Consider the following 72089-nt stretch of genomic DNA (forward strand, 5'->3'; position numbering starts at 1 on the left):
CTTCTTTTTGACAGTACACACAGTTCTAGCACGGTAATAGGTCCTTAATCATCACTCACCTTCCAGTAGTTTACACATATGTTGGTGCATGTTCGCGTTATTTATTCTGCCGTACAACAATGAGCGCGCTTACTGGTCTTGCTTCAAGATGAAGCGCCAAATTTTTGCGATTACATCTTACCGCAAGAATTAACACATGAACAGTGAAGATTATATGTAATCGATTTGTCTCAATGAATGGGCAGTTATTGTCAGAAACGAGGTATTTTGTAAATATTATGGGAATGGGTTAAACCAACTACATTGCAGTTCAGCAATGCCCTTTCACACTTGGGTTTATTCCTTGCCGCATTCGAAAATTTCATCAGACCGTTGTACTTGGATCTATAGGCCGTCAGTCCCCTTCGAGACCATTTGTTGCTAAATGTAAACGCAGTTGCGGTCATTATACCACTTTTCTGTCTACCAAATTTCTTTACATTGTGGTCAAACTTACATAGGCCAGACAGGCCGTTGCATCAATATTAGAGTAATGGAGCATGCCAATTCATTGGACAAAAAGGACACTAACTTGGCAAAGCATTGCAGTATTTGTAAATGCGTACCTTACTTTGACGATACACGAACGGTATTTTTCACAGTGACAAGACTACCAGAGAAGTCGCTGAAGCATGCCATATCATCGGGAAATCTAATAATTGCATTAGCACAACATCTTTAATCTTGTCAGCAAAAGAAATGGCATTGCTGCATAAAGGGTAGATTGCAAGGCATGTACATTGCTTGCGTATGTTGGCAGTCCGGAGTGTGTATCTGATCATCGATGCATGACCGGGCGCCTGCGTGCCCAGTTTTGTACTTATAAGTTGACTCCTTGCTTCAAATAAATCAGTTGTAAGTTCAGCGCCATGTTTGACTCCTCCTCCTTCTGGTCCTGTCGTCTAGCGCTATTTGAATTTTATTGTTTTTATGGAACACCAGCTCGCCCAATCCGCTGCCCTTCTGCAATTATACCACTCCCTGCGTTTCGGTACTGATTTATACTGCGCACAATTTTTGGCGTAGAGCACCAATGTCACTCCCAGTGCACCAGCACCTGAGTGCCGCAAGCTTGTTTACGTATGCACGTATGCCCACGGCTCTTCGTTCATTTAAACATATATCCTGTATTATTAACTACAAAGCGCTTAATGTGAGAACATTGCAAGAATACGCATATATTTGCGCTGATGATCAGCGTTACAAGGCCCATATGCGCGGAAAACTGCGACCGGAATAGAAGATGCGCATATATATATATATATATATATATATATATATATATATATATATATATATATATATATATATATATATATATATATATATATATATATATACGTTCCCTTATTGCAGCTTTTCGTAGAAGGCTAGCTCTCACATTTTGTACGTATCTTCATAATGCGTACAGTTTGCGTGTTCAATAAAATATTGTTAGCTGAAGCTTTGTGAGTACGAGTGCTCATTAAGACTACTTATGTTTTCTCACAATAATACAGGATAGTCGCATAACAAAAATACGGAATTCTGTCTGTTTCGTGCTAAACAGTGTATAGCCGCTATATGAGAACAGTGAAATGTCCGTAAAGCTAAAAACGGAGAGAACTTTCCGTATATAAATGGCAGATTTTGCCGTATTTTTGAAATATCACATACTTTTCATATCTTTACCTGCAATTCTCCGTATAATGACGGAAATCCTCCGTATAATGACGGAAATTTTTTACAGTGTACTCTAAAATAGACCATATTCACACTATCAATCAGGTGATAGAGAAATGTGCAAAATATATCCAACTCCTTATATAGCTTTCATTTATTACGAAAAACCGTTTGATTCAGTCGAAACCTCAGCAGTCATGGAAGCATTACAGAATCAGGGTGAAGATGAGCCATATATAAAAATACTGAAAGAGATCTATACCGCCTCCACAGCCACCGTAGTCCTCTATAAAGAAAGCAACAAAATCCCCATAAAGAAAGGCCTCAGGCAGGGAGATACGATCTCTCCAATGATATTCACAGCGTGTTTACAAGAGGTATTCAGAGACCGGGAGTGGGAAAAATTGGGGATGAAAGTCGATGGAGAATACCTTAGATACTTGCGATTCGCTGATCATATTGCCTTGCTTAGTAACTCAGGAGACCAATTGCAATGGATGCTCACTGACCTGGAGAGGCAAAGCAGAAGGGCGGGTCTGAAAGTTAATCTGAAGAAAACTAAAGTAATGTTTAACACTCTCGGAAGAGAACAGAAGTTTACGATAGGTAGCGAGGCACTGGAAGTGGTAAGGGAATACATCTACTTAGGGCAGGTAGTGACCACGGATCCGGATCATGAGACTGAAATAACCAGAATAATAAGAATGGACTGGGGTGCGTTAGGCAGGCATTCTCAAATCATGAACAGCAGGTTGCCACTACCCCTCAAGAGAAAAGTGTATAACAGCTGTGTCTTACCAGTACTCACGTATAGGGCAGAAACCTGGAGCCTTACGAAAAGGGTTCTGCTTAAATTGAGGACGACGCAACGAGCTATGGAGATAATAATGATGGGAGTAACGTTAAGGGATAAGAAAAGAGCAGATTGGGTGAGGGAGCAAACGCGGGTTAATGACAGAATAGTTTGAAGTCAAGAAAAAGAAATGGGGCATGCACAGGACATGTAATGGGGAGGGAAGATAACCGATGGGCGGATGACATTAAGAAGTTTGCAGGGACAACATGGCCACATTTAGTACATGACCGGGGTAGTTGGAGAAGTATGGAAGAGGCCTTTGCCCTGGAGTGGGCGTAACCAGGCTGATGATATATATATATATATATATATATATATATATATTCTAACAATGACACCAAGGGCAACATTACTTGTCCTGACAAGGAAATCACAAAGACCATAGAAGCAGACGAAGACGTCATCATCACGGACAGCCGCCTGGCCCATCTGATAGAGGCCAGACGTTTGATACAGGCGCGTTGGAAGCAGCACCGGATGAATCGCAAATTGAGGAGGAAGGTGGCTGACTTAAACAGGGCCATTGAACACCATTGCATGCTCCTGTGCCGTCAACAGTGGAACAAAATCTGCAACCGAGCTGACAAGGAACTGCATCGAACTTACACATGGAATCTATTTCTGCACCTCCTAGACGAAACAAAGACCAAGTCATACGAGCGCGACCACCTCGCCCGCCTCATGCACACCATCACACAACAACAAGGAAAAGATGCTGTTATCAGCAGCCTAGAAGCCAAGTATCTGCCAGACACGCCAACGGAAACCCACCCACCGTACGGAGGGCTGCCCAACGCGTGGCTCGACCGAGACATTACCATATCAGATGTACGGGTAGCGTTGCACGAGCTCAACACCTGCTGAGCAGCCGGCCCAGATCTCGTTACAAAGAAAACGCTGCGCAACCTGGAAGATGCTTTGATAGAGGCCCTAACCCATTCCTTCAATGAATGCTGGCATTCGGGCAAGCTCCCCCGACAGTGTAAAACGGCAAGAACGATCCTGATTCCGAAACCGGGCAAACCACTGGACATCGGCAACCTGCATCCCATCTCACTGACGTCCTGCGTGGGCAAGGTGCTGGAGCACGTGGTAGCCAACCGGTGGCAGGAATACCTAGAGAAGGAAGGCCTCTATCCTGACACGACGATCGGCTTCCGGCGCAGACTCAACACACAAGATGCCATGTTACAACTCAAACAAGAAATCATCGACAACAAGACACAACACAGCAAAGTAATTCTGGGTCTCGATTTACAAAGTGCATTTGACAAAGTCAAACACTCAGCCATATTAGCACAAGTATCAAGACTCAACATGGGGGTAATGAGCTACAATTATATTCAAGACAATTTGACGAACCGCACGGTGGAACTGCACACCGGAGACCTCAAGCTCCCCGAACTCAAGCTCGGCAGTACGGGTACTCCACAGGGTTCGGTCATCTAGCCGTTGCTCTTTCCCCTCGTCATGATCGGGGTAGCGAGGGCAGTAGCGGGGACCGGCGTCTGGCATACGATCTACGCTGGCGACATTACCCTGTGGGCGGCCGGCGGCACCGACGCCAGCATCGAGCCACAGCTGCAAGCGGCGGTTACCGCCATCGAGCAGCACCTTGACGGCGCAGGCCTAATGTGCTCGCCCGCCAAATCCGAGCTGTTCGTCCTCACACCGCTTCGACCGGGACGGAAGCGCGCTCCCCTTCGGGAGTGTGATCACATGAAGATTGTGACTGCACCGGGGCAACGCATCCCCGAAGTTCCCAAGATCAGGGTCCTGAGCCTGCTGCTAAACAGGAGCGGCCGCAACGACGAGACCATCAGCAAGCTTACCACCAAGGCCATTGACGTCATCGGGCTGATACACCGAGTCTCTACACGACGGGCAGGCAAGCGTGAAGACAGTCTCGTGCGCCTTGTCCAGTCGTTCCTGATCAGTCATATCGCCTACGTTGCGGGCTACCACAACTGGCACGTCACTGATAGGACCAAGATCAACACGCTGATAAAACGGGCTTACAAGACGGCGCTGGGTTTAATAGGGACCACGAGTACGGTTCGGCTCTTGCAGCTCGGCGTCCATAACACCCTAGAAGAAATAGCCGAGGCGCAGCTCACCGCGCAATTTGAGTGCCTCTCTACCACCAAGACGGGCCGCAGTATTCTGACGTCCCTGGGTTACAACCCCCAAGCTCCCAGCCGGCAACCGTGCGAGATCACAGATGAGGCGCGGGCCCACATTTACGTGGACCCCATCCGGAAGAACATGCACCCAGGGTACAACCAAGAACGGCGGCAGGCGCGGGCCAAGGCCCTCACCGAACAACACGCCCAAAACCCGCACGCCCGGTACGTGGACGCCGCGGAATACAAGCGGGAAGGCTTCGCGGCAGTGGTCGTTGCGGCGGCTACCGGCACCAAGACAACGGCAGCGAGCGTGCGGTGCACGAACGCCACAAACGCTGAGGAGGTTGCCATCGCTCTGGCGATCACCGAGGCCGAGTGACGCACCGTGCTCAGCGACTCGAGGAATGCCGTGCGCAACTTTGCTAAGGGGCGAATATGTGCGCCGGCGGCTGCCATCATCGGCAAGCTCCAACTTCAAGACCGCGGCAGCACCGTCCGTATCAAGTGGTTCCCGGCGCACGCCGGCGAGTGCGCATCCTCACCGAACCACAGCGAGACGGCCCATTCTGCGGCGCCGAAAGGGCCGTCGAATGGGCCGTCGAATGTCGAATGGGGACGTCGAATGCCATAGGTCCGGCAGACCTATGGCGCATCATGGAGGACTGTGCCAGGTTCCCGACTGCAGCTACCTCCAGGACTTATCCGCCCGAACGGCAAGGTGCACTGCAGTCTGCAGACAAGGACTCACAACTATGGGCCGTTCAGCAGGCCCGGGGTGCGCTCGAAAAGCACAAGTCTCATGACTCACAACAAACGGGCCCACCTGGGCTAGTGCAGAGTAGGGTATAACCGCGGGTCGACGCTCGGCCAGCGTCACGATGCGTCACGACGCGTCAAACCGTCGTTTGCCGGCATTTTATTAAAGTTATCCCTATCCTATCCTTCTTGTACTCACTAATTCAATTAGAGTAATTATATATTAATGGTAATGAAATGAATAAAAAGCAAGTTGCCCCAGGTGGGGAACTATCCCACGTATTCGCGTTGCGCATAATGATTTTGCATAATGATTTCTTCGCATGTAATGCGAAGAGGAGGAATCGTTCCCACCTGCGGCAATCTGTGTTTTCAAGCACTTTCATTACCATTGATTTATCATTTCTTTAATTCAATTAGTAAGTACACGTAATTTCCCCTATCTCGTCTTTGGTGTCTTCGTTCGCTTCTCATGATAAGATTAATAAAAATGGCGCCCCTCAGTGAATCCCTTTTCGTGTCGTTCTTACATAGGGAAGGCCTCGAATCCGGCAATAAGAGTGCCTGTAGATAGCATGCGCGGGCTTATTTACCACTTGTCTTCACCCCCCCTTCAGAAAAAAAAAACACACGTACTCTTGGCGGTTGCGGCACAAAGGATGTTCGCCATCGCCAAGGTTTGTGAGTGGTGGCACTGGCTAACACTCTCAAGGTTGTTCTAGTAGTAACACATAAATGCTCAAGAAGGTGGATGGGGAAACGGTGCCGTGGTAGATCAATTGCTTAGAGCATCGCACGCGTAGTGCGAAGCCGTGGGCTCGTTTTCCACCCGCAGAAAGTAGATTTTTTCATGCACTTTCATTTTCATACACCCATCACAGTTTTCTTGGCGTGATAACAGATCGCAATCTTTCTTGGACCAAACATGCTACCGTAACTTGAAAGAGCGTAGGTTAGGGCGTGTTGGTATTTCATAACTGAGGTTTTTTAGCGCACGAAAAGGGACGAAAGACAGTGGCGAAACGAGGACACAGCGCTACTGTGCTTAGGCCTAAACTGACGGATATACACATTCTTCGCGTAACATCTGGACTGAGATGGAGCTCCTGGGAGCGAGGTTTTCTGCAAGTGTACCGGGCACTTTTTTGGGCTACATACGCTACAGCATGCCTGTGCTATCCAACCTGAGATCATCTTGTATGCGCACGCTGGAGAGCCTTCAGGCAAAAGCACTGCGGATATGCCTTGGCTTGCCACGCTGCACGTCACCTAACGGCGCAATAGCGGAAGCACGGGCTTGTCCAGTGGACATATCCAGGTCTTGGAAACATGTTAGAACCTATCTTCGCCTGCTAACCAGACACTCACACCATCCTCTGTCAACACTTCCAAGAACCAACCTTGATTGTGTTTTTTTAAAGCAATTGCATGCCACGCGAGCATTATACCTGCAAGGTTCCAGGCCAACAACATCCCCGAGACATATCCATGGACATTGCCAAGACCACTAGTGAGGCTTCAGATACCCGGAATGATGAAGAAATCCCACGTTTCCTCCATTGGCTTGAAGCAGCTCACTCTGTCCCATATATTTACATTATATAGTGGTGCTGTGCAAGTATATACCAATGGTTCAGTCACGCCATCTGTCACAACGGCCGCACTTGTCATCCTACAACTTGGAATTAACCGGCGATTTCAATTGGACCACAAATATACGTCTGCGGCCATAGAACTTGCGGTATTATGGGAGGCTCTCCGTTTTATGACAACGCAGACACCTCATATATGGATGGTATTCTGCGATGCCAAATCAGAGCTACAAGCGCTAAAATGCTTTTTAACAAAAGTACCATACTACCTGCTCGTGCGAGAAATCACTACGTCACAGTGCCGAGTTAAGTGGCCACTTGATCACTTTTCAATGGATGCCTAGTCATTGTGATGTGATTATCAATTAACTCGCTGACAGTGAAGCGAGATCGGCCTTCTCCTCCTCTGATGAAGTACGGATTGCCTATTCGCTACCTGACACCAACTCCTTAATCTAGGCACGCATGCAGGACCTTACAAAGGCATAAAGAGCCCACGGTGACAACATTCACAGACACTTACATATGATCGCCCCATACGGTTATTTTTGTCTGCCTCTGATGGTTACGGGGAGCGAAACGTCATTGCCACACAGGATTCGGCTGGGCGTTGCTTTCACCCGTCGCTACGTGCACCTCATCAGCCATTCAGCCAGCCCTGATGGTGAACACTGCCAGATGCCTGAAACACTGGAACACATACTGTGCAATTGCCCAGGATATTTGCTGGAGCGAAGGACGTTAGAAAGATTCCTAGCCAGCGTTGGCAGGCAACCACTGTCGGAGGAAGCTATCCTCGGCCCCTATCCTCACACTGCAACTGCAATGCGTGCAAATGAAGTGTTATTGAAGGTTCTGCAGGACATCAAGATCGACAAGCGCCTCTAGCAAGGCAACTGTCTGATATACATAAGCTCTCACTACTTCTCTTATCATCATCAATCATCCGAGTGCATTTACTCCCCTTCCCTTTTCCCCAGTGAAGAGTAGCAGACTAGAGCGCTCTAGCTCAGGTCGGCCTATCTGTATTTCCTGTCAATAAATTCTATTCTCTATATTAATTGCCAATGATTTATCACTTCTTTAATTCAATTAGTAAGTACAAGTAATTTACCCTAATTTATCCTTCGTGTCTTTGTTTATTATCTTTCATGATAGGACTAATACACTTCGGCCAATTGGTATATATATACATACACATATATATATATATATATATATATATATATATATATATATATATATATATATAAAGTGTATTGCTTACAGTGCCGAATATATGTGGTTGTATTTGCTTCCAAGATATTCAACGTATATTCGGAATTTGGTGGAGTTCTTCAAGAGTGGTTCAATTCCGCCGCGTTTCCGCCCGGTATTTCAGTATCTCCTGAATCGGCTCATGCATTCCTGCCCACGCAGGAATGTGATGCGGACGTAAGCCAGCCCCTCCAATCAACGCATGCGGGGGATGCGTGCGCGGGCTAGAAGTCTTCATATAACGGGACATAAAATAGCACCCCACATGCCGCTCAAACACAACTGCCCGAAAGACTCACCAGCCTTCGCCACGAATACCTCAAGCTCAAGGGTCTCTTTTGCCCCAACTACGTTGCGCCAAGTCCTTCCGCCGTTTCAAGTTGGCATTTCGAAATGGTTGGTACATGAATCACGTCCGTCGTCGAATGACAATTCGTGAATAAATGTGAGAGCACGCACTCTATTACCTTCCGTTGAAGACAGAAGGTTTGCACTAGAAAAACTAGAACGTGCATTCACACCGTCATTCCTTACGCATAAATTTTGGGAACGCCCCTTCAACAGTAGCTATACGTAATTCTTGCAACAAAAAATGAAATCGTCATTGTGGCTGATAAGGGCATCATCCCTACTCAAGCACGAAATGATCGCCACCTATTTTAGATCGAAGTATGTGCATCATCCGGTGGTAGGCATCTATAGTTTTCTTATGGGATTTTACATCTGAAACATGCAACCGTATAAAGAGGCACGCCATAGTGGAAGACCTCGATTTTATTTTTGCCACCTGTGGTTCCCTGTCCCGCGACCATTGCACGATAGATGAGCGTTTTCCAATTCAGTCGCCCTCCGAACGGGCCAGCAGGTCAGGGATCGAAATCGTGACCTCGAGTTGAGCAGCGCCACACCGAAGCCTCCGGCCAAATTCGGCGAGTCTCGCCTACCGTGTAAGCGTAGGAAAAGCTGTGCACCCCTCTTCGACAATGGACTTCATTGTCTTCGAGATGCCAAATAATTTGGTCGCATAAACTTTCACTCGGGCTTCGGAATGCCTGATATAGAGTCACACTACGCAAGTCACACTGTCGAAGATAGCTGAGGCGTTTGTGAGGCCGCGCTGCGGATGGAAAACATAATCGTCCATTCTTGGGAATGGGAGTCGTCGTTAAGGCCGTCCTGTGCGCAACCAGCTTTCCTGGGGTTCCGCAATGACTGCGGCGCTCGCGTCGCATGTCTCGTCGATGATCATCTCGTCGCATCTGGCGAAGCATGGAAAGTGGTCTCAGACACAATAATGCCATCTCAATCGCTAAACGGATGCGGTTGTGCTGGTCGCCGTCATGGGCAGTGCCTCGGGTTGGTATACAAGGTGTCTGTGGCAACGACGGGGCGACTTTCCATCTCGGTGTGTGACGCGACTTGCTTTTTCGGTGTGTTACTGCTCCCGCGCCCATTCTCTGCGAGGTGCTCGACCTTGCAAGTCTTGACAAAAAATCGCGCGCAACCGAACTGTCCTGTCAGAAGCCGTGCCATCTGAAGGAGCTAGCCGGCCTGCGATGTGCGCTGAAAAAGTAGGATTTGCGAACTGTTCAAGGCTCGAAATATGGACAGCGGTGTCTGTGGGCAAACCGATGGTTTTTTGCGCGTCTGGTCACTCAGATGGCGTTTGAATGTATTTGAATTCAAACAATGGCTCCTTCTAAGGTCTGCAAGTATACACAGCCTGGTTACTGCAGCTTCGTGACATGAAGCGGGAAAATACTGCTCTAATTATATCTGATGTCATCTATCACTTTGAAGTGACGTCATTCGGGTTATGCTTTGCGCCTCCTGCATTTGAACTTGCAATAGACGCTCTGCTCCACTGTTTTAAGTGTCCATTCCGTATGTGCTACCTCTATGACCTTATTGTCGTTTCATCGGCTTTTTCGACACACTTTGACTATTTTCGACCCTCTTTTCAAGGCCAGGCGTCAGTTAAATTAATCAAAATGTCACTTTGCCCGCCAGCAGCTCGCTTGCATCGTGCACTGCGTCGATTCTTTCGGTGTGCGTCCAATTCCAAAACGTTCGCAGAACCAAAAGCTCGCCCTTGTCGACCTGTACCAATGTTGTTCAAAGCTTTGTACGCCTCTTCTCATACTTTCGCCTGTTCAAATGCAATTTGGTACAAGTTTCACCCTCTCGCACTGCACATTTCCAGAAAGACACAGGTTCGGAGCTACGGCGTTCACTTAGCAAACTGCGCGGATCACTTCAGCCCCAGTTCTCACCTACCTCGGCGTTGCCGCTCTAACAGAAGCTTTCACCAACGCCTGCAGTCATGAATGGGTGCGGTTCAGGCTGACCTGTATGGTTTCAAACGTGGTATTGCGTGTGCTATATGTCTTCTCTCCAAAGCGGAATTTAATTACTTCAGTACTGAGCGTGATTGGCTTGACAACGTTAGGCGAGCGTGTAAAGTTGGACCCTTCTTGTACAGGCTGCTATTCCCCGTTATCCCGGACCATCAATCAATCAATCAATCAATCAATCAAGTTTTATTTTCGCCGCAGACAATACATTGTTACTGCGAAATAGGAGGCCAGAGAAAAAAGCTGCATCTGTGCAGCTTGACTAAGCTCTAGCCACCCGTACAACAGCAGTGACACGACGATATATTATCTTGATTCAGTTATATAAACATATCAGCAAATAACCGATCAGGCAGTCCGATCACAAATGACAATTACAAGAACAATTAGAAACATAAGCAGTTTCAATAGAGTCAAACAAACAGGTCAAATAAGGTTTTGTTATTAAGGGCCAGAACGTTCACACCGTTCCGGTCTAGCTCATTTAGTGTAGTTGCCAGGGCGTAGTCAAGTTTTTCTTTCCCATAATGGGTGCGCGAGGAGGGAACGTAGTATGGCGGTTGATATCGGAATGGGTAGGAAATTGTACTTTTCCTGAGATTTGATCATTCTTGGAATAGTTCCGCCCTACCTAATGTGGCGTTTTTATAGGTTCTTAATAATTTGTATTTGTATATATTGCGGATTTTTAGAATTTTATGTTTGGGAAAGAGTGGTTCTGTGTGTCCTAAGAACGAGGAATTTTCTATTGATCTAAGTTCTTTTTTCTGAATAAGGAAGAGTTTCTGCAAGTTCAATGCTGTCGTGTTTCCCCATATTAGCATGCAGTAATGTAAGTGAGAGTTAAAGAGTGCAAAATATAACATCTTTTTAATGCTGACTGGAAAAGTGCGACGGTTCTGGCTTAATACACCGGCGGCTCTACTTAATTTTGGTAATAAAGTTTTCACATGTTCATTCCAAGGCATATTTTCTGAAAAAATGACACCTAGGATTTTAACAAACTTTTCTATTTTAATTTTGAATAGCCCGAGAGCAATATGGTCGTCTATATTTTCTAAGGTACCTGGGGTGCGAAACAACACACACTTAGTTTTTGACTCATTAAGAATGACCCTATTGTTCTGGCACCAAATCAGCAAGTTGTGACAGAACGCACTTCCCTTTTGTCTTACAGTATCAATGTTTTTTCCCTTAACGAGCACCGAGCAATCATCGGCATAAATAACATATCTACAATCTTCATATATTTTTACAATGTCATTAATACAGAAAAGAAAGAGAATTGGTCCCAGTATACTACCCTGTGGAACTCCAAATTCAATAGAACGTAGGTGAGATTTATGCTTATTTAGTTCGACGTATTGATGGCGCGCATTCAAGTAAGATTTAATAAGTTGTAGTGTTGTGCCACGAAACCCATAATGCTCTAATTTATCTAAAAATATTGGATGGTTGACTCGATCGAAGGCTTTGCTAAAGTCTAAGAGTATACCCAATGTCATTAACTTATTTTCAAAATTGTTTAATATTTCTTCCTTCTGAGCTAGAAGTGCTGTCTCGGTGCACCATCATGTCAGAGGCTCTCTTTCGTCCCTGAAATATTCTGCTAGACTCACCACTCGATGTTCTCAACGACTCCAAGATCACTCATGGATAGTTATGTACAAGAGTAGTCGATTACATTAGAAGGCTAAGTGCTTGCTGCGCCATGCAGGAGACGCGCCAGAGCTTCCCTACAGCCTTGAGTATACGTGGTTCAAGTCGCTTCCCAAGGAACGCATACGAATGGCGAGCTATGGGCCACCGCCCTCTATGGTATCACTGCGGAGGATACGGCAATATCTGCCATCGATGCCCATACGGCAATATGGGTCTACCACGGTTCACCATCAGTGCGTCGTGTCCGATGCAAAGCGAAGGAATACATGAAATCGCCCACTACATCGTATCGACAGAGTGGAGACCTCGAAACACTTCTCGTTCGCAGTCGACAGTACGCGACCTCTCGCCGTAGCTCCGACCGTACCCGGGGCGAACCCGTATCTAGACTGCTAGCACTTGTCCAGAAAAGTAAAAGCAGCAACTTACGGAGGTGCTATGACACCGGTTGCTCCCCCCTCCCCCATTCCGGCCACCTCCTAACGCGATGTATATCTCCTATCCTCCCCCATTCCGCGTGCTAAAGGTTGGCGGGAACCGTACCCACGTTCCTCCAGCCCGCGTGAGAAGATGCCGCCGCCCTGAGCCACCATCTTTCTCGGCTAACTTTTGAATTAGGCCCACTGAACCTAGAGGACATGGCGCGCGACTGTGATCACATCATACTTACACTTCATACGGACTCTCACGATGGCGCCGACGCTAATGCCGCTGGCGGAAATTTGCTCGCAGTCTCCTCATAATCGCTATTACAGTGAAATTTGTTCATTGCGATTGTTTTTTGGAAAAAAAACTTTTATGTAGCACGCGGTGAGCAACACAAAGAAACATTTCAAATGTTTCATGATGACCCACAATTTTTTTGTTAACTCTGCCCTAAGTTTATTATTATTGCAATGACAATAACAACTCCAGGCGCATTTCCGCTGTCGCCGTAATGGTCCGTGTAACGTCCAAGTGTGATAACATCGTGGCTGCATGACGCACGCGATGGGTTCTAGGGAAAGCATTTGAGGTTGAGCCGGGTATGGTGGCTCGATCTCGTGTGTTTGGGAGACGACACTGGGGAGGAAGCGCGCCGTCTTCCATAACATGCACGGCACCAGGTGGCGAGGCAGGGGAGGCGTCGTATTCCTGTGGCGGCTGCCAGTGTGGAAAAGGCAATGATAGGTCAATAATAATAATAATAATAATAATAATAATAATAATAATAATAATAATAATAATAATAATAATAATAATAATAATAATAATAATAATAATAATAATAATAATAATAATAACTAATAATGTAGTTGGGCAAATATAGAATATAGTCACTCATTTAAGCGACGGCAAACGATATTATCTTGGTTCTGTCAAGCCACGTGGCACACGCATATTAATAATAATTCGGATAAGATATTAGTACGTTCGGATAAGATACATGGAAAACCCCGGAAAGCTCACAGAAAGCGTCCGCCATTTTGAACTTGAAAATAAAACAATCGCTATCCAAAGAAAATCTAGGAACTCGTTTAAAAAGTACCGAAAGTTTAAAAGTTTAAAATAAAAAGGAAAACGCAATCATAACATTTTTTTGGACATAGTGAATACTGAATAAAAAAAAAGCTAACCCTTCACTTGCGTTTGACGAAATGCCGCAGCACTGGCGTCTTCGCTAGGAATTATTGTTTAGGTGTCATTATGACAGCTGCTTTAGGTGTAGCAATCAGCGCTTTCGACCATCTCTCGGACAGTATAAAAGCACCGCCCCAAGCTCACGTTCTCCGTTGCACTCTCGGCCTTCTCCTCACGTGCTACGTACTTGCTACTAAATGTAAGTCGTGGCTCAACATTCATAGTCAGCATAAACCGGCCGTTTTGTTTGATAGCAGGAGAGGTTGCTTTTAAAGATGTATATAATAATTGTTGCCTAGACTGTTGGATCAATGCTCGCTAGATAAGGTGAATATATTTCCCCCACGATTTTATTACAATATTTCTGTTTACAAGATTCATTTATGTGTACATGCTAAGTGAAAGAAAGATAATTAAGCCAAAGAATGCACAGGTGAAGACAAATGTCATTCTAAAGATAAATGCGGAAATTATCAGGTATAACGAGTGATGAAAGCGGACAATAAGATCTTGCCGCAGTTCGGCACCGAACCCACCTATTGCCCATTACTCGTGCGGTGGTTCAGCAGTTAGGCCACCACGACGGCGATCGTATGAGCTGCTCTTCTGGGCGTACTTCTACAAGATTATATTTTAGAGTGTTAGCCAATGCCGCTCTTGTCCAAAGCAGCGAACACGAAATTTAGTGATACCAGCACGTGCCACGTAGCAACTGTCGCCTCATTTTCTCCACTAGGCCTCTTCTTGCGTCCTTGTCTGTCTATATATGCTTCTTGGTTACAAAAAAGTTTGTCATTTGTACTACATAATTTCCATGTCATTACGGTATATGTAACACTAAATTATAAGGCGGTTTCGGTTTACGTCAGTTTCATTTATTGGACGACTGGCGACACAAATATTTCGGGAGCAAGAGGCTCCCGAACGTGCCACAAGATGCAGTGGAGTCGAGGCGAGTAACCATGTTACAGATAAAACCAACCTGGCCAACCCACCCCTATAGGAAGCATGTGCTGTACTATGTAACTTTTACACAAACCAATTATTCGCCTTTTTATTTATTTTGTGCACAGTTTCTATTTTTGCGAATGTTTTAGTTGAATTCACCGCTTTCACTAGTGCAAATTTTCGAGGTAAAGTTGGCCTTCGCTTACTATACTGTGAATTACAAAGAACGAAGAATTGTTTCACAATGTATTTCTATCATGCCTTGGTGAAAAGGTTTTGGTCCTTCCAACACAAAAGGAAGAACATTGCCCGCCGTGGTGGTGAAGTAGGATTGGCGTTGCGCTATTAACCCGAAGGGACGGAATGAAGTAGCAGCTGCGGCAGTCGCGTTTCGGTGGGCCTGACCGGCAAGAACTCCAGTGAACTTTGTGTTGGGTGTACGATAAAGTGCCCCACGCGGGTTAGCAATATTTATGAGCCTCCCGCTGCGGCCTGCCTCATTATTATATGGTACACCCTGGCGTATAAAAAGCCAGAATTTAGTTATGTTTGGTGAAAATAACATATCACCAGATGACAGTGCGATCTGTCCTCTCTGCAACGCAGACTCTCTCCGCTTGCCGAAACCAACATTTGTAGAAAAAGAGCAGTCGTCCACCTTATCCCATATCGTAACCGAGATCTCCCGTCGCGTTGACGTCACCGCATTTGTTTCTTTTGTGATATCTCAACCTGTGTCTCTTGCGGCCCACCTTCGGTGGCGATCTTGCGCGATCTGGACTCTTTAGGGTTATTCGAATGGCTGCAAGCTAACTGTGCAATGCTGGATGGACGCGTAACGCGTTGCTCCGGACTTTTGACATCGCCTGTTCTGCCTACCTGATTGACAATTCTAGAAATACGAATGCGCTCGCGCTCGCTTAAATTTATATGTTTTAGAGCGCAGCTCTTTGGCGCTCATTGCTGCGGCGAGTGTCGGCGGTGTCCGTCGTAACCGAGCAAACGAAGACAGCGAAGGATGAAAGCGAGCACCGATTGCAGCGGCAGATGATTGGCCGCGTTAGTGAATAGAGAGAAGGGAGGGAAGCACAGAAGGAGGGTGTGGTGAAAGCGTGAGCAGCAAAGCGTTGTCGCTAGGAGAGGGCAGCAGAGTAGCGTCCGTCGAGTCCGTCGTCTGTACGGGAACAAAGCGCTTCGCGAGCGGATGTCTGTGCGCGGCGGCTGCTGTGAATTGCGGCCAGGCGATATTCCTACTAGCGAGGCAGTCACGCTACACATCCCTACGTTTGCAGCGTGCCGCGCGACAACGGTTGTCCGTGCCAGCCAATATATAGTGAAATGAAAACACGTATACAGCTGTGCTGAAATTTGGCATTAAGGAATATCGCAATCGTCACCGCATAGTATATTTTATGTTGGTAACAGTGCGTCAATAATTTGCGTATGGTATAATCAGCATCACATTCCCGCGTAAAACTTACCATATCGTAATGCTCGAACATGTTGCGGGAGGAGGCGCTCACTCGTGCTCGCATTAAAAGGAGTGGCATGGTGCTGGCAAGGTCACCGGAGTTTCGGCCTCTACCGGGATCAGCTTGACCTTGTGCCCGGTCCTATGGGGAAACGTCTCATTTACTGTATGTGCACCAGTAATAAATTCAATAATTATGATTAGTCTTCATCGCATGTCACTGCGAACATTATGGGTCAAACATTTATGGAGCATATTCCGCAGTCACTCCTATCATTGCGATTTTCCCACAGTGTTCCTCTAAATAAAGAGTATGGTGCACTTACGGCCGCACAGTGCGAAAATGAAAGACAGAGTAAGTGGCCTCGAGACAGGGACAGCGCCGAGCATCTGCACGCTAATATAAGTGTTCTAATGAACATGAAACGGCACGCATGCAACCGAACAAGTGTTTACAAAGGAATTCTCGAAAGAGGCGTTCGCTTGAGTGCCACCAAGCACGTCTCAGCAACTGATGGTATTTTGCGCCGCGGCAAGCAGGCAAGTTCTTCCTGTATGGCGATTGGCCTTAATGGTTACATAGGACAATTTTAATTTTGCGGTGTGCCCTTTGCATCATCAGGAGCTAGTGTAAGGGCGTGATCCTTCACAATGACTTGTACTGGACGGACTGTGATAGCCACAAGTTGTTTTTGTGGAGACATTTGGCTTGCGCGACGCATGCGGTGTGTGGGTTACACACCGATGTCGATGCTCTGAGGCCAGCATCCAAGCAAACTAAAGGACGGTGTCGTAAAAGGGGGAAGCCGCGGCATTTGTCAGTATGCTCCTGCACTATCCGCTTGATGGCACAGCACTTTTACATATTTTTCAATACTTTTGACGTTTACCTTCAATTACAAAACGGGTCATATTTTACGGCGCAAAGGCGTTATGAATGAGGAGTCGGGGTATCCCTGTAACATCGCTTTTTGTTGTAGCATGCGAACGCTCAGGAATGCAGTCATGCTCGGCTTTTTTAGAAGAGACAAATGTGCAGCGGAAGATGTCTCCAGTCTGATAAGAATCAAGTCTGCCTAGCTCTCGCCAGGAAATCAAAGCACAGGGACTTTCGTATCAAACACCGCTGCAAATAAACCTTCTGAGTACCTGCAATTCACACAGGCACGAATTGCTAGAATCCAACAAACACAGTAAATCATTTACGTCATAGTCTTACGTCAATATTTTTGTGACCCGCGTGACCAAGCCGTGTTGCGTTTCCTCTCCTATGACGTCATAGCATCACCCGGAGCCCAGAAACCGAAACCGAAATCGCTCGGTATAATATAGCTGTTATTAAATTATTTATCGGGTATATATAAATGCCGCGGTGTGTATCGTGCTTCCTGAAGCAGTACGCAACGCTTGAATTGAAGAATGCATGAACGAAAATTTTCATGTCTCCACCCCTTCGCGTCGGAGTTGAGCGCGGGCCCAACTCCGACGCGGCCGATTCAAATACATGTAAAACGCAAAAACGTTTTTCTGAGATAACCCTGGACCAATTTTAATGGCACTTATGTATTTGAGAAAGAAAGTTAAATTCTAGTGACTGTTGGAAGGGGAATTACGATTTAGGTTCTAAATTTTGATATAAGATTTTCAAAAATTTGTACGTATGAAGAAAATAGAAGCACGAAGCTTACAAATTCATAGCTCTGCATCAAGAACAGATATCGCAGTTTTGTAAACGGCGTCCATTAGACCATTGAAAGCGGACCAAATCAATACGTCATTTTACATCTTCGGTGATTTTGTTGCGTTGTTTACAAAGGTTCTGCCTAAGCTGTATTTCCCTATTGCTAAATTTTTTGAGATTCATGTGTAACACATCAATTTTGTCCGCTTTAGATGTTCTATTAGAGGCAATTCACAGAATTGTATTATCATTTTTTTTTTGTCTCTGAGTTACGGAGTTGTAAACTTGATGGTTTCGTCCTGTAAAAATTTTTGGTTTTCGCCAATTTTTAATAAAAAATTGAGGACCTAAATCAAAATTCGCAACCAACAGTCACTAGATTTTAAGTTTTTCTTTTAAATCAGAAAACCTCGCCAAATTTGGTGCAGTGGTTGCCGAGAAAAACGAATTCCCCTTTTATATCTATTTAGATGGGAGCACCCGAGCTAAAGCTTCCTCTTAAGCACTCCCCATACGTGGACTGATCCCCAAGATAGTGAAAAATCGACCCGACCCGCGGCGGTGGTAAAGCAGACGTTAAGCACTCCCCATAAGTTGGCCGATCCCGAAGATAGTGTAATGTCAGGCCGACCCGCGACGGAGGTGTAGTTCGCCATTGACGGGCCCACATACACAGCTTTGCTCGTCATCCTTCTTTACTGAGTGGAAGGGCACTGACATTTTTTCTTATCCGTGTTGGTCCTGTATGCGTCTGCGTTGAAAACAAGAAGCAGGTATGCATGGAAAACCTAAGGTCGCGGCGGAAGGTGGTAGCGCAGAACTTAGCATGCCCAGCTCCTGCACGTACTTATATCTGCATTCACATGGGTTCGTGGACGTGATAACGACCAAAGCTTTCCCTTTTCTGCGCGCTCGAGCGATTGTGAAACTAAGGGTGTGGTTAGCATGCCCAGCCACTGAATGCAAATTGCAGCAGTTACGAGTGGTAGAATCCCGCTGGGGCTGATTGTGAAGAAAGCTTCCTTTCTCTGTGCGCTCGCGTGATAGGGAAGCTAAAGATGAGGAGCAGGCCTGTCGGACACAACGTTGGTCGTCACCATAACATAATGGATGAACGACCTGCGGAAAGACAAGGCGCACCAACTTTTTAGCACTCCACTTGTCCTACAGTAAAGTGCTGCAATGGCTAGTATGGGAGGGGGGGGGGGGTCCCTCATGGGTGTGGTCGACCGAACTCCTTCTCACTGCTAACACTGGACTGATACTGAGAAAATGCTCCGTTCGCAGACACCTCGCTACACTGAAATTAGCAAAAGAATGGAAGTTTATAAAAGTGCGTGTGCCAATTATCTGGTGTGCTTCTTGTGTGTGTGTAGGGCATAAAGTTCCTAGCAATGAAACGGTAGCATCGACGTTTCTGCTGCAGTTGCACACAAATAAAATTTGTTGAAGTGATCGGACGGCGATCGACCAGCCGAGAAGACCAACCCGCAAATTAAAAAAAAAAATCGCTGGTTTCAGGTCTTCCAATGTACTTTGCGCTTAGCTACCAACTGTAATATTTTTCTTTCTGAGCTCTTATGAAGAGGAAAACTCCACATTACTACAATATCAGAAACAGTACACAAAATAGACTGGCTTTCAAGCTGTGACCACTCGCAGCACTTTTGTACATTTAGCCCATGTAGTATGGGGCAACAAGTTTGAGCAAAATGATTAGGTTTTCGGTCAAAGCACTGTGACAGGCGGGAAGAAATCGCTGTCATGCCCGGTCGAAATAATACTATCGGAAATCTTATTTAATTATATATATTATTTGAAACATCTCTATAACCATACATAAATTTGCTTCGTGTGAGTTATATACTAGCTTGCCTCGTCAATCTCAAAAATGTATTCCCTTTGCGGGAGAAGTCCTTCGTGAAAAACGACGCAACATAAGAGTAAAACATCCAGCAAGGTTCCTATCCAGATGATTGCCGAAAATGTGACCTGAGAACGTGTCGACTAGCGTGCGAGTGAAAGTTGAATTATGATCGTTGTAAGCTTGTGTTGTGTCTAGCACGAGCGAGTAGTGTTAGCGATGACATTGTTGTGAAAATGGTCAGCTCGGTCTGCGATTAGTTCTTGTGGATCCTCACATTGAACGTTGCAGTCGTCGCGATGAGAGCACTCCTGTGATATTTTTAGCCCAGTGGTCTGTGAAGGCTCGAGTGGTAGCTCACCTTGAGCGGTATTGGCTAACAATTATTAATATACATACTTCGCAATGATGAAAGGGATGGAGAAACACCACTGGTGTTGTCAAACTATTCGCAAACAGGCCCCCAAACTTCAATTAGCCCACCCCAAACATTGATTAGGCTCACCCCCAAATTTCAAGTTGGCACACCCTCAAAGTCAAATTAGCCCACGCCCAAATTAAGGTTGCCCACGCCCGATTTTCATTTCGCCCAGCCTTAAACTTCAAGTTGGCCCAATCCCAAATTTCAATTCGGCCACCCCTAATTTTGAAGTTCGTCCACCCACGAATTTCAATAAATCGCCCCCAAATTTCGAGTCGACGGAAACCCACAACCTAGGTTGGCATACACCCATATCGCCACCAAATTAGGATTAGCCGACCCCGAGATTGCCCCCACATTTAGGTAGGACCAACCCCATATAAACCCCAAATACACATTGGCCCGCCTCCGGAAACAACCAAATTTAGATTGGCCCACTCCAATACCACCTGCCAATCTAGGGTGGCCCACCCCCATATCAGCCCCAAACTAACGCTGGCCCATCACTCGATCACTACAAATTTAGGATGACCCACCGCATATCACCCCCTAATTAATGTTAGTAGACCAATATATCACCCCCCCACCCAATTCAGCATGGCCTTGCCGCACATCACGCCCCATGGTTAGGTATCCCATCCCCCATGTCACCCCCAAATATAGGTTGGCACACCCCCATGTCATCCCCAATTCCAGGTTGGCCCACCCCCATATCAGCCCCAAACTTAGCCTGCCCCACCCCTCTATCGCCTCAAATTTAGAATGCCCCCCGCAAATCACTCCCAAATTTAGGTTAGCCCACCCCCATATCACCCCTGATTCAGCTTGGCCCAGCCCCATATCACCCCCATGGTTAGGGTGGCCCACCCCCCATATCACCCCCAAATTTAGACTCTCCCACCACCTTTGACTCCCGAATTCAGGTTGGCCCCCCCTCTTCCCCCAAACTTAGGTTTAGCCACCCCTATATCACCTGAAATTTTTGTTGGTCCACTCCCATATCAGCCTCAAATTAAGCTTGGCTCACTACCATTTCACCCCAAGTTTAGGTTGGCCCACTCTCATATCACAAGAAAATTCAGCTTGGCCCATCCCTGTATCACGCCCAAATTTACGCTGATGCTACTTCCAATTTTATGTCGGCCACCCCAACCCTTTTTGTGAAGGCCTATATGGGAAGTGCGTCAAGTTTTTTGGCGTTACAGACGCGATTTTGCATAATTTTGATACCAAAGTGCTGGGGTACTCGCCAAAGAATGCTGCGCATGAAAAGTAAATGCACCGGACGAGGAACGCCATATCTTGATCCTAAATGCTAACGGCTAGCCAAGCTAGCTTCTCTGTAGAGTGACCAAGGCAGACACAGCACGAGACATTTATTAAAATGGTTTTTTTGGATTCATACCAGTTGGCTGTAGGAAACACATTAACAGTTGCCATTAATTCAGACGCTGCACAACTTCTCCTAGTTGGGTCATTTCTTATTTGAATGAATCTTTATAAAAAATTAACGTTCGGGTAGCGACTAAAATACCGCAAGCTGTTGTACCTGTGACGATTTTTGTGAAGTAGTTGTTGGACAACATATGACTGCCGGGCTCCAAATTTGCAAATGTAATGTTTCCTCTAATACTGCTAATTAAAACTTTATCTGTATTCGCTGCCAAGCCTTACAGTCGGAAAGCAGATGTGCGATTGCGCTTATCACAAGTTACCAGTGTAGCGCCCTGTGTTACTTGGTGCAGAAAATAAAACAGCCTGCATACCTGCTACATCAGCGATCTTTGGGAAACCAACCCTGGTTGCTCAGTGGCTATGGTGTTAGGCTGCTGAGCACGAGGTCGCCGGATCGAATCCCAGCCACGGCGGCAGCCCCCATCGTGTACTTAGGTGCACGTTGAAGAACCCCAGGGGGTCTATATTTCCGGAGTCCTCCCCTACGGCGTGCCTCATAATCAGAAAGTGGTTCTCGCACGTAAAACCCCATAATTTAATTTTGAATCTCTGGGAACGAAAGCGAAAGGGTGGTGGTGTGTTCCAAGGCGGCTGTGCTGGTGCTGAAACATCACCCCCCGCCCAACTGTCCAGAAATTTTCGATATCCTCGCCTTCCTGACTACACCGGGGGGGAGGGGGGGAGGAGGGGTAAGAGAAGAAACACGGGCCCCGGGTGTTAGGCGACCTAGCAACGCCGCTAGGCGTGCCCTAGACATGACATCATATTTCCCTTTTCGAGGTGAAAGGAAGGCACCTGCAAATTTAACCCGACATTTCCTCTGCTCCTCCCGCATAACTTTGACATTAAACATGTTTTACGTTACGTGTCATGTCAGATCCTTCGTGTCATCAATTGAATAGCTGAATAAATCAACATATTTTAGTGACAGCTATAGACGCCGTCGCGAAGTGCAGTACGTGGTACCGCTGGTGATTAGACAAAAAAATAGAATATAGAGAAAATAGGCGCTAAACAGATGTTAAAAACACTGACTCGGGAAAGAAAGAACGATTGTTTAGAGTGATATGTTCTTTTCCCTTTTCATTTCGTTCTGCCTTTCTTCTTGAAGAGGTGAACTGATGTTCTCTGCCATAGGCGATCTCGAAAAATATAATCGAAACGTACATCCACAACATAACGGGGCAGACGTAACGCCCGTGCACGAGCCATCTTGAAGAAAGATAGAGATGACAGAGTCTCCGCGGTCTTTGCGGATGCGGCGCAGAATGGGAACAGGAGAGTGTTCGCGTTGTCGGCTGTAGACGGACGGGGTGTGCTTCGCGCCTCGGCCTCGGTCACAGCGGCCACTGCGAGTACAGCAGAGCAAATTGCAGTTGCGCAGGACGCCTGTGACCCAGAGCGTTCTTTCATTTACACCGACTTGAGAGACGCAATCAGAGCTTTCGAATCGGGTAACCTCGCAGGAGAAGAGGGCCTCTATTCTAGAGAAAAGGGCTTGCCCCGGTTTTCATTGTATCACGCGGTTCCCCGCACACATGGGGACGAACGTTCTCGAGGGCTTCCAAAACCTCAACGAGCTAGCCCACAATTGTGCGCGAGAACTCACGTGCAGCGACGGCCTGGAGACTCCGGAGGGGCAGGAAAGGACTCAGCTAAAAGATCCACTCCTCACATTTAATGAAATTACTAACGATTACCAACTTGGTCAAAGAATTTATCCTCAGCCTCACGCGAAGCTCAGTAGAGGTCATTCAGCTGCTCTTAGAATGTTGCACAGGCATAATTATACCGCTAGTCAAGTGTCATCGTGCACAGCGCTCAAAATCGCGCGCTGCGCGAAACGGGACAATTGCAACCGCTCGCGCGCGACGCCGTCAGCGGAAGTGTGCCGCGCCGCAAGAAAGCGAGGAGAAAAACAAACGAAGGTGATGCCTGCGACGTATGTGTGACGCGATCCTCTAGGTCCGGTATGGGAGAACGCAGGGAAGGAATTTCGCATGCGGAGGCTAGACGGGGCAAGTGAAGATAGGGTCATGCTTCGCAGTGTAACTCGCCTCCTGAAATCATGGGTGCGCGATACGGAAATATTTATATCTCGACTATTAATGGGGGGGAGCCGATTTGAAAAAAAAGAGACTTTAATGAATAGAGGAGGCTTCAATAAGGCAGTCGTTTCGCGCCCTCAAAAGCAAAATTATTATTACCTGGCTATAATAAAAAAACCGATACTTTCGCTCACGGTCGAAGCACTCACAGGGATAGCCCGCGGCCGGCATGGTCTCGACACTGGCGCCGTCTATGCTGGCCCGGCCGTAGCAGACGAGGGCTAACGCGCTGCGGGAGGAAATCCTGGGAAAGAGAGAGAGAGAGAGGAAAGGGGAAAGGCAGGGAGGTTAACCAGAGAAAAAGATCCGGTTGGCTACCCTACACTGGGGAGAGAGGGGAGGGGGAGGTAAAGTGGTAACAAAGTACAGATAAGGAAAGGAAGGAGCGTAGACACACAACCACAATCGGTCACTGGCACCGAATACTGTCATCGCACAGCACAGTGACACTTGCCGCACTATCAACATCTGTTCAGGCTACAGCCACCTGTCCAATTCTGTCGCCCTCAAAAACCGCAACAGTGCCCTCGTCGCCCTCTGCTGCGATGGCTTGTGATGGCGGTACTTTAAAAGGAGATCCTCTGTGAGAGGTCTTTGGTCAAAGCGCGCTATCACGGTTGCGAGTGATTGTCTCTGTAAATTATATCGAGGACAGTCACAAAGAAGGTGTTGAAAAGTCTCCTCGTTACCACAGTCCTCACACGTGGCGTCGTCGGCCCATCCAATTCGGTAAGTGAAAGACTTGGTGAAAGCCACCCCTAGCCATAGTCGACAAAGCAGGGTAGATTCGCGACGGCAGAGTCCAGCTGGAATACAAAGGCGTAGAGGGTAGTCAAGATTGTGGAGTCGGTAGTCGTGAAAACTTCCAGCGTTCCACAAGGAGAAGGTGATGTCACGGCTGATGATTCGAAGTTTTCGAGCGACATCTGTCCTCGATAACGGTATCGGCTCCTCTTCGTCCTCTTGAAGAGCCGACCGAGCAGCGTTGCCAGCGTGTTCGTTCCCAATGACTCCGCAGTGACTTGGAAGCCACTGAAATGTCACGTGGTGTCCTTTCTCAGTTAAGGTATGAATGAGTTCTCTAATCTCAAATACCAGTTGTTCGTGTGGTCCGCGCCGCAGGGCCGATAGCAAAGATTGCAGTGCAGCCTTCAAGTCACTGAATATTGACCATCTTCGAGGTTGCTCTTGGCTGACGAGACGAAGTGCAGCGCGAAGGACTGCAAGTACCGCGGCCATCGGTGTCGTTGGGTGACATGTCTTGAAACTGATGGTGGTGGCTTTCGCTGGGAAGACCACGGCTCCAGAGGAACACTGGAGAGTTGCGGATCCATCAGTATAAATATGTACGTGTTCGGCGTACCTCTCGTGCAAAAGGAGCAGAGTTAGTTGTTTAAGAGCAGGTGATGACAGCTCAGATTTTTTCCTCATTCCTGGTACGGTGAGGTGCACTGCGGGTCAAGCCAAACACCATGGAGGAATCGATGGCTTAGTTGCGGGGGTGAAGCCTGACGGGAGGCAGGCGTAATACTCCGAAATTGTAGTACAAAATGCTGCCTGCGGCCTTTCTGACGGTAGTGTTGCCAGATGGTGGGAACAGGCATGGTCAACGTGCCTAATGTGCACTCTCAACACTTCTACCGCAATGTGTGTTTGTATAGGTTGGTCCCGAGCAATCGCAATAGTCGCTGCTATAGATATGCATTTTGGCAAGCGACGACAAACCCTGAGAGCCCGAGCTTGAATAGCCTGTAGAGCACGAAGATTTGTCTGGCAGGTGTTGGTCAGTACGGGCAAACTGCATCTCAAGAAGCCCAGAAAAAGAGCCCTGTACAATTCCAACATTGCATGCACTGACATTCCCCAAGTCTTTCCTCCCAGAAACTTGAAAAGTTGGGAGATCGCAGTCAGACGCTTTTTCAAGTAGGTCACGTGCGGGCTCCATGAGAGATCTCTATCAATGATTATGCCAAGAAATTTGTGAGTTTTCTCATAAGAAATTATCTGGCCATTCATTGATATGGCGTAGGGTGTCATCCTGGGAAAAGTTCGTTCGAGCCCTGCGGTGCAGTTTTTTAGGCGAGATTTTGCTTCTACAGTCAGTAACTGGCCCCAATAATGTCCTGTTGGACATGCTGGAAATGCGCAAAAGACAAATAGATAAAAGAACCATTATTTCAGACGTAACGTAGCCGCACGTTGAGAGTTCGTGTTGCTGAAACACGACGCACGCACACGGTGCGCTCAAACACGCCTCGAATTAGCTCAGTTTCAGGTTGTGACTGCATGAAAGAATGTGTACGCAATTCCGTAGGTTCACTTACGTACCTGCAGGATACTTTTGTTCGGCTGGCGCGTGAGAGATTCCAACTGTCTGGGGCCAGCAACGACTAGCAACAGGGTCGCGTCTGCTCCCCGCCTTTTACACGCTTCGCTTAGCGCTTCGACTGCTGGTACGATGTTCTAACCGCAGGTGGATGCGACTTCGCACGTAGCCGACATATGCGGTTGCACATAGGCTCCTTCGTCACACTTAAGAACATTAAAACGCCGCGTAGGGCCTGTGATTGCATCGTACAAGCGCCAGTGCATTTGCGCGTAATGCGCGGCACGCCAGTGAAATCACGTAACTTTAAGATATTGAACATGTATATTGCTTTTTTACTTTTTTTTCGTAGTCTGAGAAGAATAAAGAGAAAATGCGTGCGCAGTGAATGAAATTTGTCACGACTCTCGCTCGCGCATTGCCATTGTCAAACCTCCTGAGGAATAATTGAGTCAACAACGTAGAACCTGGTTTCAGCATATTGGGCGGTTCAATAGCACAGCATACGTAGTTTTCACATAGGGCGCAGGTAAAGATGTAGCACACATTTACATAAATTTATTGCGAACATGACGGCGACGGCGAACATTCGTCATGGGTTTCCACATAATTGCCATCTCAATAAAAAGGCGGTCGTATTCTGATGTGCAATATTAGGCGAAGAGATAATAGACCGCGGTTATTATTTGTCCCGTGTTTACTTTGCATGTTCCGGGGTCGCCAGCAGCCTCTTTATTATAGACACGGTTATGAGTATTGGCTGCTACACAATATTGGGGAAGTACATAGTGCATAGTACATAGCCCATAGTAGGCACCTGTCGTCACATGCGCTCCTGTCGTCTGCTTCCGCTACGTTCCGCCATCTTGGGGTACTTAACAACAGGCGCGCGCATAGGCCTATAGGTTCCCCAAGATGGCGCTGCCGTAAACCGTGGGTCGCGCAGTATCGTTGAATGACGTACGTGCATACTATGTATTTTATTTCTTGAATCTTACAGGACATAACGAATCATCTTACTTTGCGCGCTGAACATCATACCTCAAATTTACCATTCAAGCGATGGAAACTTCCCGAAAAGCCTGTTGCAGCGTTTTTGTTGCTCTGTAGAGAGTTCTCAATTGCGGATTGTTCAGTAGCGAAATAACTAATTAAATATTTTACCGCACTAACTACTTTTAGCAATTATCATCTCGCATGTTCGCACGAATGTACCCTCTACGACCAGAAATAAGCCTGAACAAGTTCCTTTAATTTTTCTTTCACGTGGAATGGTGTTCGGGGATTGTTGGGGCAACATCTCCTGCACTGGCGGGGGCGGGGGAGAGGGGGAAGGGGGAGGACTCTCTTAAGTGATGAATAAAAAACCCAAAAAAAACAAGTGGAGAAATTACATGCAAGGCACGGGCAGCTTTGCCTTCGATATACCGCACAAAAACGCATGCAGAATAAATGAAACCAGGTCGGCGTGCCATACTGCAAAAAGAAAAGGAAAATAAAACAAAAGAAGGAGGAATGTTTTCGGGCCCAACCTCTATTTGCAGTGTCTTCCGGATACGAAGCTTCCTTTTTAAGCGAAATGTCGTACGCCTGCATAGCAGGTTCTAAGTTGTATTAATCACTGTTAATCCCTATTATTGTTAATTCTATATTAAGTCCCTGATCGGTCAAAATATTACGCTTTCTTTTTCTTTTCATCATATGTTGTCTCAGTGAGCAGTATACCGGCTTTTGTGCACCTGTTTTTCTAATACCGTGTAATTGGAGAGAATACGATACTTTTTGGGAGTATACCGTATCTGTCCGCCTAAGGCCCGCACTTCTATTTCGTGGAAACTTAATGCGAAGTTGGCGGGGTGCATTAATTACTCGAATAAAAATTTCCCATAGTACGTTGTAGGTGGTATATAAAAAAACAGCGGAATCATGCTATATTAATTAGGGGTTCTCAGTCCCGACATTGAAAATTCAATCTAGATATCACTTACAAGGAGCACTTACCTTTGTAATAACAACGCGTGCAGCTTCTACAGGCACTACAAAGGCCCTTCATTTGCCGACCCTACAGCTAAACCTAGGGCCACTAAACGGATCAATAAGGTGACTCTGGACCGGCGTATACATGCCCTAGTCGTTGTCAACACTGACGTCGGAGCAGACATATGCATGTCACTGGAGCAAATTTCGAGGTGGGAACCATTAATTGAGCAAATATTATTCTTGTTGTCTTTCGATGGCCTATATGCGGAGTGCGTTAGCTATGCTAGGGCGAGCATTGTGCGAGTAGATACGGTATACTTCTCGGCTCCCACCTGACGATGAACGTGTCCCCCCTTTGGTCCTTCTAACATCCGGAATTGCAAATGTATCGCTGCATTATGCCCAGCAGCAAAACGCGACGCCGTGCTTCTATAGCTCATCCGAAACCGCGGCTACTGGGTCCCGCAGTGTTCATACTCATGTGGACGAGTATACGCGTCGCCTGCGCCGTGCTTTTCCTGGCGGGAAACGCTGACTTCGTCCTGTCGACCGGAGGAAATGGTCAGGACTCCTGCCTGAGGCTTCTGCTCGACGTGGACCCCGGCGTAGACGACGCCCTTGCAATCACGCTGGCGGCGACGCTCCAGAACGTGACCATCGAAGCCATCACCGTGGTCGCCGGAAACGCCGAACTCGAGACCGCCTACAACAACACTCTTAGGACACTGAATGTCCTCAACCGAACGGACGTGAGTACCGCGCAACTAGTCGGAGGGGCAACGAACCTGCATGGGGGACGTATATTCTCGGACGATCGCTTTCGGAGATATATATCATTCTCAGTGCGCGCTGATTGACTGCTTGAGCAAAACCGCTAGAATAATCCAGCGTTCCGTGCACTACGTCGCGCTAAAGTGATACGGCCAATTCAACTGGTTGATCTAGAGCCAAGTCTGCGTTTTCACACGGGTCGATTTGCACCCCACCCGCTCCGCTACGGAGCGCTGTCCGTTGATCCGCCAAACAGACTCGGATTTCCTCGGAACTCTGACGACACGTTACCGCCACTTCCGGATTGGCAGGGTGGCTAGGCTGTTTTCAGCTCTCTTTCAGGCGTTGTTTGATATAGCGGACCGGTGCGGGACCCAACTTAAGCTACCCTCCCTGCCATAGCGTGCTTATTAGTGGGTGAGCATTCTATTGTGACTGCCCCGGGAAAATTTGTATGTGCGGCGAAAAGTGTAATGCCTTGTGTCTGCACAAAAATGCGTAATTCGTGAAGTTAAGACATTTAATCGTTATATTAGTACAAGTGTACATAATTGATGCATTTATAAGCCATAAGCAACAATTGAAAAATTATGATCAGAAAGAAACCAGGCCAGCTTGATAGCTTATCTTAGCGCAGACAAGGGAGCTGTTGGTCTACTGAATGCAGAATAATAGTTGATTTATATATGTGATAATAATAATAATAATAATAATAATAATAATAATAATAATAATAATAATAATAATAATAATAATAATAATAATAATAATAATAATAATAATAATATTTATTGACACACATCCAAAAACAAAACAAAGAAACGGGCCTGTCTACGTCTACGAGGACTTGTGCGACTAGGCCCAGCAGGGCCGGTACAGCGATGTGGTTATATATTTACATAAAAAGTGAAAAGGTAGACATATACATAATAATACGTTTTTTTCAACTTCGAGAAAAATGTTTGGTAGTATTACCCGTTAACAGACAATGACATAGTAAATAAAGAGAAACACATCAACAACTTAAGAAAAGATCAGGACTAAATTTCAACGTTTCATCAATAATTTCCTCAACTGTTTTTTCGAAGTTGCCAAGAGGAATTCATCGGCCAATTCGTTAAATATTTTTGGGATGTATACACTTCTCGCTTCACCATACTTAGTAGTGGAATAGGGTACCTTAAAACTTTTTTTATTTTATAACAGACGAGGTGTGTCGTATGCCTCTTTGAATTCATCGCTCCAATTATGCCGCATAATAACAGTTCTGGTAAATAAATCCTCCAATGTGCAAAATCCTAATTCCTGAAAAATATTATTGTCGTTAAGTGTAGTACCATAAGCCACATTTCTTAATATATTTTTTAGTAGTTTATAAACCGATTTTTCCAGTGCTCTGTACAAAAGGCGAAGATCGTTATCCCATACCTCAGCACACTGTACGCTAGTGCATGCACTATCATTTTCTTGACTGGTAGAGGTACTAAACCTTTTATGTTGAAAAGTAAATATGCAACACTACGTAGTTTCCCACACAAAAACGCCATGTGATGTTGCCAAGACATGCCGCTGTTGAACGTTATACCCAGGTATTTGAATGTCTCCACATATTCTATAGCAGTACATTTACATGAAATACAATGTTCATTATGCAGAAATATTGGCAAGTTCATTTTTTGAGTTTTTAATGGACTACGAAAGCACATGATTTTGCTTTTCTTAGCATTGAGTTTTCTTCAAACCATTGCATAGCCTTATGGACTGCATTTTGTAGGGCGCTAATTGCTTCTTCATAATGCATATGACGACTGAGTACAACTGTATCATCTGCATATTGATACACAGTGACTTTGTAATTATCGTGGGAAAGTCGTTCATAAATAAATTGAATTAAAGAGGGGACAACACGGATCCCTGTGGAACACCAGCTGTAATATATTTTCTAGCGCTAAAAATTTCTTTACTGCCCATGACCACCTGTGATCTATCCTGTAAATAATTGCAAATAATATCAAAAAAGGGTCCCCTGAAACCCAAACGAAACAACTTTTCCAATAAAATATCGTGATTTACAGTTTCGAACGCTTTTGCTAAATCTAAAAACAAAGCACAACTATACAGGTTCTTATCTAGAGCAGAATATAATTCATCTGTGAATTCTTCTAACAGTGTAATAGTACCTCGCTCAGCAACAAATCCAAACTGTCTTGGTGTTAGGAGTGAAAATTTCTTTAAGAAGGAAGTCATGCAATCAAACAGAAACTTTTCCAGTATTTGAGGGAGTATAGGCAAAGCAAAAATAGGTCTATAGTTTTCAACTTCATCTTTTTTTCCTGCTTTATACAGTGGCTTAACAATCGCCGTTTTTAATATCTCCGGAATTGATGCGGTGCTTATAAAACCATTATTCATAAAAAGCAGTATGTCTGCTAATGTATTAAAATTTCTTCTTAGTGTGGCCACAGCCAACCCATCTATACCCGGTTGTTTATTAGGTCGGAAACTAAAAATTATTCGCCTCAGATCTTCCTTCGACAACGTGGGCAAAAAAGCAGATGATTGAACAGTATATTTGAGTGAGCAAGTGTGTCCCTGCGACTGCGCAGTGTTAGAAAAACGCATGAAAAAATTATTGAAATTACTGACCACTACATCTGGCTTCTCTGAAAAAGATTCCAAGAAATTCGCAGGTGCCGCAGTTCTGCCTTGGAGCTTATTTATTAAAGCCCAAGTTTTTGCAGAATTTTTGTGTGCTTGATTAAATCTGTCTACGAAATACCGCCCTTTTGCTGATCTCAAAAGGGCAACGACCCTATTCCTCGAAATCTTATATTCAGTTTTCAAATCTTGATTTTTCGGCGCACGCCTGCTCCTTTTCCACAACCAGTCTCTGTTGGACATAGCTGTCATTATGTCGGCTGTGAACCAGGGGTAACTTTTCCTTTGTTTTTTAGTTATTGTATACATACTAGAACGCTCAAATTTTTTTAGTTGCTCACAAAATTTTTCATAAACTTTAGCATAATTACAATCCTTAATCATTTCCGACCAGTCAAACTGTGCGATCAAATGATCAAATGTTCTCTTGTTTAAAATCTGCACTTTTAATTGATTACTGTCATGTTTTTCTTCTGATTTGTCCTTTCCGGGCAGGGGTAAGAGTGCCTTAAGGCGACATGCGACAAAATACTGATCCGCTATCTTTTGCCTTATGATACATGCCTCTAAAGAATAATTCGGTGCTCTTATTGCTATATGGTCTAGACAGGAGGATACCAGTCTATTTTGTAAAAGTTCTTCTCTTGTAGGTTGAGTTATGGTCACTTGTAAGCCATAGGTTGATAAGATGGAGAAGTAATCCGACACAGTAGTCGAACTGATGTTCAATATATTAATGTTTAGGTCACCCGCCAAACAAATCTGATCTGCTGCTTTGTGGCCTTCTAAAATTTCTTCTAAAATTTCTTCTAAAATTTCTAAAATAATAATAATAATATTAATAATAATTGATTGGTGCTGTTAAAAGAAACAAATTACTGGCGTCGCCGTCGCCGCGGGAAGATCCTAACAAAAGAGGAATAAAAGGGAAATAAAATTAAGAAAGGGGACACAACATCTCTGGTGAAATCGCTTCGAAGGGGCCATAAAGCTTCCTGGTAGCTCTTCTCCACACAGTTGAGTGCACGAATTTAATTTCTTTGGCACCGAAAGAAAGCGATGGGTAGACATGCGTAAGAAAGGAAAAACGAAGTAAGTAAAAGTGCAGTAACAGCCGAGCCCAATAATGTTCACGCATAAGTAACAAATTCTCAGAATTTCGTTAAAATTTTTTCTTCACTGGTTGATCTGTATTGGTCAGCCCCGTGCCTGGTTTTGTTGCTCACTCGTAGACTCAGCAGGCTACCCAAAATCGACCAATCGAATTCACCAGGAGTATCGCCGAAAGTGATCGTCTTCGTATACAGTCCCTGACTGTGAACGATAACGGCGTATTCGGGCGCCTTCAGTGCAAAAGTAACCAACAGCTAGCCAACACAATCGTTGAGCGCACTGTAAACCATTTTACATGAGTCGATAAATCACACCCCTACAGGGTTTCGCAAGAGTGAGTTATGCAAAGCAACGCACTCCTAAAGATGAAAATGTATTTACACTGTGGGTGGTCCGTGTACATCGCTTTCTGCTGTTGAGCTAGAAGAAGAGTGTTCCATTACGGCGCGGCCGCTCTCCAAGCTCGGGGAATTGGTTTTACTAATTCATTTCATCTGCCGGCACGTTAAAAGAAGCCGCCAGAGAAGCTGTGGACACATTGATCCTTTTCACAGTATATATGATTCAGTACGTGTCATCATCTTCATCAGCAGCCTACTTTTTATCCACTGCAGGACGAAGGTCTCTCCCCGCGACCTTTAATTGCCCCTGTCCTGCGCCAACCGATTTCAATTAGCGCCTGCGAATTTTCTAATTTCATCGCCCCACCTGGTCTTCTGTCGTGCTCGACTGCACTTCCCTCCTCTTGGCACCCATTCTCTAACCCTAATGGTCCGCCGGTTATCAAACCTTCGAATTACATGGACTGCCCAGCTCTATTTTTCGCCCCTAATGTCAATTCGAATATCGGCTATCCCCCTTTGCTCTCTTATCCAGGCCGCTCTCTTCCTGCCTCTTATTGTTATGGCCTATCATTCTTCGTTCCATCGCTTTTTGCCCGGTCCTTAACTTGTTCTCGAGCTTCTTTGTAAAATCTCGAAGTTTCTGCTCCATATGTTAGTACCGGTGGAACGCATTGATTGTACACCTTTCTTTTCAATGATAATGTTAAGCTTGTCAGGATCTTACAATGTCTGCCGTATGCACTCCAACCCATTTTTATTCTTCTGTAAATTTTCTTCTCATGATCAGGGTGCCCTGTGAGTAATTGACCCAGGTAAACGTGCCCATTCATTGACCCTAGAGGCTTACTGGCCATCTTGAACTCTTGTTCGCTTGCCCGGCTATTGTTCATTATCTTTGTCTTCTGCATATTAATCTTCAACCCCCTTCTTACACTCTGTTAAGGTCCTCAATCATCTGTTCTAACCCGTTCCCAGTGTTGCTGCACAGGGCAATGTCATCTGAAAACCGAAGGTTGCTGGGATATTCGCCGTTAATCCTCACTCCTGAATCTTCCCAATTTAATTGCTTGAATACTTCTCGCAAGCATGCAGTGAACAGCGTCGGACAGATTGCGTCTCTTTGCATGGCCCCTTTCTTCATAGGTATCCTCCTACTTTTCTTGCGGAGCATCGAAGTAGCTGTGGAATCTTTGTCGATATTTTCCCAGGTATTTAGGTAAGCCTCCTGTACTTATTTATTACGTAATGCCTCTATGAATGCTGGTATCTCTACTGAATCTAATGCCTTTTCGTAATATATAAGAGGCTATATAGCATTTGTACAGTAAGTTTATATAGTATTTGTATCGCACTCCTGTTTAAGGTCGCTCTGTGTTTTTTATTGGTTTTTACGTTGCTTTTCGGCTGCACACGTGTATCTGATCTATATAGACTTTGCGTTTGTTTCATTAAATCATGAGTTGTCAATACCGCTGCGTGTTCTGACCCTTTGTTCAAGTCTCGTGTTTTGCTTGCGGTAACTTCCCAAAATCATGAATAAGCAACTTGCCTACACACACACTCTCCTATGTTCAGTCTAAGCCACTGTTCGTGAACATTACACGCCTAAAAGCTCCCGTGATTTATCCGCGATGGGCGGGTTTTGCTTATCGCTTTAGGTAGCGTAATATAGTATTATTTCTAAATGGTTCCAACATCGTGGGACCGGAATATTGCGCACGCAGGCGGCCAGGGACGCGCCTATAAAGCATACGGAACATTTTCGACGAACTTGATCAGCGCTTAAAAGGATTAATGGAGATAGTGTACAATTGTCTCATCCTTTCTCTAAAGCTCTCGTTCCTACGAGAACGCCCAATAATTGCCGAAATTCCCTCTCCCGGAGCGCGGACTGTTTCACCCGGTTTCGATTTCGCCCTGGACGAGGCATCCAACCATAAGTGGCCCAGGTCGTCGCGCGAAGCTGCGGTGCAGGCTCCCAGAAATTGTCTCTTCTCTGAAAATTTGTTTCATACCCCTGTGGTGAGTTTTAGGCACACGTTATCCTGCTGGTCAACGGAACCCTGGGGGTCAAAATCTGGAGCGTTCCACTCTTACTTCGCTCATAGCGATGGTGCTGCTTTAGACTTAACGATCAATCAATCAGTCAATGCGCGACTGGTAATAATACGACCAACCAACACGGAAAGCCTGCAAACCATTCGTATTACACATTCGTTAGTTTCGAGTTTAAAACAATACTATCGAAAAGTGTTACTTTGCATAAAGCTTTCTCTGCATTCCTTCAGCAGAAAGGTATTCTTTATACTGGAAATAATGCCCAACGTTATAGTAACACATCTGTTGCACTTCCAGCATAACAAACAGGCCAGTCGTACCTCGAGATATTCATTTACATGTCAAGAAGAGAACAAAAATGGACGACGGGTGATCGATACCACCGTTAGCATTACCGCACCATCTCCCATCCGTGACACGAATTTCGAAAGCGCCTGTTGGATGTCCATTGAGTGTTTATTGATAAAAGAAGGAGTACATGCCGTCCGAAAATACGCAACGACTCCAACTCACAAGTTTTAGAAACTTTTGCCATAACAAAAAGAGCAAAAGATACGCGAAAACACAAATAAATTACGTATTGCAATGACATCAGCAGTGCTTCAGTTTGAGTGCCAAATTGAAAAAAAGTAATGCATTCTTGGTTCAGGTCGCTTTGCGCTTGCTAAGTCGTATGCTTTTAGCGCTAAAACGGGAAACACCGGAGGGACAAAAAAGAACAAAAGACAGGTAGACACGATATGCTATGCTACATCCAGCTCTAGTTTTATGGAAACAGCTGTGGCTTTACACATGCGAGCGATATCATGATCACTCGCTGTTGTTATCTATACACTGACTTTTGAAACAAGTAGACTTTTCAACTAGGAGAGCTTTTTCGTATCTCATCGTGGCCGCACGGTCTTAGGGCTAAACCTACTAGCTTCAATACCACATGCTTAACTAGCCTAAACTGTTCTAGCGTTTCGATTTGGAGTCTTTGGAGTCATGGATGTATGGCAAGAGTGTATATACAGATACATTTCGTTCAAAATACTGTCCACAGCCCACAGGCAAAGGCCACGGACCGTTGAGTGAAACCGAAGTCGTCAAAGCCATATGCAGAATCGATATCTACTCTCTCTGATCTCTCTCTTCATGCCCATACCCCGTTCCCCCAGTGCAGGGTAGAATACCGGATATGCGTTTGGTTAACCTCCCTGCCTTTCCTGCATTCTATATATATATATATATATATATATATATATATATATATATCCATTTATAAATGGTTTACTGTAGAGCAGACATAGACAGAGCAACTCGGGCATTTTGTACATCAGCCTATTCCCAGCTACTCATTTATAAATGAACAGAAATGCAGAGGAAGCTTTAGCTCAGGTCCAACTCCGTCGCGGCCTATTCAAATACACGTGAAACGCAAGAACGTTTTTCTGAGATAACCCCTGGACCAATTAAAAAAAAATTGGTTGAGTTTGAAAGAGATAGTTAAATTCTAGGGACTGTTGGAAGCGGAACGTCGATTTAGGACCTCAATTTTGTTCTTCAAATATTCGAGTCTGAAAAAAAAAATAGAAGCATGAAGTTTACAAATTAATAGGTAAGCATCAAAAACAGATATCGCGGTTCTGTAAACGGTAGCCATTAGATCATCCAAAGCGAATAACTTCTGTACGTCAATTTATATATTACGTGAATTTATTACGTTGTGCACAAGGGTTTTGAAAAAAGCTGTATTTATACATTGCTAAATATATTGAGATTCATGTGTGACATGCCAATTTTGTCAGCTTCAGATGTACTATGATATGCAATTCGCAGAATTGTCATATCGCTTTTCATTGCTGAGATACGGAATTGTAAACGTTATAGCTTCCTTTTCTGAAAATTTGCTGTTTTTGCCAATTTTTATCAAAAATTGACTACCTAAACAAAAAAATTCGAAACCAACAGTCACTATATTTTAGGTTTTTCTTTTAAATTAAACAAACCTCGTGAGGCTTGGTGCAGTGGTTGCCGAGAAAAACGAGTTCTCTTTTTACATGTACTTAGATAGGAGCACCCGAGCTAAAGCGTCTTCAATAACAGGTAACGACGCCATTGGCAACCTCTTCTCGCAGGTGCCGGTTTTCAAAGGGGCCGACCGATCGATCGATGGCTATGGGAGCACTGAGAAGATATACTTCGGTCACGACAACTTCGGAAACGTCAGTGCGCAGTACCCGATGTCGAGCAACCCAAATAATGGTTCCCAGACTGGCTACGCCAAAATGATCCAAATGGCGAAGGAGAACCCAGGAGAACTAACGTTCATCCTCGTGGGCCCTTTGACAAACATGGCCATTGCGCTGCTCGTGGAGCCCGAATTTTCTGAGAACATCCGGCACGTATACATCCTGGGTGGAACCCTTTATGGTGAGAGACAGCATGCACCTTTCGTCTTCGCACCCGTAGGCATGCGACAACGTGCGCATGCACTATATAGGCAGCTGCAGCCTTAGATCGCTTCCTGTTTTCTCTATATGCGGGCCTTGGAGATGCGGTGACGTGTGCCGTTGCGGGATTTTGTGCGCAGCATCTCGGTTTTCCCTACCCGTCCTTTTCTAATCTCTGTGTGTCACTTTTCCAGTTCTCCAGAGCAAGGTTGCAAGTGAGACTTCTTTCTGGTTAATTTTGCTGTATTTTCTCTATTCGCTCTCTGTCTATCACAGACACACATTCTACTTAAATAACCGGAAATTGAGGTTGCGTAAAAATGGAGCAAGCTCAGGGCACAGACAGGTGGTCGATAGCCTGCCAAAACTTCCTATCAACATGGCACAATGGCCACTGCTCTACTTCACCTGGCAGAGCATCGAGATTTCGTTCGGAAGAGGTCGGCGCACTGCCACTTATTCTGCTTTTAAGGCACTAACTGATATTCAGGCTAAGAGTACCGAAGAAAAAGAAATGTTGTTTTTGTCCGGCTACAAGTAAGACAGTCATACCCTTTGGGCTGCTCCTCGAGTGAGTGAGTGAGTGAGTGAGACAGTGAGTGAGTGAGTGAGATAGTGAGTGAGTGAGTGAGAGAGTGAGCGAGTGAGTAAGTGAGTGAGTGAGTGAGTGAGTGAGTGAGTGAGTGAGTGAGTGAGTGAGTGAGTGAGTTTGTTAGTTAATTATTAAGTTAGTTAGGCTACGTTAGTTAGCGAGCAAGCGAGCAGCCTGGTATCATGAGATTTGAGGGCTGTTCACTAGCACTACCGCGAAAGCTGTATGATGGGCACCTCTCGTGGTTGCAATGTCATGGTCAGTGGGAACCTGTGGTCCGTGTATATGATATTATTGCTATATCAACGAGCGATGCTCAAGAGACGAGCCGCCGCGAGAACGACGATCAAGTGGGTCTGTGCCCTTTGCGCGAGCGAATGTCGTCCTGGCGCTCTGGCTCCAGTCAAGTGTAAATTAGTGTAAATAGCCTGTAAATCGCCTCTTCCGTCTGTGTCTTTCTACACGCAAGAATATATTGCCGTAAATAGGGTGCCATGGTGAAGGTGGCCCCTGCAGAGTGCACGCTACAACACGTACAGTCGGCCGCAAAAGTTTACAGGACACGGGATTGGCAAGGAAAGCTGAATTCCCGCAAATTCTGTACACGTAGTGCAGTAGTCCTGGTAACCTGTCAACGCGCAGGTTACCAGGACTACTGCATATATATACAATATGCAGTAGTCCTGGTAACCTGCGCGTTGACAGACTGAACTATGAGTTTCGTAGCTCAATAGAGCAACGCAGTGGTGAAACAGCCATTTCACCTTTCGGCGCAGGTCCGGGCGCAGGCAAAATGCCGATTTGGCGCAGCAGCAGGCATGTTTGGCGCAGGCTCCAACACGCGTGCGCTTACCATATATCAGGCAAATTTTTAATGATGTAGTCGACATGTTGTGTAGAAGGGTGTGCGCAAGGCTAACCTTGCAAGCATGTCCGGAAAAGGACGCGACGTTCCTCCACGCCGCGACGCACAAAGGGCGCTACGGCCAGGTTTGTCGATACGGCGCAGAGATGGCACCACAGACAGAGCGTCAATAAACGCCTGTTTATTAGCCAAGGATGCGGCATAGTGTGACAGTCATGGCTTCAGGGCTAACATGGCTCACCGTATGACCGGTCAAGTATACGCCTACACTGAGCACAACTTCATGCAATATACTCATATCATGCCATTCACATTACGAATAGGGGCCACAGAGATTATGCGGCCGCAAGAAGAGAGCGTCTGAGCCACTGCGCATGTGTGAGACGCACATAGGATTTTGCCCCTCCATCGGTGACGTTATCCTTCCGACATAGCGCTGCGACCCAAGTTTGACGCAAAATTTTCCGTAAACGAACATGGCGGAACCCGTCGAAGTGGCGGCTCTCGCCGTGTACCACATTCTACCTCATTCGCCAATACCATTTTTAACCATGCACCGCGTGCGATTCTGATCGCAGCGGCTCTTTTCCAAAAGCCCCGCTATTATCCATAAACATTGATACATCTTAACAAAGCGCCAGCAAGACGGCACAGCGGCATTACACTATACGTCCGACAGAGGAAAAATGTCCGAATGACGAACCCGATGACTTCGACAGGCCCGTAGTTTCTCACTGTATAGTGACAAACTGTGTGGACAGGTTTTCCCTTCCTTCTGTGATGATGACAATAGCGTGCTGTTGGTTTTATTTAAGTTTTGATAGCTGCGAAACATCGAAGGAAGGAGGAGTTATGTAGGATTTGGAGCACGTTCGACGCAATTTTCCTCTGAAATGCCATTTTGGGGCAGGATGGCGCACGGAGCCGCTCTCGGCGCTGTTTGGCGCAATTGGCGCAGCTGTTCGACTACTGGCAAGAATTCCCATTTGTCGTGGATCACCCATCCCATAAACTTTTGCTGCCGACTGTATGGCGATCAGCCTCCACACCTAGAAGAGTACAGTGAAATACCCCCATAATATTCTTGCTTCTTTTTCTCACTGCTGCAGCTAAAGGCAATGTCCGTCCTTCTGCGGAATTCAACTTTTTCACGGATCCTGAGGCAGCGCTCATTGTTCTTCAAAGGACCACATGTCCCATCACTATTATTCCTTGGGAAGCAAGCCTCCAGGCACCAGTGCCGTGGGTTAGTATTCGGAAGGCTGCCAAGGGGTGTTTTTAATTAATACTATTTATTGAAATGAGAAAAAAAATAAGATGGCGCACGAGCACTGCGCCAGCTACCCTGTGCTTCAAGCACAGGTCTTGTGCACGCACACATGTTCATCTGCAACCCGATAGACAACTTTCATAATCGTGTTCTGTAAGGTATGCACATTATTTACATACGCACACACTACATATATATATATATATATACATAGTCATGCGGTAGTGACAGTCAAGAAACACCATAGCAAACTGTCAATAGCTTGACTCACTTTTTATTGAGGAAACCTGTGCGCACAAAAGCAAGTTACACTCAAAGTTTAAGGATAGCGGCGAACACAGTCGGCGATCGCTGAAAATGTGACCTGCCGGTGAAGCGCGTCGGCTTTTATACATGAGTCATCGAAGGTTCCGAGTAATCGCTGGTGTCCCCGCGTCTACCAGAGAGTTCTACACAGATCTCACTGTGCGTGCAATCAGATTACACAAGCTTCGGCGACGACAGACAGCAGATAGAACCATCCATAACCGTCACGATCCGCCCTGGTTCGTGAACGAGGGATGAGAGGGGGTGCTCGAAGCACTCTCTGTTAGAGAGACGCTCCGCAGCGTGGTGGTGAAGAACGATGACTGACCGCCGAGCAGCTGCATGAGCTCGTTGGTGTTCATGTGGTGCGCTGACCAATGTTGGTCACCGAGCCTGGCAGGCCACTGAGCCTGGCGGGCTAGCGAAGATTTATGCCCAGCAGGTGGGGGGGAGGGGGGGAGGCGGCGTCCCATGCTCGTTACAATAGAGAGTTTTAGTACGGCGCCATGACGATACGTATACACAGCACGCAACCGCTTTGCGGAACGCAAGAGCACGTGTCGCGCCAGGGCTTTTAGTACTACGAAATGCCTACGTGTAGTCAACAGCAAAAGATTGCGGGATGCGCTAGCGCGTAGCGAAGCGACCCTTCTCCCCGTCTAGCGGTGAACCCCTGGTGTAGAGACCGACGCCTGCACGCATGCGCGTCCCTCCGAGACTGCAAGCGTGCGTGTTTCCGCGGTTCCTCTTTGCGCGCCGGCGATATCCGAATGTAGCCGCGAGGTAGCCCCTTTGCAATGGTTGTTGGAAGTTTAAGGGTTTGCTCAATAAAAGGTGATGAACTAAATCTAAGTGTAAGAGCTTTTTTTTTTACCTATTACTCCAGTCAAAATGCAACTTCCATGGCTGGCAATTCAACCCCTCGCCTTGCGTTAGCAGTAGAATGCTGTAGCCATAGTGGCAGGTGAATAAATAGAAGACCAATAGTTCTGCCAATATTTTTTTTCTTGCTTGTATGTAAGTAAAATTTTGAATACCTTTGCCATTGCAAAAAAGCAGTTTGTGATCCTTTATTGAATAAACCACATATTGTGTATAGTTGAAATGTTGAAATTAGTTCTAAACTCCCTGGGTGAAATGTTCTTGCAAGTAGCACCGGTATGTCATTACTTATAAGTAATCAGAGTGGACATCGTTATATGGATTTACGCACTAATATATGTGATCACAATGATAACAAAATTATTAGAAACATGTAAGGCATGAATGTTTCTGCACCCTAGGTAAGCTTTGAACGTGCGAGAACTGATTGTACTTAAAGGATTCAAAGTTTCACAGGAAAGGATGCAACTGGCTGACTTCACTGCAAAGTTTTGATTTACTTTTCTTTAACGTGTCGTTTCTACTGTCTTATCCCAGCAAGAACAGGCTGCTTGCCTGATTTTCGCATTGTTGCACAAGTTTTACATGACGGTGCCGGAGGGTACGTTGTCTCCGTGCCACTATAGCAAGCGAATGATTTACTTAATTTACTAGCTGTAGAGTTAATTACCTTTCAAAGCGAATGTTGATACATGTGCAGTAAGGATACAAAGTCCGCAGAATTTCAATGTTCATTGGTTTCTGTGCAATAAAAAATATCCAGAGAAGACGTGCGACTTAACATTTATGTAATATTCGAAAACAAATTAACGATGCTGTTCATTCAAGCCACGGATTTAATGCTATCGTAGAAAATTCATAATATATCCTACACTTTTGTTCTGTCAAATTTAATACGCGAGGTAAGATAACCTTTCAAGATGCATCGGGAAATTGACGCTTGAAAACAGTCAAGAAAATGCAACTGAACGGTACCTCGTTCAGCACAACGCTGAAACTTCGGGTACTTTGCTGTCTTGTCGTTTGCCCTTGCAGAGGTTGAAATTATTTCAGCTGCTCCGTATGCGCGAGTTTTTTTGTGCTATTCAACAAAAGAAAATTGTCAAGAACCTGGAAGGCCATGTCGTCTCGCGGCAACTCGCAAACGTGTAGGAAGCAAACGTGAAAATGCACTTTATTTGCTGCGTAGCGTGTTAACAAACGCATAGAAATGGGAGAATGGAATCAGCGGTACAAGTTTTTTATTCTCCCTTCATGTACGTACCGAATTCAACAATCCACATCTCCGCGCATCGCACTTGTGCGAGGCGCCTTATTCCAAAACAATCCGGCGAAATAGCTCCTTGAGAGTTCTCCGCGCAATTTCGACGGAAAATCGCAGCGGCCGCTGCGACGGTGCAACTGTGCGACCAACCGGTTGGTCGCAGCCGGAAATCGGGGGGTCGGCAGTACGACTGTGATTTTCATTGCAAACGACAGAAATCGCACTTCCCGTGCGACGAAAATTGCATCATGTGAAACAGGCTTTAGACCCCGGACGCGTCGGAGCACATTGGCCGCGTCCGCCGGTAAGTCGAAGCGTTGGTCGAACTATATAGAGTCTGTTGATCTCGCTAACGTGATGTAACTTGTGGACACATTCCCGCTTCGTCGAACTATACCCAGGCCTTTAAGAGACTCTACTTTTAATACGGATGAAATACACGAATCATATCGAGAAAAATAAGAACCGAATTTTCCCAGACTGGCACGGTCATTTGCGACGAACTGCGCCAAAAGCAGGTCGAGCCTTTCGCGCAAACAGCACACACTGAAAAATTTTCTCATAAACAAGGTTCCCATTTTTGCTATGCATTCCCGCCGTGCAGGATCCGGGAATGGCTTCTGCACGTTCACTTCACGAAGCAAAGCCAAATCGTAGACCACCGAAAAGTACAGCCGTACGCTGGTCGCCTTCCTTTGACGCTGCCATTTTGGGAAACTCTTTTGTCTCGCGCTCTCTTGAACAGACGAGAACCACGAGTGCAGCACGGAAGGCTGCCCACGTACGCACGCAAGAATGGCATGCATGCGTACGCAGCGGCCGCGTACGCATCACGTGCCGTTCGTGTTGCATTCTGCACACGCACACTTCGCAGAACGTGGCGATCTTACGTAGGCAACGCCGTTACGCACGCTACGTACGCAGCACTAATAGCTAATAGCGTCACGCTCTCGCGCCCAAACTAGGTAAGGGCTCTGGCGGAGTGGTCGAGCGCACTCTTCACTTATGTATGCGATGCTCTGAAGCTGCTGTTTCACGAATTTTCGATGACGTCGAAAATCAGCCGTCGGCTTTTATACAGCACGTCGGCTTTTATACATCAGTCATCGAACGTTCCACCGTAATCGCTGGTGCCCGCGCGTCTTGCAGAAAGTTCTACACAATTCGTGTCGCACATGCAATCAGATTACACAAGCTTCGGCGACAACAGACAATAGATAGAACCCCCGATAACATTCGAGAAACCTCCAATACATGCGGGCGCGTCCCGCGCCGAGCGATAGCATTTGTCAGATGGTGAAAAGCGGTCACCCGAAAAAGATAAACAAGCACACGTATCAATATATACGATGTCCCAGCTGTCGCACATCAGGTTCCGAAAAAAGAAAGGCCACTTTACGTGAGGAAAATCAAGTAATTTTTGTTCATGCCAGCCAGTTTATTAATTATTTACAACTCGATCTTCTTAATTAATGCACTCGGAGACGTGCTGTCAATGAAGAAATTATAGTGAAGAAAACAAAGCTGTCATGCTTCCAGTCAGTTACTTTTCTGCCCATTAATTTTTTTCGGACTGATAAAGAAAGACCGCGAAAAATGAAAAAAAGATGTATCGCGCGCATGACGAACCGTCCACCCGCACCAAGGAAGCAGCGCACCCCCATATAAACGGGTAGAATGTACCTCGCTGAAGATATGCCAGTTTCAAGTTACTCTAATATTTGCACAACTTCAGCGCAACAATTAAAGAAAAAGCAAATTGCATTAAATAATAAAATAAGTGGAATCAACAGATGTATTGCTGGCGGCTTTTCCATTTGACTATGAACAATATGCACTCGATTATCCTCAAGCAGAATGGCCCTCATATTAAAAAAAAACACGGATGCATGCTAGCTGGCGCACCCTGTATATTGTTATAGACAAAAAGCTTCGAAAACAACAAGGTAAGCTAAAGGATGAAGAGAACGATGTGAATTCGCGAAACAGATGGCGTGGTCTGAGACTAGTTGATGAATATAGCACGCTATCCCCTGGTGTAATCTCCTCGGTACAATACGCGTCGTACCCGCAACGGAACTAGAACCAAATTTTAAACATAGAGTGGTACACGTTAGACCAACGACATGCTGTTCGCAGTCATCTTCATTTGCATGGTCTACTTCTTGAAGTGTGATTAGCTATCTAATCAGTTGCGTTTAATTAGTTGCACAACAATTTAGATATTTGTTTTAGGGCATAAGTCATAACTGAAAAGCATTAGATTGTTCTCAGAAACGCACAAGAAAATTCTTTATGCGATGATACCTTTTTAACGTGATTCTTTCTTCCGAGATCTCAAGAAAGCCGGCGAAATATTCAAGCGTCGTAGGGAAACCTCATCAGACATAGCATATAAGACGTTCTGTTTATTTTATATTACCTCGATGTCCTTCCTCTGTGTAGGGTACACCCAACCAGACGCTTTCCTGTTGTCCTCCATATCTAACACTATGAATGTACCCTGCCTCTCCCACTTTCAGGACACCTTCTACAGCATCACGAACCAGACGGGCGCGCTGCAGAAATTTCTGCGGGACATCACGAATCACACTGTTCAGTGCTGCCTGAGCGGAGGCCAGAGTCCGGGCGGCTTCAGCCTGGGAGACTTCCTCGCTGTTCTCGCAGCAGCGGTCCCCAAGAGCGTCAACCAGACTGTGCAGAATCGCGTGGAGGTCGAGAGGTGCGGCATGCAGACCAGAGGCACACTTGTTCACGCGTGGGCGTCCCAAACCCTACCGCACGTGAAGCGCAACGTGACGATCGTGGAAAGCTTCGATGTTGACTTCGTCGTAAAGTACTTCAATGCCACTTTCAACCGAACTGGAGTGTGAGATTAAAAAGAACTGCAACTTTCTGAACAACGGGCGCCTTTTACTGCTAGCATTATTTCGTATCACAAATCGCTGCGGCGATTATCCGGGCACACCAGCTGCGTGTCATGCATGCGGCAAATTTTACGCCAAACGCCCGGCATACCTACCAGGACACGGCGGCCGCATTTCGATGGGGGCGAAATGCGAAAACACCCGTGTGCTTAGATTTAGGTGCGCGTTAAAGAATCCCAGGTGGTCAAAATTTCCCGAGTCCTCCACTACGGCGTGCCTCATAATCAGAAAGTGGTTTTGGCACGTAAAACCCCAAATATTATTATTATTATACCTACCATGAATGCCTTCGAACTTATTCCTATGCATTTCTTGACCCTCGGAATTTACTTCCCTTACTGGATCTGTCTTTCTACAAAGGCTTCTTATTGGCCATGAAAAGACAATCCTTGTGTTAACATGGAGCGAAACTTTCTCAAGGTTATGCTAGAGTTGATAAACGTAGAGGATTACGGAGATGTTCTTTCTTATCTGAAGTTGCGTAGGTTAGGGTATCAAAGTGGCCCGGTCTTCAGCGGATTTTCTTGAGCAGCTTTTCTGCTCCTGACACCAATAAGTTCGTTGAATAGCCGATGTCATCTAAGCGTCATACCTGTTGCCGAAAACTCTGGTTCATTAAGTGCGGGCGGCTTCTTTGATGCTTGTTCAAGCCCATATTCGTTATGCTTGTTTTGACTAGTTTCGAAGGGCTGGAGTGAAATGACAGAAGTCCGACGGGTGTAACACCAGCACAACCGGTGGTCGGAACTTCCAGAAATCAGATGATCCCATCGAACGACCATTCAACTGTGACTTCGACGGGGAGACGACGATCACTAGATATATATAGAACGTTAGCACTCTCCTTCCGGAAATGGTCAAACGTGCAGTCAACACGCACTATAAAATTATCCACATACCTAAACACTTCTTCGTACATTTGATGCCTCGCAATGATCTTAGAAGCATCTGTCTAGGCGAGCTACATATAAATTGTTAACACCGGAGCTAGGCAGGACCCACTGCATGGCATGGCGCGGCAAGAACTTTATTTTGGTCCAGAGAAACTAGGGCCCGAGGGCAAAAGCCTTCAGGCTAAGTCGGTGGCTCCACCCACGTATGCACCGGAAGGCCAAAGGCTTTCCCAATGTCGTCAGCTCTCCGGGTGGCCAGTAGTTGATAGGAGGACTTCGCTGGATATGCGCCGACTCCAGTCCTCCTCATTGTTGAGATCCGAAGCCCTTTGGTAGGGGCACAGCCAGAACATATGATCAAATGAACGCGGAGGGTGTGCACAACTTTTACATTCAGCGGGAAAATCCCGGTCAATTTTGCTAAGCACAAAAGGTATGGCATAGGATTTAGTTTGAATCATTCTTAATGTGACTGCCTCAGATCGGTTGAGCTTCTCATTGGGGGGGGAAGGGGGGAACCTAACGCCGTGCCTATAGTGGGAGGTGATCTCGTGAAAAGCACTAAGTGGGTCTTTGTAGGAGCCGCAGTAATCCTGGAGCAGTTCCTCATATGATGCGCGGCATGTGAGATCTCGCACAGAAGAGTGAGCTTGCTCGTTAGGATTGCAGCCACTGCGACTGACCGAGTGGCCCCGATGAGCCGGAAACCAGACAAGATGGGAGCTATCCAGTCGCTCGTAATTATGAGTATTAAGACTGCGTAAGTAACTTGCGTGCTTCCATTGAGACGAAGCCCGCTGGGTAGTTCCAAATAGCTGTACGGGGAACGGAGAAAATCGGGGAGCTTCTTCTCGTTGTAATTGCAAGTTCTATGCTAGCTTCTTCGGCGGCATGAATTGAGGTCGTTCTTAGTGACGCCGCGCTTATTAATTTACCGTTATCATCGATCACGGCAATAGCGTACCAGTTGCCCGATCTATAACTAGTTGCATCGACAAAAAGAGCTGAGCTTTGTTGTTGGTGCAGTTTACCCAGAACGCATTTGGCCCTGGCGTTCCCTCTGCCCTTGTGGACAGGACGAATACTTCTAGGAGTGGGTTCCACAAGTAATTGTTTCTCCACCTGCTTGGGTATTTTGAACTAAGAGACGTCTCCTCCCCGAGGCAGTATTCCGACTTCATCTAGAATTTTGCACCCTGGCTTAGTGTTGGAGAGACTTGCAATTTCTTACATCGAATGCGCCTCAGTGAGCTCATCTATAGTGTTATGAAGTCCTAACTTGTGAGGAGTTTGGTACTCTTTCCGTGCGGGAGTCCCAGAGCCCTTTTGATTCCGGAGCGTATAAGTGTATTTAACTTAGCCTTCTCTCCTTACCCCCAGTTCAGGTGTGATGCAATGTACCTGACATGACTGACTGCAAACCCCAGTTTTTTGCAGGTATTAACGATTGTTCAACATGATGAATCTTGAAGTTAAGTAATATTTCATTCTTAACTCGTACACCCACCGCATCTTCCCCAACCATTATACCTGGAAGAGGTAAAGCACTCCACCGTGAGAGCTACGCCCAACTATATGGCCATGGCTGGTGGCCCACACAAAGTACACAATCGGGTGCGGACAACCCGCCTGAGCACCATCACTTGAAACCCAGCTGCACGCCAACAGCAACGACTTAGAGTGAGTCATTTAAAAATGACTTCTCTCTCTAAGCGGGTACGGCATTCCCCTGCTGAGTGCGAGGATCACGGGCAAAGGGTTTGATTCCCTACCATGGCGGGGGTATTACAATAAATTGCGGAATGTAAAACAGCTTTGGAAGCAGGTCCAAGACACAGTGGTAGTCAAAACTGACCCGGAGCCTCCCACTGTGGCTTCATTGGTAAGTTACAACCCTTGTTTGACGTAGTAGTTCTGCGGGAACCCGAGAGCTAAGAATTACAATTGCTACAATTGCTACGAACGAATGGATGTCTGATTTTCCCTTGATTAATTACTTCTCTCCACCTCGCGGGTTTCCGCAGTACTACTACGTCAAACACTTGCCTTTGCTTCGTGTTGTCGACAAATTCGTCTTTGACCTGCCGTTTGCTAGCCGCCTGGTTAGCTCACATGGTAGAGCAGCAGCCCCGGAAAGGCGTTGGTGCCGGGTTGGAGTCCGGGACCAGACGAATTTTTCTTCAACTCTGAGGATTTTTTTTCGAGGAACCCGTATGGGTTTCCTTTGTAGCAATTGCTACGAAAGGGTTGATGTCTGATGTTCTCTATGTTAATTACTACCCTTGTGTTCATTTTGTATGTCTGCATAACTTTTTAGCCTTCGTATGCGGACCGATACAGAAATTGGACACGGGGCACGTCAACACGCCGTCTACTTGTTACGGCGAGCATCGCAAAGCGAAAGTGCCGGTGAAAGAGAAAAAGAAAAAAACACTTTATTTCGTTCGCTCTCCTTTTTTATTGGGTACGGATGTCACACGGCAAAGCTAATGTCATTTCTAACAAATGACATTCGTTGCGATTAATGTCATTATCACAGCGCGCTGTCACACGACGAAAACTAATGCCATTTAAAAATGATGGCAATGACAATAGTAAAAAAAGGAGATGCAAAAATAGACTCAAACCCGCTTTTGTCAAACAATTATTTTACAATATGCTAAATTCCACTCGATTATGTAATCATCCCTTGCACACCGTACTGGTCGAACCCTAACTTGTCGACATTGCTAACGAAGTCTAGTGAAGCCAAGCCGAAGATAGAGTAAGCATCATGGTGAAAAGCACGATGGGCGCGTCCGCTACATCTGCTAAAGAGCAACGAGAACGATTGTTGCGTGTCATCGTCGTTCTGATGTGTATGCGGGCTCCTAATATCCATATTCTTGGCGCGTGCCACAGGAAAACACGTGGATGCATTTACGTCAAGTCAATCGAAGTGGCCCCGGCCGATGCTCCGGTGCGAACCAACTCGACGGCCGCAGCGAAGGCTAAAGTCACCTGTCTAGTCACTGCATTGAGAGTAGCTTTCTATAATTATGCACTTTGACGCACCTCAATGTCGTTAAAGTAATAATTTGGTAATGTAATTGAGGGAATAATAGTTATTTTTTGTCAACCAAAAATAAAAGAAGCATGTACTGTTTGCAAAATGACCCGTGGGCTCGTGGTGTCAAGGATACACAATCGGTTCCAAAACGAATGCGAATAAGTTTGAGGAACTCATTCGTTTGTAAACGTCACTTTCAACGAATGTAATTACGTTTTACCGTGTGGCAGCAAACGAATGGCTTTATCAGCGAATGTGATTTGTTGTAAATGAGATTAGATTTGCCTTGATACAGGGTTGACCCCTTTTTCTGGTGACGAACCGCGGCTAGCGGTGCGAGTGCATCACACAGCCGTGATTGACTGATTGATTGATTAAAAACTTTATTATTCCACCGAGCTAGGGTGCCTGCCTCTTTACCTACACGCAGGTAGGGGGGAGCATGAAGGAGCGCCCGCGCGTTGAGAACGGTTAGTCTTCACTGCCTCAGCGCCCAGGCGGATAGCTCGACGCTGGTGGTCTTCAGCCTCGCTCTGGAGCAAGGCCTCCCAAGCTTCTCTACTGTCAATGTTTTCCTTGGCCCTTGCGGAGCCAGCGCATTCCGATGTTACTTGATCTAGCATGGCGAATTTTGCAGACGGCGTCGTTACAGTCCCTCGTCTGAGTTAAGTAGATCCAATATAGTGATGTAAAATTGTTTCCCTGGAGGGGCCACCAAATGCGAGCGTCCTCCAGAGAGAGGGACCAATGCGGAGGCGGAAGGATTCTTCTTTCGGCTTTGTAATGATCTACAATTTACCTGTACGTGATGATGTTATTTTTGATCCCTGGAACTGGCTGATCTGGAGTTGCCCGCTGCTAGAGTGATCGGGCGAGCTCGTGAGCGACTTTGTTACCTGGGACTTCTTCATGCGCCGGAAACTACATAAAAGTTATGTCCTTCCTAGGAGGGTTCTTGGGTAGAATTTGGAGGGCCTCATCCGAGATTCTCCTTTTGTTGAAATTTCGGATACCTAATTTGCTATCGCAAAATATAACTCCCGCTTTTGTACACGCACAAGCGAGCGCAACTGCAACCTCCTCGGCTGTACAGGCGTTCCTCGTGCACATGGAGCACACGCTATCTTAACGCACCCGTCACCTTCAACCACCGCCGATACCGCTGCCGCGTCTCTGCCTAAGCGGCGTCCACTTACATATATATATATATATATATATATATATATATATATATATATATATATATATATATATATATATATATATATATATATATATATATATATATATATATATATATATATATATATAGGAAGAAGCAGACAAACAGCTATATCCAAGTATATTTACTAGGGAATACGCCGCACTTCGCCAACCGGCAACATCCCGCGCTAGCCTCTAATCGTCGTCGTCGTCTTCTCACTGCTCGCCTCTTCGTCATTGTAGACACTGTTCCGTAGCATTACCCCCGGCGGCAAAAACGCCGTCTCGGAGCGACTAAAGGTCGGACTCGGAAGCAGTGTAGTAGGCCTTGAGCCTACTGACGTGCACGAAATCACTAGACGCTAGAGTAGAGGTCGAGGGTGAAAACAAAGGAGCAATTTCGTACGTCACAAGCGTCACCTTGCGCTGCACGCAGTAGGGCCCTGTGTATCGCGAAAGGAGGTTTTCTCAAAGTCCGACATGGCAAGAGGGCGACCACAGGAGCACGAGCGCACGTGGCGAAAACTGTACGTCACGGTGGCGAGCGTTGTACTGATCCTGCTGAGCGGTTTGCGAGACCGTCATTCGAGCACGGGCAAGCTGGCGTGCATGGTCGGCGACGGCGATGGCGTCGCGCGCATACTCGCTTCTTGAGATCGCAGCAGGAGGAAGTGCCGTGTAAAGGGGCAAGGTCGGTTCGCCACCGTACTGTAGGTAAAATGGAGAAAATCCGGCGGCGTCGTGCCGGGAAGAATTGTACGCAAATGTGACGTAAGGATGGGCAATGTCCCAGTCGTGGTGGTCCTTGGAAACGTACTTGGAGAGCATATCTGTAAGAGTACGGTTTAACTGCTCTGTCAGGTCATTGGTTTGAGGATGGTATGAGGTACTCAGTTTGTGTTGAATGGAGCAGGAACGCACAATATTGGCGATAACTTTCGAGAGGAAGTTACGTTTACGGTCAGTAAGCAGCTGTCGCGGGGCGCCATGAAGTAAGATAATGCCACGCAAAAGAAAGTCCGCAACATCAGTTGCGCAACTGGTAGGGAGAGCCCGGGTCATAGTATATCGGGTGGCGTAATCAGTTGCGAAGGCTACGCATTTGTTTCTAGAGGATGACGTGGGAAAGGGGCCAAGGAGATCTAATCCAACACGAAACAACGGTTCCGCTGGGACGGTGATCGGCTGGAGAGGACGGGCAGGTAGCACCTGAGGGGTTTTCCGACACTGGCAGGGATCACAGGCAGCAACGGAGCGAGTGAGACCAGGCCAATAGAAGCGGCGGCTGACGCTGTCGTACGTGCGGGTTACCCCAAGATGCCCTGCAGTGGGTGCGTCATGCATCTCAAAGAGCACCGTCTGTCGTAGACGTTTTGGCCTAAAAAGTTTTGAAAACGCCCTTGTGGTATTTGTTACTGTTTTGAATTTGTGTGTTTGTGACCCATATAATGTGCAATGTTGTCCGAATCTTTCTTGGAATCGATTGTTTGCTGTTTGCGCCTGTCTGGGAGCACTATATTGTTTCTAGTTACTTTGCTTGAAACATTATTTGTATTCCTACTGATGCGTAATGTGTTGATTGGTTGGATTTTACTTCAGGTTAAAGTATGGCTTTATTTGTGAATGGTATCAAGGAAACCAATCCTGTTCAAATTTTTTGTTTAGTTGCAGTTTTATTAACCTAAATTCTATGACCTGTATTGTGAAATGCCTGATTTTACACTATGTGGTTGTTTATGTGGTTTAACGTCCCATAACGACTCAGGGTATGAGAGACCCCGTAGTGGAGAACTTGAGAAACTTCGACCACCTTGTGTTCTTTAACGTGCACTGACGGCGTAGAGTACACGAGCCCCTAACATTTCACCTTGTATTTCTATTTTATATTGCTCTGTAATCGCAACTCCTGTCTTGGCAATGCTGACAGTATGAATAATTAAATAACAATCATTCAGCACTAAGGAACAAGGACACAAAAGAAACATACCACAGGACGGGCGTTAACTACCCACTCTTTATTGTTGGCGGTGTGATATACTGATTGAAGCTAACTTTCTCTTCATACCGCATTGAAAAAGCAGTCTTGCCTAGTGAGCTCTGAAATCTCCATCACATCAAATATAAATGCAATTCAAAACACCGTTGCAACTTGAAAGGGAAAGTCCATGGACACTGAGAGTTACAGTTGTCTTTCAATCCTTCTGTCGTTCGCCTAGCTTCTACTCGGGCATAGCATAGCTTGATTGGTCCCCACATGTGTGGCGGATGAGTACGACCTTCTGTCTTTATGTGTGTTCCAAGAGACATTGCATAGCAGATCAGAAGACACCATCTCGGGATGCATAGCGCCACTCCAGGAGAGCATTCTAGCACTTGCTGGTTATGTGGCTAAACTTCTTTCGGAGTTTCTTTCTTTTCCACATGTGATCTTTCCCATACCATTTGTATGTGGGTGATCAGAGCTTGTCGCCATGCAATAAATCCTTCGTTAGCTACAAGCCTGATTTGAAGTATCTTCTGCAATTTCTGACACAGAAGAACTCAAGGTAACATGTTAATGAAAGCTTGGGACTTGTGTTCCAGGGACTTTGCTAAGCTTTCTTCAGTTGAGCACAATCTGCACAATAGCTGTGCTTCTGCTTTGGTGTCCGCTTCGTTCCAATGCACGAGTAGTGGAACCATTTGTATGGGCAGTGTTCCCCATTACATGCCACCATTCTTACTGTTTCTGGGCCTCGACAGTAACAGTACACAGATCTTTTAGCACTAGTGACAGCCTTTGGTGTATCTTTACGTGTGAAGTATGGCGAAAACCTTTCAGGTAATACGACATGTGTAAAAAATCGCGTTGCCGATTCCAGAATTGCTTGAAAGAATGCACAATCTTCTATTATTCTATGAATATGTACAGAGGTTGGCGTCCAAACGACAAAGGGGCAGTATTTCACCGCACACATCGCCAGCTGTGTTTGAACATGGTAGAAATACTCATGCGTCCTCTTTAAGCGAGGTCCTTCTGGACTAGCCTCCAGACAGATGTCTTTGTTGCTCAATGGTGTTTCTAGCCCTTGTACTGCAAGTGAATAAGGGAATTTTACTTCAACAATGCCTTCACCGCAGTACAGACAGCTGACAATAGTATCTGGTGATGCTGCAAGGTAGGGATATTTGGCACTTAAACAAACGCCGGCCCTTCTCAGTGTCACATTCTTGTGGCATTGCACTACATTGGCATTGCACCACCGGCATTGCACTACAGTACGTGGAGAGGGCAGCACTTTCATGCTTGAGTCCCCATTCTGTGGCTTCAGATGAAAACTTGTTTTTCTCTGGGTAGCAGATTCTTCTGAACAAGCTTATTGGCGGGTGGTCCACGTTTGTCCTACACACACTCTTCGTAACTGAAGCTTTTACTCGTCCAGCTCTAAATGCAAACCACTTTACACATTTTGACTGCTCCCTTCTTACGGCTTTGACATGCTGCACCATATCTTGTGTTATCACCATTTCTTTCAAAAATTCTTCGGCTCGGCTCACCACAGCAGGCAAATCCTCAGAGGCGGCCTATTCACACATTTGGGTTCGAAGAAGTAAAGGCTCTTTTGCTATTGGCGGAGGAAAAAGAGAGCTATATTTTTCATGCGGAATACAAAACGCTGGCGTCACTCCTGCATCTGCAATTGCTGAAAAGCACTGCTCTAGCTCTGCATCTGTCGCAGCTGGGATTGGCCGCAGCCTATGTGATGCAGGGGCTACATCTGCAGTAATAGTACTGTTTCTAATGTCCATCCTTTTCTTCCTTGCTTTTGCCGAAGAAAAGACGATTTTCCTTAGCATTCGAAATTTAACATTCCGGCTATGAGCTGGCAGCCATGTATTTTTCTTTTCAGTACAAGCAACAGAGTCCCTCAGCCTCACAGGTGTCTCTACGGCAAAAAGTGTAGCAGCAACATGCGAACATGCTTCGCCTTCACCTGCCATGCACGTGCAATGCGCTGTCCCGACAGTTCCATCTGCTTTGACAAGAATCCACACTTAAAGCGGTGCCTCCCGTAGGCGCTGAGAGTGGTTGACCTGAAACGTCAACCGATATAATTTCAGCAAATGCAGTTTTTGAAATGTGAAATGTCAAATAAACTGATTTCCATTAATACTGTTTTCAATATGTGAAATGTTGAATAAAACGGGCTCAGAAAATACTCTTTTTGAAACGACTAGTTTGCTGAGCCCCAGCAACAGTTTCTTGTGTGGTTCTACGCCACTTTATCCACAAAATGTGGCAGAAGCAACAAGGTCTTACTTGCGCTTTACAAGGTTCAGAAAAGCTCGCTCTAAAGCACGCAGTTGTGAAATTTTTTCTAACAGTTGTGACAGCTGTAATGCTTTGCTGGTCATATGTTAACAATTTATGCACCATTTTCTAACCACATGTTCTGAAGTTGCCACTGTAAGCGTGCCTAAGCAACAAAATGATTTCGCTCAACAACAAAAATGAAACAAATCAAAGACACAACGGGTAAATTCGGAGAAATAAGAAAAAATGCGGAGCTTAACGATCTCCCATTAGTAACCTCGCTCGAAACGATGACACGCACTGATGCCAGCTGCTTTGCTGCGATGCTCTTGACCCATCCGCTCGTAAAATAATTATGGCCTTCTAAGGATTTGTACGCCTTCATCTGTTGCAAAGTAACGTGACTTGTTGAAAGCGCCATGTAATTGACGATGTCGGCGTGCGTCACGGTGGGCAGTAAGTCGACGTTCGGCGTAGCATCCTTGCCGATGCACAGTTCATAAGGGTCGATGCCGTCACACATTTTGATCTTCGCTCTGTAACGTGCCCGAGTCGGTCCTACGAGCTCTTCAGAGTATGACGGACAAAGCGCGTGCAAGTTTTTTTTGGTCATGCTGCAAAGATAACGCGAACGACATCAAGCTCAGGCGCGGCGGTAGGCGGTATAAGCGTGCAGCCTGACGCTGTCGTTCTTAAAGATGGCGCACGCGTGATTTGCAAGCCGGAACTGACGCCACGTGCAACTCATGTATATTTACAAGGGAATACGCCGCACTTCGCCAAGAAGCAACAGCCTGCGCTAGCCTCTAATCGTCGTCGTCGTCTTGTCACTGCTCGCCTCTTCGTCATTGTAGACACTGTTCCTTAGCAATATATATACGCTACTTTATGCACCGGTGTGTTTTTAAGTTTATTTACTAAAGCCTTAGCCCGGTGAGCTCTCCTCTCTTTCCAGCAGAACTTTCTGTTGGGCTAGTAGTTAAGAGGTTCTCTCTTTGTTGTAGATAGGATGCATATTTTTAGGTAGGGGGGAATTCGGAAGTGTTTACCCACGTCGAACGGAATGTCCTTCTTGCCAGTCGAGGTACCGCTGTCGTGTTGGATTCCTACCCATTCCATAGTTTTTCCTCCTATTTTGGACTGGCTTTATCTCTCCAACTGAGACATTCGTACTGCCTCAGTGAGCTCAACTATCATATTGTAAATACCCATTTTGAGAAAGAGGTCTGTCGAGGTCGCGTCCGGGAGCCCTAGGGCTCTCTTAACGCTCTTCCTAATGATCGCATCTATTTCCTCGTTTTCTTCTTTTTTAAGCACAAGATACGGTCTGCCATACGCTATTCGGCTGGTAATAAAGGCTTGCATTAGTCTAAGGAGGATGTTGTCATTGAGGCCCCTGTCTTTGAGTGCAACTTTCCTAAATATTCCCGCGACAGGCGCCGCGTGTCCTTCCAACTTCTTGATTGTCGTGAGGTTATATGCATTTCTCTGGATATACATGCCCAGAATTCTGATTTTGTCCGCCTTGGGAACCTCATTTGAGGGGACACGCTGGGAGCAGCAGACCCATCAATGTCTTCACATCGCCGTGAACGGCTTTCTTGCGTCAGGGCTGCGTCACGAATCACGTGGGTACCGCGTTGGGCATTCTTATCGCGCACATTTGCAGATTATCGTAACGGGAAATTGTGGTAGCCTCCACATTAACTTTTATCTGCCACATCACGACGCCATCCCGGCTCAAAGGATACCTTAGCCTCTGACTATTCAAGAGCCAGAAACTCGGTGGTTGCCGACCTTCATAGAAGACTCGTTCTCTGCGTATCTCTCCAGCTGTCACCCTAGCAGGTCATCGCTGCCCACTCTCATACCATTTGGGGTTTTACGTGCCAAAACCACTATCTGATTATGAGGCACGCCGTAGTGGAGGACTCCGGAAATTTTGACCACCTGGGGTTCTTTAACGTGCACCTAAATCTAAGCACACGGGTGTTTTCGCATTTCGCCCCCATCGAAATGCGGCCGCCGTGGCCGGGATTCGATCCCGCGACCTAGTGCTCAGCAGCCCAACACCATAGCCACTGAGCAACCACGGCGGGTGTTGCCCACTCTCGAAGCCTAGCGCAACTGTACACAAACGGATCATTACCTGCGTCGAGAACTGCTGACACGACAACGAAACTGCGTCTATAGTGATTGGCGAAAGTCTTGAGCAACGCAAGAGACATGTGGGTTGCGTCCAAGAAATTTAATTTTCATTTGCATCGCATTGAAGCAGTGACGGCATCTACACAGAAATAGTTGTGCAACCATGTTAAATTCGCCTCATTGTATTGAATTCGCGTCATTCGCGTTACATTCGCTCAGCCGTTTGCGTGAGTATGGAAGAAAGCTTCGTTTAACACCGGTTCTAGAATCTACCAGGGATCAGTCGAATTTATTTTTTGCGGTAATTTTCCTTTTCCTTTACCAAGAATATGAAGATCGTCTGAAAAGCCACGCAGCACGTGCCTTTAATTATTCGACAGTTCAGAAAGAAAGCAAGTTTACGAAGTCTTTCCTTCCACCCTTCCTATTGCTTTATCTTCTGCTGGCTTAGCATAGTAGTTACTTCACTGAAGACCGAACATCTCTGTTCGACATATTCTGCTTCCTCACACGGTTGCCTTTGTGTGAGGATGAGACGAAAGACTGCATGACAGCTAATCCTACGCTGACGACAGCTCCCCTCCAACACTACCGCCAAGATACGTCCAACAAATTGTCATACTAACAAAAAACTTTTTTTATTAGCAATATTCCCCTGCAAGTTTCTACAAAACAACAACTGGCGAGGGGCATACATTATCGGAGGCGAACCAACCCTGGTCACATAAAACAAAAACAAAAATGCCCCTCGATGACCTAGCCAAGGGACACATGTCCACCAAGCAGCTATAGGTTTTAGAGTGGTCGTAGTGAATTGGTCCACATTCTAGCACAGTCATCGCCACGAAAAGATCCCTATCCTCCCGCCCTATCTTAAAATCTTTATTACTACCACAGCACTACATGCGTTCAATCGTCCACGTGGAAATCTAACCGATATTGACACCAAAGCCCCTCAATCTTCCAAACGTAGCGCTATTCGTTGATGTTTCCGCCACTCAACTCTCCCCTCCTCCACGCCTTCTGTCGCCCTAGACTTCTCCGCTCCCCTATTGGCCAATCTGTGTCACGTGGAAGCGCGCGTCGCGCTTTTGTCTATTTTTTCTTCTTTCGCGCGCGATCCGACCGCCATCGCTGGCCCAGTGCGACGCAAGTACGCGCAGACTGATTGATAGCGGGAGGTCGTGAGACCGAATCGCCGCTGCTGCGGTCGCATTTTGGTGGGGGCGGTTTGCAAAGACGCCAGTGTCCTGTCTATTGGGGGCACGTTAAAGAACCCCAGCTGCTCAAAATTAATTCGAAGTCTCCCATTAGGGCGTGCCTATAATCAGATTGTGGTTTTGGCACGTAAAACCAAGGAATCATTTTTTTGCCAGTGTTTCGCGCGCATTGAGTTTTCCAGTTGAAGCACCACTGCTTCCCTGCGAAAACTTACAACGCAAGAGAATACAGATGTGCGTAGCATACAAATATAAAATAAGCACTTAACGAAAGTGTTACTGGTGCTAATGATGGCAATGGGATAATTATTTTTGGAACCTCTGTCCAATATATGCAAGCTCTGCCACACTGATATAGCCCTTTAATTCATATGCTCTGTGACTGTAATAAAAAGCTCGCAGGGTGCTAACTCTGAAACCTTTCCGCTGGGATGGGTTGCTGCCTTGCGCAGCCCCAGCCTCGGTGACCAACTCTGGGCCGTACAGCAGGCCCGCGAGGCGACGGCGAAGCAACACCTCGACGTCCCCACGTGGGAGACCTAAGGTCCCGTCGGCGAAAGCTCTGCAGGACTACAAATAAAGTTGTTACCGATTAACCAATCTCTGTCCAGTTGTCCCAGCAAGTTCGTTGTTCTATCGAATTCCAACCACTTCCACTATAATAAATAAAGAAAAAAAAACGATTTCATGTGCTGGTACATTGTTTCAATTATCAATACTGCCTCCGTGCGAAAACATTACACATGGCCGCCACAACCCGTGCATGAGCTACACACATCTGTAAAAGGCGCGGAACAGAAGCGACCCTTTTGGTAGGCAGTGCTGGGCCCAGACCGTTGGAATCTCTCACGCGCAGTCGAACGAAAGTATCCTGCAGGTACGTAAGTGAACCTACGAGACCACGTACACATACTTTCGCGCAGTGAAAGCCTGAAACTGAGGTAATTACGCGCGCGTTAGAGCACACCGTATGCATGCGTCGTGTTCCAGCACCGCGAACTCTAAACGTGCGGGCCGCTTTACGTCTTAAATAATGGTCCTTTTCTCTATATTTTTACGCATTTCCAACACGGCATTACTAGGGCCAGTTACCGACTGATGAAGCAAAATCTCAACTCAAAAACCGCTTCGCAGAGCTCGAACTAACATTTCCGCGGATTTTCTCCGGTAGCGCATTTGCTGTCGTCTGCTACGGCCGGGCCAGCGTAGGCGGCGCCGCTGTCGAGGCCGCGAGAGTGGAGCGAAGGAGCAGGTAAATGGTTGGCGCTACTTTTGGAGATTGAGGCTTCTTAATTGAGACCAGTTCATAGCGCCATCTGTTGCATGTATAAGGCACAACCTAACTCCTTTCGCCTTTTGGGAACAAAGAACGCACGGTTTCCGAAAGATCACTTAATTTTTGTTTTTGCGGCCAGTGTTCATTTGGCTTCGACGATGAGTGATGTTTTGTAAGTAATATACAAATAGTAAACGCGCCGCAATACAAGGACGAAGCGTAGAGCTGTGTTTTAAGAAGTGGAAGCGCGAGGCCGACGTTCACTCCATTTCCCGACTCGGAATCAGACAATTAGACTCACGGGAGCAAACAACAAGCTAGAGCTGAGCTAGCTGAGCGACACTGTCGTGCATTCGCCCCATGCATGGAAACATGTCGCGCTGCGTCGCGCCTTTCGAAGCGCCTTCCCTTCGCGCTGGCGACGTCAGAATACTCCTCGCTTCGCGCTTGTCGTGGTTGAACATTCGTTGCCGCTGCTCCCCTTTTCACCCAAAGCATCGTCCGCACCCAAGTGTGACAGTCAGACCTAGTCAAAGCACACCTAGTCAAAAACCTATCTGTGCACTAGTGCACCGGAAGAAAAAGAAACCAATTTGACTGATTCGGGCACTCGCTAAAGCGCACCTAGCGCAGACGTGAGGCGATTGTAGAAAAAGCCAGTCATCTGCCACTATTTCTTCATCAAAGAACAACGCCCGTGCAAACCGACTCGGCGATCGACAACAGCCCAGGTCCTGGGAGCCGCCTGGCCTCACCCTCCCTCATCTCCAGAATTTCCCTCGAACGTTTCTTTGCAGTGGACTGGAGTGCCCGACCGTTGTCGACGCATTGTGCTATGTTTAGCGCACGTGACCTCTCTGAACATTTGCCCTGTCTCCTCACCGCTCTCTCTCTCTCTCTCTTTCACTCCGCGTGCTCCCTCCCCAAGTGTAGGGTTGACGAACTACACAGTCTCTACTTTGTGTCTCACCAAATCACTGCAGGGCCGCGATATCTATAAGGTTCGCGCAAGCCCATCACTAGCGAGAGGTGGCCGCCATGTTGCAGAGATTAGGAGAAGGGCTTGCCCATTGCACACCACTGATACTTAGGTGAACCTCACATTGAGTCGCCATCGCGCTGACGGCGATGAGCGGCAGACGCCGGAGGAGCGCTTCTTCTGGTTCTCCGTCGCGGTCGGCTGACGCGGCTCGGAACTATTCGCTGCAGTGCGCGGAATTTGCTCTCTGTCCAAGATTGGCGATGTCGACAGAAAGAGGCGTCTTGCCGAAATTTTCCCTCTTCGTAGCCACGTTGGCAATCGCTGCAGCTATCGCTGGCGCCAGTCGCGACGTGGACGGACGCTGCTTGAGCGTTCTGATGGACGTCGACACCGGCAGTGACGACGCCATGGCTATCGCGCTGGCCGCTAGGTTGCCCAACGTGTGCCTCGAGGCGGTTGCCGTAAGTGAGGGGAACAGGAACGTGTCTACTGCCTACGACAACACGTCAACAGTTCTAAGCGCTTTGAACCAGACATACGTGGGTTCAAGTGTTCTTTTAGACCTCGATCCTAACATGGCTAGAAAGAAATCGGGGGGGGGGGGATGAGGAGAGCTCAATCTGGTATAACAACCACTGAGGTTAACGGGCACATGACGTTGAGGAAATGTAAGGAGGCAATTAACAATTGGTTTATGTAATCGACGTGTAAAATTACTAAGAAAAACAGAAGCGAAATATGAAATGACAATTAAGTTAATTCCGGTGGGGACCAAACCCACAAGCTGCGTTCGTGTGCGATGCTCTATCTATCCAGCTGCAGCGTCGGATTTGCCTGTGTTGAAGTCATGGAGAATATGTGCTTTATATATATATATATATATATATATATATATATATATATATATTGTAAGGAAGAAGAAGTGCGCCGTGCCGATCTGCGCAGCCGGATCGCAAGCGCTACTGAAGTGGGGCTCGGGCTTAACGCTGTTTCTGGTTTTGTACTGGCTAAGCCTACGCTGTTGCGTCTTCTTGTCCGCGTCCTTCGTGTCGTCCACAGCCGTGTCGGACTTCTTTGCCATAATTTGTGGAGGTTTGCTGGGTCTCCTGCAATCCTGGAATTGCGCAGCCGGACTCTCCCTGCCATCATGACCACCGAAAGCGCCACGAGCTTACGACCACCTGCTCCCCAGTCTACCGTATGCCCCGGCACGTTCCGCCAGCGGGACCCTCCTATCTTTAGCGGCACTGACGACCACGACGCTGATGACTGGCTCTCATCATACGAACGCGTCAGTCGGAACAACAAATGGGATGACATCACGAAATTGACCACCGTCCCTTTCTACCTCACCGGAATTGCCCACTTGTGGTTTCGGAACCACGAAAGCGAAGTCCCAAGCTGGACGGTGTTCAAGACAAAGTTCAGCGAGGTCTTCGGCCGCCCTGCTGTGCAAAAGCTTCGTGCCGAACAGCGCCTGCAGTCGCGCTCTCAGCAGCCTGGTGAGAACTTTACGAGCTACATCGAAGATGTCATCGATCTCTGTAAACGCGTCGATGCATCCATGACTGAGGGCAATAAAATCAAGCATATCATGACGGGTATCGACGAGGACGCGTTTCAGATGCTCATTTCCAAGAGCCCCTCTACTGTTGCCCAAGTTATTGAACTGTGCCAAAGCTATGACGAGCTCCGCCGTCAACGCCTCCTCACCCGCCGTCCTGTTCCCCATCAGGAATCGTTGTCCGGATTGACCTCTCCTTTTCCAGATGCCACCCTCCTCTCGCAAATCAAGGATTTCGTCCGGGAAGAAGTTGCTCGCAAGCTCTCCCTGATCTCCAACCCACCGGAGTCAAGTTCGTCCCTTAGCCCAACCCTACGACACGTTATAGAAGAACAAGTGTCCGAGGTCTTTCCTCTGGAACGGGCGCCTCAACTCACCGCCCCATTGACTTACGCCGACGCCGTCGCACGACCACGACCACTGACCTTCCGGGCTTCGCCTCCGATGCCTAGCCCTGTTTTTAACCCCACGCCGCCACGACCTCCAGCCCATCGAGGGATTAATCCCTGGCGCACACCGGACAATCGGCCCATCTGCTATTCGTGCGGTACTCCCGGACACGTCGCACGCCTGTGCCGCCGCCGTCCACTTCATCCACGTGACGACCCACGCACAGCCGCGTACGCCCATCCGTCGTCTTGCGCTCCAGACCGCGATTTACCCCTTCCCCGCCCAAGCCTTCGCCCAGTTTCCGACCGCCGTTCTCCTTCACCTCGTCGTCGCTCGCTCTCCCCGATGCGTCGACGTCCCTCTACCGCTGACACGGAAAACTAAGTGGCGCAGTTCCCGAGGCAAGAACTGCGTCATCGTCAAAACGCTCAAGCCCTCTTCTTTCGCCGCCCAACGTTATTGATGTCGCTGTTGAAGGAGTCTTTGCGCTTGCCCTCATTGACACAGGTGCCGCCATATCTGTAATTGCCGAAAAACTCTGCCGCTCAATACGAAAAGTCACGACGCCTTTCTTCGGTCCTTTACTCCGCACGGCCACAGCACAGCACGTCCAGCCGGTGGCTGCGTGCACCGCCAGACTTGAAATTCAAGGAGTGCTCTACACAGTCGAGTTCGTCGTTCTCCCCCACTGTTCCCACGATATTATTTTAGGTTGGGACTTTCTCTCCCGTCACCAAGCTGTTATTGATTGTTCCCGTGCAGAGGTCGCCTTCTATTCGCTTGGCAATGCCGTATCTGATGACGTTTCGCTTTCCTGCACCAAGTTGTCCCTCACTGACGACATCCATATAGCTCCTCACGCATCCGTTCTGGCACCTGTATCCTGTTCCGTTGCCTCCGACTCTACCGTACTCTTTACGCCTTCCACTGCTTTCGTTCACCGCCACCTCTCACCACTCCCAACTGCGTTACTTAGCCTTCAAGCTGGTGCTACTCACCTTCCTATACACAACCACTTCCCATTCCCGATTGCGTTGCTTCGCGGTGAATCTCTCGGCTCCTTGGAGCCTTATGACACCATTACCACTACGGAACTTCCTGTTAGATCTTCAGGGGTCAACACCCTCTACTGTAGTCCCGTACCTGCCACATCGCCTGAAGACGTTTTCAGCCACGTCATCGACAAGACCTTAAGCCCCACGCAACGCCATGACCTTCTCCGTCTCCTCGAGAAATTTCGCCCTGCTTTTGACAGCATAGCACTTCTCTGGGCCAAACGACGACTGTATGTCACCGTATTGACACCGGTTCTCACTCACCGCTACGGCAGCGACCCTACCGCGTCTCATCGACAGAACGACGCGTCATTGATGAGCAAGTAGGTGACTTGCTAAAGTGTGGTGTCATTGAACCGTCCGACAGCCCATGGGCATCGCCAGTTGTTTTAGTTAAAAAGAAGGATGGCTCGATCCGCTTTTGCGTGGATTACCGTCGCCTAAACAAAATAACCCGAAAGGATGTTTATCCATTGCCGCCGATCGACGACGCCCTCGACAGCTTACAAGGTGCAGAGTTCTTTTCCTCCCTCGATCTACGCTCTGGTTATTGGCAGGTGCCTATGGCTGCAGAAGATAAGCCTAAAACTGCTTTCATCACACCAGATGGCTTATACGAATTTCGTGTGATGCCATTCGGACTTTGCAACGCGCCCGCGACTTTTGAGCGGATGATGGACACTATTCTTCGAGGTCTCAAGTGGAACACGTGCTTGTGTTATTTGGATGATGTAGTAGTGTTCGCACCAGATTTTCCTACTCACCTTCATCGCTTGGAGCAGGTTTTACGCTGTCTCAGTGACGCTGGCCTCCAACTAAATCTAAAGAAATGTCACTTTGGGGCACGCAAGCTGACAATTCTCGGACATGTCGTGTCGAAGGACGGCGTTCTCCCTGATGCCGCTAAGCTCCGTGCTGTTAAAGAATTCCCGAAGCCGACGTCTCTAAAAGACTTGCGCAGTTTCATTGGCCTCTGCTCGTACTTACGCCGCTTTATTCGAAATTTCGCTTCGATTATGGCCCCTCTGACAGAGCTTCTTCGGGGAGACCCCAATCTTTCCGCGTGGTCCCCGACTTGCGATGATGCCTTCGCGACGCTACGTCGCCTGCTCACAACACCACCGATACTGCGCCATTTCGATCCAACTGCTCCCACGGAAATCCATACGGATGCTAGCGGTGTTGGTCTTGGCGTTGTGCTCGCCCAGCGCAAGCCCGGCTGCCAAGAATATGTTGTTGCTTACGCAAGCCGTACTCTGACGAAAGCTGAAGCGAACTATTCCGTCACGGAAAAAGAATGTCTCGCGATCATCTGGGCCATCACAAAATTTCGCACATACCTGTACGGCCGGTCCTTCGATGTCGTTACCGATCACCACGCACTTTGCTGGTTGTCGTCTCTCAAGGATCCCTGCGGCCGCCTAGCCCGGTGGGCACTGAGGCTCCAAGAGTACGATATCCGGGTTGTCTACCGCTCAGGCAAGAAGCACGCCGATGCGGATGCTCTTTCGCGCTCGCCTGGCCACGCCGACATTGTCAGTGTGTCTGTCCTAGACGACCCACTTCTCCCATTCGTTTCTGTCGACATGGCTTTGGAGCAGCGCAAGGACTCCTGGATTTCGTCTTTGATAGATTACATCTCCAATTCGCCTGCACGCCCACCATCCGGAGCGTTACGCCGACAAGCTTCGCACTTCACCATCCGTGACGGAATTGTTTATCGCCGTAACTACAGTTCCGACGGCCGGAAATGGCTGCTTGTAATACCTCGGCAGCTCCGCGCTGATGTATGCGCCGCTTTCCACGCCGACCCTCTGTGCGCACACGCTGGTCTCTTCAAGACCTACACCAGACTAGGTCATAGGTTTTTTTGGCGTGGTATGTACACATTTGTGCACAAGTACATTCGCTCTTGCACAGAATGTCAACGCCGCAAGCCTGATCCTTGCCGCCCTTCTGGACCAATGCAACCTTTGCAATGCCCTTCGCGGCCCTTTGACCGGGTTGGGATAGACCTCTACGGGCCTCTGCCATACACAGCTGCTGGCAATCGCTGGGTCATTGTAGCTGTAGACCACCTCACGAGGTATGCAGAAACGGCCGCTCTACCAGCCGCGACGGCTCGTGACGTTGCTTCCTTCCTGCTTCACCGCTTCGTTCTACGTCACGGCGCTCCCCGCGAACTCCTGAGTGACCGAGGTCGCGTCTTTCTCGCCGACGTCATTCAAGAACTTCTCACTGAATGCCGCGTCATTCATCGCTGTACCACTGCATATCACCCGCAAACAAACGGATTGACAGAGCGCTTTAACCGAACTCTTGGCGACATGCTTTCAATGTATGTCGCCTCCAACCACACCAACTGGGACCTCATCCTTCCCTATGTCATGTACGCCTACAACACGGCACCCCAGTCAACGACGGGCTTTTCTCCCTTCTTTCTTCTATATGGCCGCGAACCATCATTTCCCATCGATACTATTCTCCCTTACCGTCCCGACTTATCAGAGGGTACACCGGCTTCCGAAGCCGCCCGGTATGCAGAAGAATGTCGGCAACTAGCTCGCTCCCTTACAGCGCAAGAACAAGCGCTACAGAAAGTTCGTCATGACGGCGGGCGCCCCCACCACCAGTTTTCGCCTGACGCTCTTGTTTGGTTGTGGGTGCCTCCTACTTCGACACAAGGTGTCTCCTCCAAGTTTGTATCCCGATACCATGGACCTTACCGGGTTCTACGCCAAACTTCTCCTGTGAACTACGCTATCGAACCTCTGACGCCCCCTACGGACCTGCGCCGCCGAGGCCGCGAAATTGTGCACGTAGATCGGCTCAAGCCGTATCACGAGCCCTTCGTCCTCACCACGCCTTAGGCCTCCTGTGCGGCTCCGTCTTCAGCGAGGGGGGAAGTTGTAAGGAAGAAGAAGTGCGCCGTGCCGAGCTCCGCAGCCGGATCGCAAGCGCTACTGAAGTGGGGCTCGGGCTAGACGCTGTTCCTGGTGTTGTACTGGCTAAGCCTACGCTGTTGCATCTTCTTGTCCGCGTCCTTCGTGTTGTCCACAGCCGTGTCGGACTTCTTTGCCATAATATATATATATATATATATATATATATATATATATATATATATATATATATATATATATATATATATATATATATATCACGAAATTTTAGGAGCCCGGCACTGGCCGATAAACCCTAATGGTCTACACATCGCATGAAAGCATCCATAGTCGACACCTTCGCTATCAAGTGAAGTGAAAGGATGTTCCAACAGATTCCAAATCTGCCACCATTAACGCTAATGGCGCTGGGTAACACTGCCCATGCTATATTTAGCTCACATATAAATATATACCCATTCTTGAGGACATTGGTTTATGTATACGCTGCCCGTAGATCTATTAGTGTAATATTGCACTTGACGCACACTTAAAGCACACTTAATTAGTTAAATATTATGGTGTACTTTCCCCTGCTTTTCGTACTTGGAAATGTACTTGCCGCCAAATTGGGCTCCTGGAAATAAAATATATACCAAAAAACATTCACTATATATGGCAGCATCTTTAGCGGCAAAAATGTCTTCCATACTTCGGAAGGTTCAAGATATAACGCTGACGGAAACTTTCAGTATAGAATGTCTGCGCGAATAACAGTATAGGCTGGAAGAAAAATTATGGGGTTTCACGTGCCAAAACCACTTTCTGATTATGAGGCACGCCGTAGCGGAGGACTCCGCAAATTTCGACCACCTGGGGTTCTGTAACATGCAGCTAAATGTAAGCACACGGGTGTTTTCGCATTTCGCCGCCATCGAAAGGCTGCTGCTGTGGCCGGGATTCGATCTCGCAACCTTGTGCTCAGCAGCCGTGCGACGCTTTATTCGGGCCTGGGTGTCCTACATGCCGACTGTATACATTTCGAAGCGATTTTGCGGGCGCGCGTTTGCGCGCTCCTTCTACATACGTGACCAGCACGCTGTTAAGAGGCCTGCTCGAAGCACTCACTTCTGCCTATTGATTGTTGTAATGTTTACACTATCACAGCCCAGCACGCGACCTGCACGCCCCAGCACGTGAATTTTTGTCGCATAGCAAAGCAAGAACAACACGTGCCATATGCGCAAACTGTGAAACGCTCCCGCGGTGGCGCCGACTAGGATGGCTAGTGTCCCTGTATATGCTCCCGCAGGGAGCAAGAGCTGCGCATAGATCCGGTTTATGATCCAGCTCTGTAGTGGAGCCACTCCTCGCGCGCGTAAGAGGCAAATGCCGCGCGATGTTCCATTTGCTTTTTTGTCTGCTGGACATGCGGCAACTGTACGCAAGCGGTAAGCAAGATGACACTTTTAGTGCAGGCTAATCTCCAACGATTGACGTGGCGGGAGAGGTGGCAACCCCTCGAAATTTTCAGTTTGTGTGTACATATATACACGCACATATACAAACACACGCACGAATCTACATATAAAGAATAGGACCCCCCTCGATCCCTCGAAATAAAATCCTGACTACACCCGTGGCTCGAACAGCTCAAAAGTTCCCGTGCAAACGCGCATTACCTTGCAACAAAAAGCGCTGCAATGTTTTTCAGCATGCATCTGAAGTTTTATCGCAGAGGCAGAAGGCAAGAAATGTTTTAAAGGGTGTTAGGATGTTTAAAGAAAACTTCACACGCGTGTGGTAGACAATTACGTGAGCATATTTTCGCTGCTGAAACGAGAAGAATAATGAATGTCGCCAACAGAACTATCGGGCCTGGAATTATGTCAATGACCGTTGACCGTCATTCATCATTAAACGTCGTTCACAGCAACTACACGTTTTCTGTATCGTATCCAGCTTTTCCGGGCATGGGGGTGTAGTCACGCGACTGCCACCACGTGGCGTACTAACCTTAAACTTTTCAAACTTCCCGCGGTGACGCGTGATGACGTCAACAAAATAAAAATAAAATAAGCTATGCCTGCACGTTCAACTTCGCCACAGTGCTTGTCCTGCCGCATTATCAGTGTTCTTGATAAAGCGCATTCGCTCGTCGCCTGGAAATTACTCGTCATCCTAAGAGTGTTTAGTCTCGGCGAGCAATGGTTGATTCTGGGCTTTTGCTGCGGTTCTTTTTTTCTTCTTCTTGTTTTTTTTCATTCTACAGAGTAAACAAGCTGGCCTAACCATCAGAAACACTTCGGGGCAGCCTTTCTTCAGTTGCCAGACATTGTTAACGTCCGAACATCGCACAGAGTCTCCTAGAGACGCCGTCGTGGCGGATTTTGATTTTCTCCTATCGCATTCGTTAAGGTGCACACTTTTATTTCACTAGCGACTTTGCAAAGCGCACTCATGGGCTACCGCCGGAGCTGCAAATCTAGATGTGCTTAAATGTTAAGACATATACATGGATATTTTTGTTTTTAACTTCGACACAAAAGTCACGGCACAATTGAGCAAACCGTCCCTGTGTCGTCGCAGGGTGTGAGACAGGGCTAGTTGGTATTCCATGCTAAAGTGACTAGCGCAAGAGAGGATACGGGACACTAAAGAGGCGACAAGGATAAGCGCAAACTTCCCACTGGGCGCTTTTCCTTGTAGCCTCTTTACTGTCCCCTGTCCACTCTTGCGCTAGTCACTTCAGTCTGTGTCGTCGTCCGTTAGCCCGCTATGGCCGAAGCTGCTCACAATAGTACGTCACATTTACTGGCCACCCAGGCCAGGTACACCCTTGGGTACGATATATACAGAAGTTGCAGTTTGTTTCCAAAGTAGTCCCCTATGGCAGTTATCCACGAGCGCGAAGCAAGAACGCTATTTCAAACTATTGTGCAGTAATATATGCGGTATTGGTATGTTCTCCACATTCTCTACCATGTTGCCGTTATTATAGCCGCAATGTAGACTAGCAGCTATCGAACGACATAAAGGCTATCCACATATTCAAAGACCTCGCGCACAACTCCTGACACCTATTTGTATTCAAGAGTTGTGCGTCTGCCCAGGACATCCTTAACGAATGTTACATAACACATTATGAGGTTTTACTTGCTAAAACCACGATTTAATTATGAGGCACGCCGTAGTGGAGGATTCGGGAGTAATTTAGAGCACTTGGGATTTTTTAACATGCGCCTAACCCTAAGTATGCGGGTTTTCGCATTTCACACCCATCGATGTACAGCTGCCGTGGTTGGTATTCGATCCCGAGACCTTTGATTAGCAGCCGAACCCAATAAAAGCTAAGCAACTACGGAGGGGAAGGAATGTTGGAAGTAGGTAGAAGGTGACAGCCGGCACATGAGACAATTTGTTCCCATCCTCATTGCGGGAGAATCGGTACCATCTGTCGAAGAATGACACCGTAGAATGCACTGTATTCAATGTGATGAAGTCCGCGTCCAATATTTCAGACCCGAGTAGTACTGTAACTACTGACGACCAGGCATCCCGCTAATGCGTGCATTCTCTTGAGAGCTGCCGAACGCTGGCGTCGGCCACAGGACCTACTTGACCTTTGTTCAACACTTGCCGACATTCTCGCCTAATTTCGCACCATTGCGTTTCAGCTAAACTGCTTCAACAGCCAATTTATTTTTGCAAGAATTTGGCCACCCTGTCAACGTTATGGTTTCTTATTTTTAAGTCATCTTTGATATTTAGGCTAATGCTGTCCTGAAATTTCTAGCGGTTTCACCTTTCTCGAAATGCCCGCTTTCTTGTCAGCCTTTGCTCATATCTTGGAGGATTTTTAATTGACGTGGAAACCATTGCGTGGCTTCCTGACCAAGCTCCTCAAAAAGTCATTTTATATCTCTGAAGTCTTGTGCAAGCTTCTGCCTTCTTGCCGTTCATCAACCTCCTGATTTCCCTGTCAACTGCATCCCATTTTGATGGCCCTAATCCCCTGGAAGTTGGCAACAATATAATGTCCATGGAATTGAAGCCATTTAAATCAATTCTACTGTGGAGGCGAGAGCCGCTTTTGCTCACTGTGAATGGAAATATTGCGTTAATGAGCTTTATTCTTAAGCATTTAAATTGATAGTAAAAAAATTATGCGGATCCCATGTATGTGCGAATCGATGTAAGCAAAGCTTTCTGTGTTTGTTGTCATTGTCACACGTAATCTCCACAGACTAGACAGGCACTCTCTAATGAAATGCTGTCAATGTTTGCCTGATTACGCCTGCCATTTTGATGCAAATAAACGTAAGTTCAACACATTTGCTCAGAAATAAACGCTGAATGAAATGCTGACACCATCCTAAACAAGATCAACAAGCGCCGTAGTGCTCGATCTTATGATGTCCCTATTCGTAGGCTTATATTCGTGATTTATATTTTTTGTGGGGGAGGGGCGATGTGTTCTTGTACCCTATAAACATCCCTCGGACGTCTCTGATGTGCTCGTTTTTATTCTCAAGTAACATATGTAAAGCCACAGAAAGAACAGCAGTTCACGACGGGACACAAAGGAGGAACCGACACACAAGCTGTGCTAACAACTTCAAGCGCTGTTCTTTATGTGATAATAAAGCAACTAGGCCGTCAGTCATTCCTTCCAAACCTGTAAAGTGAACCTGACCACATCTAACCTTTCGGGATGCTGTCATCAAGAGTATGGCCCCGCAAACATGTTCCCCGTGGCCTTATAGTCGCGTTACAATTTTATTCGGGCTGTTTTCTCGAAGGCAAGCAGTTTGAAGTTTTGTAGTCAATGCGGCAGTGTACGTGTGCCGCCGAAAGCTTGCTTGGTCGCAGAAGCGATGCAGGACGGAATGATGGTGCAGATTAAACGCGTCGCTGGCATCAAGACAATGCGCGACCGCCAAGGAAAGGAAGATAACGAAAGTGAACAGCTTGGTAGCTGCTCACGGAGCCGTGCCGATAGTGACGGTGCCATCATGACGAAATCTGAGGCGGCGATATTGATGGCTGCAGCGTTTTTTTTCTTTTATTCTTTTATTCTTTTTTTTACAGCGAAGTCGTTAAGAGGAGGCTCCGACTCGGCCTATTCAAATAAATGTAAAACGCTGAAACGCTTTTCGTAGATAACCCCTGGACCGTTTTAATGAAATTTGTTGGATTCTGGAGAGAAAGGTAAATTCTAGTGACTATCGGAAGCGGAATTTCTATTTAGGGCATGAATTTAGGCAAACGATATTCAAAAATTCGAAAGTGCGAAAAGTACACAAGCACGAAGTTTACAAATTATTAACTCCATATCAAGAACTGAGATCGCGGTTCTGTAAACAGCATCCATTAGACAATTCAAAGCGGACAAACCCAATATGCCGATTTATATCTTACGTGAAGTCGTTACGTTGTGAACAAGGGTTGTGGAAAAGCTCTATTTCCA

The 72089-nt window shown here is 46.8% G+C and overlaps 1 protein-coding gene and 1 pseudogene across 1 annotated transcript; one reads left to right on the forward strand and one right to left on the reverse strand.

The window, feature by feature from the left end:
* The first annotated feature begins 4276 nt into the window (after positions 1–4276).
* LOC142591459 (nucleoside hydrolase-like) lies at positions 4277–45611 on the forward strand. The gene is made up of 5 exons (XM_075703787.1): positions 4277–4445; positions 28647–28927; positions 37243–37537; positions 40124–40260; positions 45259–45611. The coding sequence occupies exons 1-5, from the start codon at positions 4277–4279 to the stop codon at positions 45607–45609; spliced, it is 1233 nt and encodes a 410-aa protein (XP_075559902.1). The 3' UTR covers positions 45610–45611.
* Positions 45612–48195: 2584 nt separating this feature from the next.
* Positions 48196–55715, reverse strand: LOC142591460 (uncharacterized; annotated as a pseudogene).
* Between the last annotated feature and the right edge of the window lie 16374 nt (positions 55716–72089).

The sequence above is a fragment of the Dermacentor variabilis genome, chromosome 8 (assembly GCF_050947875.1).
Source record: "Dermacentor variabilis isolate Ectoservices chromosome 8, ASM5094787v1, whole genome shotgun sequence".
NCBI lineage: Eukaryota > Metazoa > Arthropoda > Arachnida > Ixodida > Ixodidae > Dermacentor > Dermacentor variabilis.

Bases quoted from the DNA above. Each gene is read 5' to 3' on its own strand.
- LOC142591459 (XM_075703787.1), top strand. From the start codon at position 4,277: ATGAAGATTGTGACTGCACCGGGGCAACGCATCCCCGAAGTTCCCAAG. The intron at 37,538-40,123 runs GTGAGAGACAGC...TCACTGCTGCAG, and splicing joins CCTGGGTGGAACCCTTTATG to CTAAAGGCAATGTCCGTCCT. The intron at 40,261-45,258 runs GTTAGTATTCGG...TCCCACTTTCAG, and splicing joins TCCAGGCACCAGTGCCGTGG to GACACCTTCTACAGCATCAC.